This window comes from Hyperoodon ampullatus (assembly GCF_949752795.1).
Source record: "Hyperoodon ampullatus genome assembly, chromosome: 14".
In the NCBI taxonomy this organism is placed as follows: Eukaryota; Metazoa; Chordata; class Mammalia; order Artiodactyla; family Ziphiidae; genus Hyperoodon; species Hyperoodon ampullatus.
The window spans coordinates 60,833,874-60,894,821 of record NC_136927.1 but is presented as its reverse complement, the minus strand read 5'-3'; the positions used below and the strand labels follow the sequence as shown (position 1 = coordinate 60,894,821).

The 60,948-nt window shown below is 39.5% G+C and overlaps 1 protein-coding gene and 1 pseudogene across 4 annotated transcripts; one reads left to right on the top strand and one right to left on the bottom strand.

Annotated features, from left to right (window-relative positions):
• Nucleotides 1-11,755: 11,755 nt before the first annotated feature.
• RAD21L1 (RAD21 cohesin complex component like 1) lies at nucleotides 11,756-37,536 on the top strand (the record flags this gene model as incomplete). Of its 3 annotated transcripts, none has more annotated exons than XM_079718687.1 (13): nucleotides 11,756-11,899; nucleotides 13,084-13,213; nucleotides 14,789-14,882; nucleotides 16,557-16,663; nucleotides 20,884-21,054; nucleotides 22,000-22,095; nucleotides 23,063-23,173; nucleotides 24,502-24,728; nucleotides 24,960-25,059; nucleotides 26,295-26,419; nucleotides 28,634-28,726; nucleotides 31,265-31,342; nucleotides 37,348-37,536. In XM_079718687.1, 13 exons carry the CDS (start codon nucleotides 11,756-11,758, stop codon nucleotides 37,534-37,536), a joined length of 1,665 nt encoding a protein of 554 aa, XP_079574813.1. The 3 variants fall into 3 exon arrangements, with proteins under 3 accessions (XP_079574813.1, XP_079574812.1, XP_079574814.1); XM_079718686.1 differs by having other exon boundaries at nucleotides 28,631-28,726; XM_079718688.1 differs by lacking the exon at nucleotides 23,063-23,173 and having other exon boundaries at nucleotides 28,631-28,726.
• LOC307062813 (small ribosomal subunit protein eS27-like) lies at nucleotides 35,243-35,399 on the bottom strand (annotated as a pseudogene). The gene has a single exon. The product of its transcript is annotated as a small ribosomal subunit protein eS27-like (transcript).
• Nucleotides 37,537-60,948: the final 23,412 nt, after the last annotated feature.

Below are 60,948 nucleotides of genomic sequence, written 5' to 3'. Positions count from 1 at the left end.
TCACTGAAGAAATCAAAGAGGAAATCAAAAAATACCTATAGACAAATGACAATGAAAATACGACAATCCAAAACCTATGGGATGCAGCAAAAGCAGTTCTAAGAGGGAAGTTTATAGCTATACAAGCCTACCTCAAGAAACAAGAAAAATCTCAAATAAACAATCTAACCTTACAGCTAAAGGAACTAGACAAAGGAGAACAAACAAAACCCAAAGTTAGCGGAAGGAAAGAAATCATAAAGATCAGAGCAGAAATAAATGAAATAGAAACTAAGAAAACAATAGCAAAGATCAATAAAACTAAAAGCTGGTTTTTTGAGAAGATAAACAAAATTGACAAAGCATTAGCCAGACTCCTCAAGAAAAAGAGGGAGAGTACTCAAATCACTAAAATTAGAAATGAAAAAGGAGAAGTCACAACAGAAATACAAAGCATCCTAAGAGATTACTACAAGCAACTGTATGCCAATAAAGTGGACAACCTGGAAGAAATGGATAAATTCTTAGAAAGGTATAACCTCCCAAGACTGAACCAGGAAGAAATAGATAATATGAACAGACCAATCACAAGTAATGAAATTGAAACTGTGATTAAAAATCTTCCAACAAACAAAAGTCCAGGACCAGATGGCTTCACAGGTAAATTCTATCAAACATTTAGACAAGAGCTAACACCCATCCTTCTCAAACTCTTCCAAAAAATTGTAGAGGAAGGAACACTTCCAAACTCATTCTATGAGGCCACCATCATCCTGATACCCAAACCAGACAAAGATACTACAAAAAAAGAAAAGTACAGACCAATATCACTGATGAATAGAGATGCAAAAATCCTCAACAAAATACTAGCACACAGAATCCAACAACATATTAAAAGGATCATACACCATGACCAAGTGGGATTTACCCCAAGGATGCAAGGATTCTTCAGTATATGCAAATCAATCAATGTGATAACCATATTAACAAATTGAAGAATAAAAACGATATGATCATCTCAATAGATGCAGAAAAAGCTTTTGACAAAGTTCAACACCAATTTATGATAAAAACTCTCCAGAAAGTAGGCATAGAGAGAACATACCTCAACATAATAAAGGCCATATATGACAAACCCACAGCCAACATCATTCTCAATGGTGAAAAACTGAAAGCATTTCCTCTAAAATCAGGAACAAGACAAGGATGTCCACTCTCGCCACTATTATTCAATATAATTTTGGAAGTCCTAGCCACAGCACTCATAGAAGAAAAAGAAATAAAAAGAACGTAAATTGGAAAAGAAGAAGTAAAACTGTCACTGTTTGCGGATGCCATGATACTATACGTAGAGAATCCTAAAGATGCCACCAGGAAACTACTAGAGCTAATCAATGAATTTGGTGAAGTTGCAGTATACAAAATTAATGCACTGAAAACTCTTGCATTCCTATAAACTAATGATGAAAAATCTGAAAGATAAATTAGGGAAACACTCCCATACCATTGCAACAAAAAAATAAAATTCCTAGGAATAAACCTACCTAGGGAGATGAAAGACCTGTATGTAGAAAACTACAAGACACTGATGAAAGAAATTAAAGATGATACCAACAGATGGAGAGATATACCATGTTCTTGGATTGGAAGAATCAATATTGTGAAAATGACTATAGTACCCAAAGCAATCTACAGATTCAATGCAATCCCTACCAAATTACCAATGGCATTTTTTACTAAACTAGAACAAAAAATCTTAAAATTTGTATGGAGACACAAAAGACCCTAAATATCCAAAGCAGTCTTGAGGGAAAAAAAACGGAGGTGGAGGAATCAGACTCCCTGACTTCAGACTATACTACAAAGCTACAGTAATCAAGACAATGTGGTACTGGCACCAAAACAGAAACATAGATCAATGGAAAAGGATAGCAAGCGCAGTGATAAACCCACGCACCTATGGTCAACTAATCTATGACAAAGGAGGCAAGGATATACAATGGAGAAAAGACAGTCTCTTCAATAAGTGCTGCTGGGAAAACTGGACAGGTACATGTAAAAGAATGAAATTAGAACACTCCCTAACACCATACAGAAAAATAAACTCAAAATGGATTTGAGACCTAAATGTAAGACTGGACACTATAAAACTCTTAGAGGAAAACATAAGAAGAACACTCTTTGACATAAATCACAGCAAGATCTTTTTTGATCCACCTCCTAGAGTAATGGAAATAAAAACAAAAATAAACAAATGGGACCTAATGAAACGTAAAAGCTTTTACACAGCAAAGGAAACCATAAACAAGACGAAAAGCCAATCCTCAGAATGGGAGAAAATATTTGCAAACGAATCAATGGACAAAGGATTAATCTCCAAAATATATAAACAGCTCATGCAGCTCAATATTAAAAAAACAGATAACCTAATCCAAAAATGGGCAGAAGACCTAAATAGACATTTCTCCAAAGAAGACATACAGATGGCCAAGAAGCACATGAAAAGCTGCTCAACATCACTAATTATTAGAGAAATGAAAATCAAAACTACAATGAGGTATCACCTCACACCAGTTAGAATGGGCATCATCAGAAGATCTACAACAACAAATGCTGGAGAGGGTGTGGAGAAAAGGGAGCCCTCTTGCACTGTTGGTGGGAATGTAAATTGATACAGCCACTATGGAGAACAGTATGGAGGTTCCTCAAAAAGCTAAAAAAAGAACTACCATATGACCTAGCAATCCCAGTACTGGGCATATGCCCAGAGAAAACCATAATTCAAAAAGACACATGCACCCCAGTGTTCACTGCAGCACTATTTACAATAGCCAGGTCATGGAAGCAACCTAAATGCCCATTGACAGACGAATGGATAAGGAAGATGTGGTACATATATACAATGGAATATTACTCAGCCATAAAAAGGAACGAAATTGGGTCATTTGTTGAGACGTGGATGGAGCTAGAGACTGTCATACAGAGTGAAGTAAGTGAGAAAGAGAAAAACAAATATCGTATATTAACACATATATGTGGAACCTAGAAAAATGGTACAGATGAACTGGTTTGTGGAGCAGAAATTGAGACACAGATGTAGAGAACAAACGTATGGACACCAAGCAGGGAAAGCCACGGGGGGTTGTTGGTGGTGGTGTGATGAATTGGGAGATTGAGACTGACACGTATACACTGATGTGTATAAAATTGATGACTAATAAGAACCTGCTGTATAAAAAAAATATATATGTATATATATTATTCAAGTCATCCAACGATGGAATGACCCAGTTGATTGTATGACTGATTTGACCAATAACAGAGTGATGTGAGTAAAAAAAAAAAAAAAAAATATTGCTTACACCAAAAAAAAAAAAAAAGCATACACTGTACATCTGCTCTAACCATTAAAGAAAAGTGTGTATTGTCCAGAAGTAAAGAATGTCTGTTTTGAAGATAGAGATAAATACTTCCCTTCCTGGAGCATCAATGCTAATACTCCTTTGATGATAAGACTCTCATTGCAGGCGCCAAGGCCAGGCTGATTTGCTGTGTCCGTGCTCATCTGTCTTCTTTGGAATTTTGTAGGAATGTATACTGTAATGTTTGATGTTCTTTGCTCTGACAAGATACAAAGCTGTGCTAAAAACCATGCTTCTTTGGAACAGTGCCTCAGAGCTATCTGAGAGACTGTCTCCTTGGCTATAGTCCTCAGTTTGACTCAAATAAAACTCTTTTCTAGTCCCATTAAAAAAATACATACAAAATGTTTACAACAGTGCCTGCCATCTAATAAGGGCTGTGTGTGTGCCATGTAAACTATTCATTTTTATTATCAATTATCTACCCTAACTACCAGCACCATATGAAACACTGTAAAGATACTGTTGCTGTGAACCCACTCAACAGCTCTGCAAGGGTGATATTACATCTCCATTTAACGGATGAAGGAATTGAGTTTTAGTGGAGCTAAGTGGCCCAAAATAACACACTGAGTAAATCTCAGATCTATCTTCTGCCTAAGCAGACCTCCAACCCACAGCATCATGGTGCTCTTCCCATCAGCAGCAGTGGAGGGAGGGGTGCCGTGGGAAAGAGGATGCAGAGATGCTGGGTTCACATGTCCCCCTACCAACCCCTCCACCTCTTCTGGCAGAGTCTGGGGCAAGACAGTCTCTGTATGTATGAAAGGAACTCAAAGACATCTCTAGACAACACCCTCTGGAATCACCATGGTTGGTGAGGAGACCTAGAGTCTGGGTGTCCCCAGTAGTGTGCCCCCTTCCCTGCCGCCAGCATACCTTGAACCCAGTTCATAGGTGGGATTTCTGCCCTGCCTCTGCCCCATGGTCGCAGTTCTGCTCCTGTTTCACTGGACCAAAATCAAGGTGTGGGCCAGGCTGCACTCCCTTTGGAAGCTCTAGGGGATAATCTGTTCTTGACCTTGTTTAGCTTCTGGTGGCTGCTGGTATTCTTTTTTTTTTTTTTTTTTTGCGGTATGTGGGCCTCTCACTGTTGTGGCCTCTCCCGTTGTGGAGCACAGGCTCCGGACGCGCAGGCTCAGCGGCCATGGCTCACAGGCCCAGCCGCTCCGCGGCATGTGGGATCTTCCCGGACCGGGGCACGAACCCGTGTCCCCTGCATCGGCAGGCGGACTCTCAACCACTGCGCCACCAGGGAAGCCCTGCTGGTATTCTTTGATTTGAAGCCACACCTATGCCTTCTGCTCTGTCTGTGTAAAATCTCCCTTTGTCTTCCTCTTACTGAGGATACATGCGATTGTATTTAGGGTCCACCTGATAATCCAGGATAATCTCCCCATCTCAAGATCCTTAATTTAATCACATCTGCAAAGGAGAGCCCCCCCCACCCTCCCTTTGCCACATAAAGTAACATTCACAAGCTCCAGGGATTAGGATGTAGGGGTCATTTTTCCACCTACCACAGTAGGTGATCAACAAAGAGGAATTTCCTTCTCATTCCTGCTGGAAATCATTCTCTGGCAATGTGCAGGGCTAAGAAGAATTTTGTACAGCTGGAGATTACCGTCGGCCCTATCGGAAGAAGTAGGATGTATGTTTGTTGAATATGGGCCGTGCATGGGCACCATAACGTATCGCCTGGTTAGGAAGTACCTGTTAATATTCCCATTTGACAGAAAGGAAACTGAGACCCAAAGAGCAAGTGGTCAATGAAGGAAAAGCAGGGCACTAGAAAGCAAATGAAACTGGCAGTTCAAACTTTGGTTTCTGATAAACTTTTTTGACCTTATCAAGTTGCTATCAAAGACTAGGGTAACTACTCGGTGGATCGCGCCACCTGGTGTCCATGCAGAGTAACTCTTCTGGGAACCGTCCTGCTCTGCGTTGTGGGACTGGCTTCTTCACTGCTTTCCTACTGTGGGACAGGTTATTGGGAGTGCTGTGGACATTGAGGCTTTCTGGCCCTGGAGATCTAGGTTTGAAGTTCAGCTCTGCCACTGACTGAATGACCTGGGGCAAGTCACTTCTCCTCTTCTGAACTTTAACTCTAAAATGAAAATGACATCTCTGAGAGTTATGGAGAGATCTTGGGAAAGTATTTTGTAAATGGAATAACTGGAGGCAATGAAAAGAAGCATTATCTGCAATAAAACAGGTCTGGATTCATTTAGAAAAATACTTATTGTGCACCTGCTGTATTCAAGGCACTGTTCTGGATGTGGGAATGTAAGAACAAATAAAACAGACAAAATTCATGTTTCCGTGGAGTTAACATTCTAACATTCTGGCTTCTGAGTCATTCATTCATTCATTCACTCATTTATCTACAAATAGTTTTCTGGTACCACTGTGGGCCAGGCAATTTCCTAAGCAGTGGGCATAGAAGGGATCCAATATGGCTAGAGCACAGGGAGCAAGAGCACAGGGTTGGGCAGGGACAGCGCCAGGTTTTATGGGGCCTGAAGCTTATAAAATGTAGAGTATTCTTTTTTTTTTTTTTAAGAAGATGCTGGGGGTAGGAGTTTATTAATTAATTTATTTATTTTTGCTGTGTTGGGTCTTCGTTTCTGTCCGAGGGCTTTCTCTGGTTGTGACAAGGAGGGGCCACTCTTCTTCGCGGTGCGCGGGACTCTCACTATCACGGCCTCTCTTGTTGCGGAGCACAGGCTCCAGACGCGCAGGCTCAGTAGCTGTAGCCCACGGGCTTAGTTGCTCCATGGCATGTGGGATCCTCCCAGACCAGGGCTCGAACCCGTGTCCCCTGCAAGGCAGGCGGACTCTCAACCACTGTGCCACCAGGGTAGCCCGAGTATTCTTTTCTTAAAGAAAAAGAATAAAGTCATAAATACAGAACTAGGTTAGAAAGGGAAATTGTTTCTAGAATGACAGAAGAAATAACAACAAATTATAAAACGTTAAAAGCTGACAATCATAAAATCATAAAATCTGGAAACATAACATAATATTTTATTAATTAGCCACCATGATATGGTTCTAAAATAATTTTTTCTCTACATTTTTTGCTGTATATTCTTTGACCATATACTCATAAGACAATGATTTTGTTGTCTTTTTATAAAAATATGAAGATGATAATTTAGTGTTTACAAGATTGATTAGCTTTTTTGGTGGATAGTTTAAACAATTTTCTTTAAGTTGTAGAGCTTAATGCCATGTAAATTCTTAGGATTATTGTCAAATTTGAGAAAACCTCTAAATTTCTTTCATACATGAGCTGTAAGTCTATTTATATAGTGACTAAGCTTAAATACTTTTTGGGTTGACAGCACATTAACTAGTTTTATTGTCAGCATCCCCATGTGGTGGCATAATATGAATTCTACATTATCTTCATCCATATCAGTATTTCATGTCAAATAAGTGAGATATTTGAATCTTTCCCCAAATGTATTTATATAATTCACTCCTTTTAATTAATTAGATTATCACAACAATCTACAAGTGTATTCATTACTCTGATTTGAAATGTATCTATTCCTCTTAATGAATTACCGTTGTCCTTTGGTATCTGCGGGGCAATTATTCTCCCACAGATACCAAAATCCATGGATGCTCAAGTCCCTTATGTAAAATGACATAGTATTTGCATATAACTTACTCACACCCGCCCCATACTTTAAATCATCTCTAGATTACTTATAATACCTAATACAGTGTAAATGCTATGTAAATAGTTGCCACTGTGTGGCAAATTTAAGTTTCGCTTTTTGGAAATTTCTGGAAATGTTTTTCAAATATTTTTGCTGAGGTTGGTTGAAACCACGGATGCGGAACCTGTGGATATGGAGGGCCTACTATACTACTTTTGTTACCATCTACAGGTCATTTCTTCTGTAAGACATTGCTAGGGCAGAAATGCTAAGTAAGGCATGACCCAACACAATGAGATCATACAACACTCAAATTCCCTCATGGACATACTCACTGTTTACAGTTCGCCATATCTCTACAAACATAGGACTTTGATATCTTCTAGTTTGTGCAATTACTATTAGAAAGGAAGAAAAAACGTGCAGTGCATTTATAATTGTATAGGCTGCACTGCCAAATATACTTCTGCTTGTAACCAGGCTTTGCGGGGAACCAAATCCTCTGCATATAGTTTAATACATCTGATGATCAGAAGAATTTTCTGTAGACTAGCTCTAGCACTGTATGTTCCAAATCTTGTTTTCCACCCATTTTGCACTGATGCTGGGCACTGATACAACATGTGGCCCTGCACCTTCCTGTCACAGTGCAGGGTGAGTCAGCACAGTGGACAATAGAGGTATTCCTGGAAGCCATTCCTACACTGAGACGGACAGCAATGACACAACTAAAGATGAAAGGGGCTGTGAACCGTATAAATTGATCCTTCTTGTTCTAATCTGTTCAGGCTGCTATAACAAACTACCATAGACGGGGTGGCTAAACAACAAACATTTGTTTCTCACAGTTCTGGAGGCTGGGAAGTCCAAGATCAAGTTGCCAGCAGATTTGGTGTCCGGTGAGAACCTGCTTTCTAGTTCACAGACAGCTATCTTCTTGCTGTGTCTTCACAAGGCAGAAAGGTTGAAAGGTCTCCTTTATAAGGGCACTAATCCCATATTATTAACCCATCAGGGTGGAGCCTTCATGACCTAATTACCTCCCAGAGGTCCCATCTCCCAATACCATCACATTGGGGATTAGGATTTCAACATATGAACTTGGGGGGACACAAACATTCAATCCATAACACCTCTGAACCTAAATTAATGTACACCTAACTCAACTCTGCCTTAGCTGCATCCTTCAGGTACTCCATTGTCACAATACAGTATGATAAAGGGAGAGTTGAAAGACATCGATCTTAAAGGATTACAGTTAAATGTCTTACTTCTGCAATGTTTACAAAAACACACACCCAGGTGAACACACTGCTATGTTTCTCCCAGGGCCTTGGAGGGGCCCATGCAAGCAAGGGCCCTGAAACTGAAGATTCATTGTGGTCAGGATAAATCCACCAATAGGACATGAAGCTAGAATAATAAGTAAGGGGGAGACTATGCAGGACCCTGTAATTGTTAGGAGGGAGTTTGTTTTTATTCTAAGAGAAACAGGAGGACTTAGAGGGCTTTAAAGGGGGGAGACACTTCTGGCTTCAGTGTGGACAATGGGCTCAAGGAAGGCAAGTGACATGAGGGAGATTGCTGAGAAAGCTGTTGGAGCTTTTGCAGGAGGGAAGTAGCTTAGACCAGGGTGGAGAGGGTAGAGGCAGTGAGAAGTGGATAAAGTCCTATTTGAAGGTGGAGTGATGGGCTTGCTTATGGAGTGACATTAAGGCAGAGGTGAGGTTGGCATCAAGGGCATCTCCCAGATGTCTGCCTGAGTGGTCACTATGACACCATTCCCTGAGGTGGGAAAAGGGGAGCTAAACCCGAGCTGAATTCTGTCTCTAATATCCCCAACTATGTGACCCTGGACAGGTGGCTTCTCCCTCCAGGCCATTTCCTCATCTCAAAAGGAGGGAAATTACTAACTACCTTGTGAGGTTGTTTGAAGAGTAAATAAGACAACCCATCAGCAAGGAGCCTGGGACCTTATCAATAACCTATATATTGGATGCCATTGTTATCCCAAGATTTATCAGTATTTACTATGAAGTTCAAGGGAGGAAACCAGCCTTTGATCCATACGCTTTTGTATGATTTTTCTTATGTTGTAGCAGTTGGCTTTAGCTATCGAAAGCTGTGATATTCCAGGCAGGAAAATGTTTGCTGTCCCTAAAGTGCTGGTCAACGTGAATGATCTTTTTAGCAACAACAATAATGATAGCTAATATTTATTGAGCATTTATTATTGCTAGACTCTTTACATGCTTCATCTCACTCATCTCTTACAATACCCTATGGCACAGGTACTTTTATTATCATCATTTCCACTTTACAGATGAGAAAAACTAAGGTTAAAGAGATTTAATAACTCTCCAGGGACCTCCTCACTCTAAGTGCAAAAGATGAGACATCATCCTGGTGACGTTCAGAGGCCAAGCAGAGGGGTCAGACATTACCACACTTCATAATTGTTTTGCAGTGACTAGTGACCGGGTCGCTGAACAGATAAACTCCTCGAGCAAGCACCACGCGGGGAACTGCTCTCAGTGCCCCTCATCCCCGCCCCTGTCCGGGTCCCTGTCCCCTGCCCCGCCCTTTGCCCCACCCACCCATGCCGCCGGCCCTTAGCCCCGCCCACCCTGCCGCCCCGCCCCGTTCCCTGCCCACTGACCCGCCTATAGCCCCGGGCCATCCCCATATGCCCCTCCCATCGCTCCCGCCCCGCCCCGGTCCACCGCCCCGCCCCGCCCCGCCCTGTCGCCCGGCCGCGCACTCCCAGACGCCCAGCAGCTCAGGGAGCGGAGCGCCAGAGATCCAACGCGCGCATCTGGCGACTCCTCGTCCAGCCCCTGTTCGGATACGCCTCGCTTCAGACCCGGCGCTGGAAGTAGGGCGACGGGCGGGACCCTGGAGCTGGAGGCGGGCTGGATCACGGGGGCCGCGGCCACCCTCATCCCCACACGTGCCCCGCCGGGCTCTTCACCGGCACGAGCCCTGAGGGACCCCGCCTGAGGGGAGGCAGCGGGCGCTTGCGGTCACTCCTCAGCCTCGGTGTCCCTCTCTGAGAACCCGGCCTTCAACTCTGAGGAGTCGTGTGGAGGGAGCCCTAGGCGTCCGAGCCCTTGGCTCTCGCCGTCGTCTCCTCACAGCCCTGCCCCGCTCCCCGACCCCAGCACCTTCCATTCCTCGCCCCTGCCCCCTTCTCTCTCCCTGGAAGGAACGCCCTCTGTGGCTCTATCCACCCCCCGACGCCCCCCCCACCAGGGTCCGCTTTCTGTTCCTTCCTCCCGCCCTCTGCTCCCCTTCGCCCACCGCCCTCACTCTCCTCACTGGGACCCTCTTCCACGAATTAAGCCTCCTCCCTGGCTCCTAGGTCCATGTACTATCCTTAGCTTTACTTTGCATGAAGTCAATTCAACCTAGAAATAACTCACAGGACAATGGGGCTTCTGTGGGGGATTTTTTTGTGAGGTGAGGTAGGAAAATCAACGTCTCAGGAATACTAAATCACAGGGTGGTTTTTTCTTAAAGTTTACTAGTAATCATACACCTGGGAGCAATTGAAAAAGACAAATTGGACTTTATTCTAAGATACCAGACACACAGAGGAGAAAGGAAGAAAATGGAGCCAAGGGGGGCATAGGCCATACACATTAAAATCTCTAGCTGTCCCATTGAGGAATGTGGTTCGGTAGATTGCATAACCTTTATTTTGGGCCCAATGATTTGATTCTTGGGGTGGAAATGGGCATTGATCAAAGGTCATCTAAGTTTTTAATTCCGTGGCTGATTTTGTTTTTGTATTCGCTTTGGTTCAGTTTTCTCTTTTATCAGAACTTTAAGTAGGAAAGAAGTTAAAAAATGGTTCTCTAGTGGCAGTTTAAGATTACCTATATGTAAACAATGACTTGATTCTTCTCTAGAAGTCCGCCAAAGCGTTATGACATCCCTTTGCCTAATACTGGAGCCTTATGATGTTATTGAGAATAGTACAATTTGTGGGAATGTGCATAATTATTTTGTCTTTAAGTGAAGGTTTTCTTTTACCATTATTATTTCAAAACATTAAATTTGATTCTTTTTTTCCTTCCCTTCCTCTGATTCTTTTCCTATAGTTTCTTTTCTTTTTTAAAAATTAATTAATTAATTTATTTTTTGGCTGTGTTGGGTCTTCGTTGCTGTGCGCGGGCTTTCTCTAGTTGCGGCGAGCGGGGGTTACTCTTCGTTTCGTTGCAGTGTGTGGGCTTCTCATTGCGATGGCTTCTCGTTGCGGAGCACGGGCTCTAGGCGCGTGGACTTCAGTAGTTGTGGCACACGGGCTCAGCTGTTGTGGCTCACAGGCTCTAGAGCGCAGCCTCAGTAGTTGTGGCGCATGGACTTAGTTGCTCCGCGGCATGTGGGATCTTCCCGGACCAGGGCTTGAACCCGTGTCCCCTGCATTGGCAGGCGGATTCTTAACCACTGCGCCACCAGGGAAGCCCAATATAGTTTTGTATTTTAAATAAAAGTTTCTTTTTATAAGAAAATAATTTGAATTGAATAATGTATTGAATTAGAAGATAATCTATTTTATAGAATTAATGAAAAATGGTTTTGCTTGCTGTAAAATAGCACTGAAAGATTTTTGTATCAAAATCTAAATGTCTTTTAATGTTCTCTGTAGTTCATTAAATACTACTAAGGAATACAGGCACCATGTTCTACACACAAGTGCTTATGAGTAAGCGAGGGCCATTGGCCAAAATCTGGCTTGCAGCTCACTGGGAGAAGAAACTCACAAAGGCCCATGTATTTGAATGTAATCTAGAAATAACCATTGAAAAAATTCTTTCACCTAAGGTATGTTATTCATTAAAATTATAGTATGTATTTGCTATGACTTATGGAGAGGAAAGGAATTAAAATACATTATATCATGAAATATATTTCCAAGGAGGCTTTACTTCTTAAATGGTCTTCTCTTTTTTATTTCCTATAGCATTTATTTTCTGGCCATAAACATATATTGATTTCTGTTGGTAATTAACTCTTATATGTTTATCATAAATTGATTGGATCCTGAAGGATAGAGGCCATGTTTTATACATATTTTGTGATTGTTTCTTATTCCCTAACAAAATACTGTATACATAGTAGGTACCAAATGAGTATTTCTTAGAGAAATAATGGGTGAATGAATAGGGAGAGTAGAAAGAAAGGAGGATTGAGTATAAATCAAAATATATATGAAGTCACTTCATAAGCAAGGTACTGTGTTCATTATAAAACACTATAACAAGCTATTAGAATTTGCATTAAAATATCATTTTAATATTTTTATAGGTTAAGTAGTTTTCTTCTTGAGAGAAGGATGAATTATAATTGAAAATTTACCATGTGTCAGGCACTGGGCTAGACTTTATGTATGTTCATTAGTTTACTTAATCTTCACAATAACCCTATGAGATAGGCTTCTTTTAGCCTCAGTGAAGTGTGGCAATTAAGAGCATGAACTTCTGAGTTGGTCAAATTTAAATTTAATTCCTCCTCTATCACTTAATATTTTTGTTACTTTGGGCATGCTGCTTATCATGTCTGAGTCTCAGTTTTTTCTTCTGTAAATAGAGGTTGTTGTCAAAATTAAATGAATTAGTGTATAAAAAGCTCTTAGGACAATGCCTGGCACAAAATAAGTATATAATAAATTGTAGCCATTATTAATAAATTGAAGTTCAGGAAGGTTAAATGACTCAGCCTCAGCAACTGAGCCAAGGCTTGACCCCAAGTCTGCCCGACTGCAAAGGTTATATACGTCCCATAAAACCAATAATAGCATACTTCACTTAAATGTCACATTAGATTATCTTCACTGAATAAAAAAGTTAATCATTTTACAAGGTGAGGTAAAAGTTAAGTGATTCACCTTAAATAAGAATACAAAATGTCTGCTTTTTAAAGAGAAGACATTCTTATTATAATTTTCAAAGAACAGAGTTTATGAATCTAATTTTTAATATTCTAATACTTTAAAAAATTTTTGAAAGGTGAAAATTGCACTTCGAACTTCAGGACACCTTCTTTTGGGAGTTGTTCGAATCTATGATAGGAAGGCAAAATATCTTTTGGCAGATTGCAGTGAAGCATTGCTGAAAATGAAGATGACATTTCGCCCAGGTATACATGCAATATTGATTTGTCTCACTCGTCTTTGTTCCCTTTTGCATTTTTATTTTGGGTGGGCTCTTTTAATTGGCAGCACTCTGTAGTTCCAGTGTGAGTATGGTGAATGTAAACTTCCTTCTGACTGAATCTAAGTTTCCATGGTTAAGAACAAATTATATTATTTTCCTTGCTCTTTTCCTGTGTTTGCAGGAAGAGGTTATGCTTTCAAAAACTTGGAATGTTCCTGCATATTTACACAAGAAATATACTTAATGCTACCACACTTGTGTGAGAAACTCTGATATTCAGTTTTAATGGGTCACTTGGTTTGCCATATCTGTTTTTGCCTTTATGAGATAAATTAGAAATAGTGTGATTGACAAAACCTAGATATCAGTAATTGTCATTGTTTTCACAATTCTCAAGACTCTAAGTACAATAGCATGCTATTTATGAAATATTATAGAAAATCTCTAGGCATTCCAAAGTGCTAGAGGTTTACATGTGTCATAAATAGAACGCTTTCAAATTTTTATTTAATTTTAATTTTAGTTTTAAGACTTTAGTCCTTTTCTACCTTGTATTATGTTTATCTAGGTACAGACCTTGCCTTTCACACTAGTCTGCAAGCTCCCTGACGGCAACATCTTTGTCATACTTATTTTCTGAATCTCTTATAGTGCTTGTCTCAGTGCCTTGCACATACTGTTCCCTCAATTAATATGGGTGAATCAGGATTGACAAGGGTTTTTTTTTTCTTTATTTAAAATATCTGTAGAATCTCTTAGTAGATTTATAATTATATCAAATATGGTTCAGTGAAATAAATTTGTTCATTATTTCACTTATATATTCCATAAATATTTATTGATCTCATACTTTGTGTGAAACACTATGTTAGGCTCTGGGATACAAGGACAAACAAGACAAATAAGGTCCCTTTGAGCCTGGTGAGAAAATCAGATAATGAAAAAGGTTTTCTAAAAAAATTATTATAATAATTATAGATTGTGCTATGAAGGCATTTAAAAAGAGTACTACTACAGAAAATAAGAGAGAAGTGTATTTTAGTTAGGCTAATTGGGAAAAGCCTTTCTGAGAGGATAGAATTTAAGCTCAGACTTGAAGAATGAGAAGTATCCAGCCATGTAAGAAGTCCATGAGGGAATAGCATTCTGGGCAGAGGGAACTGCAAGAGCAAAGGTCTTGAGGTGGTAAAGTGTTTGACTCATTCAGAGAGCAAAAAGACCAGTACGGTTGGAGTAGAGTGAGTACGGGAAGGTGTTGTTACATGATGCCTATAGGTTTTGTAGGGATACAGGGCCCTGATTAGAAATTTGGATTTTATTTAAGTGCACTAGGGAAGTCCCTGAGTCATTTTATGTATGGGGGTGATCTGATCTAATTGCATATTTAAAATATCACTCTGGCTGTTTTGTAGAGAATAGACTGAAGAGGAGCAGGAGTGGATACAGGGAAACCAGTTAGGAGACTAAACAGTTAGTCCAGTGAGAGAAAGTAGAGATTTAGTGGGAAGTTGATTTTATATATCATGGCTTATTGAATGTGGTATTTTATCCTTTTCAGGACTGGTTGACCTTCCAAAAGAGAATCTCGAAGCAGCTTACAATGCAATCACATTGCCAGAAGAATTTCATGATTTTGACCCCCAAAATGTGAAGTAAATTATTTTATTTTCTTTCAATTTGATTTTCCTGATATTTTGTTGTTTTACATTTTCAGATTTCATGAATGCAGATGGAACATAGTTAACAACTGAAATACACATGCAGTTGACAAAGACCTAAATTTAGTGTGAAATTTTGAAGTACAAAACCAAAAATGTATCATTATATTTGCTGAAAGTAGTTTGCAATATTGACAGTATATTCATTCATTCAATATTTGTTGGGTGCCTGCCATATGCCAAGCACTGTTCTAGGCACTAAGGAGATAGCTCCTGGCCGCATGAAACTTATATTTTAGTTGGGGAAGACAGGTAATAAGCAAACAAGTAAATATATAGTATGCTAGGAGATGATGAGCATTATGAAGAGAAATAGAAAATAAAATAATAGAGAGATCAGAAAAGGCTTTTCTAAGAAGGTCCAAACAGAAATCTAAAGGAAATGAAGGAACAAATCATTCAGTAATGTGGGGAAGAATGTTCCATGTAAAGCAAATGGAAAGGCTCTAAGTCAGAGCATGTTGGACCTATTCAAAGAACAGCAAGGAGGCAAGTGAGACTGGATTGGAGTAAATGAGGGGCCCAGTGGTAGGAGATGAGGTCAGAGAAGTAGCTGGGGTGCAGATGATGGAGGGTGTCATAGGCTATAATGAGGACTTTTCTTTTACTCAGATAGGGAGCACAGGAGGGTTTTGAATAGGAAAGTGACTGGATCTGACTTGACTTCAACATGCTTCCTCTGGCTACATACTATAAGGGGGAAAGGAAGGAAGCAGAGAGCCTGTGAGAAGATTATTGCAGTAAGAAGTCCAGACAAGAGATGATAGTCTCTGTGATCAGTTCTTAGTCTTCATTTTATCAAGGTGGTAGCAGTCAAATTATGGATATATTTTGAAGGCAGAGCTGACAGAGAAAGAGAGAAGTGAAGGTTGACTATATGATTTTTGGCATGAGAATGGAGTTACCAGTTTAATGAGATTAGGATAACTAGAGCATGGCAAGTTTAAAGAGGGCAAGGTAAAGGAAGTAAATCAGGTTTTGGATATAGGTTTTGAGATGACTGTTACACATCCAAGGGGAGTAGGTAGGTAGTTGAATATCTGGGTCTGAAATCCAGGAAAGATGTTTGATGGGCTATATAAATTTGAGAGTTGTGAGTATGTAGACAGAACTTCAACCATGAGTCATAAGAAATCCCTGAGGGAATGAGTGTAGATTTGAGAGAGAGAGAGGTCTGAGGACTGAATGTTGGGTCATTCCTAATAGTTAATAATCTGGGAGATAAGGAAGAACTAATAAAGGAGATGAAAAAGGAACAGCTAGTGAGGTAGGAAGAAAATCAAGAGACAGTAGTATTGCAGAGGCCAAGAAGAGAATGTGTTCCATGAGGAAGGGAGTGAACATCAATTTCAAATGCTGTTGGGTATGGTAAGTAAGATAAGGACTGAGAATTGCCCATTGGATTTGACAGCCTGGAGATCATAGTTCATTATATCATATGTATAATGAACTAGTGTTTGTAAGGAATACTATTGAGAAAATAAAATTCTCCTTTGTTTTTATAATAAAACATGTTTTTTGTTTAAGGGTGTTTGTTTGTTTTGCAGTATACTGCAAAATCATTGTGTTCTGTTCACATGTTTTCCTCAATCTTATATTTCTCCATAGTGCTATTGATGTTTCAGAACACTTTACTCAGAACCAAAGTAAACCAGAAGAAATCACACTTAGAGAAGATAATGACAATGATCTACTTTTCCACACTGGGAGCTTTGGTGAGAATATTTGAGAAATTCAAATTACAAGTCATAATCAATTATATTTGCATTTTTGTATTAAAACAATGCCAAAGCTATTTCTATGCCAGTAGAAATATCTTTAGAATGAATTTTTTATGTATAAATGTAACCCCCCAATAAGTTTATTCTTGCCTTTTTCTACTATAGGTGTCAATGCCAAGACTCAGGCTTAGCCTATGCTTCCCTTCTCAGTGTACAACCGTTTATTAAATATCTACTATATGTCAGGTGCTATCACAGGCATGGGCAATACAAAGTTTAAAGAAGCATTTCCTGCTCTTAAGGAGCTTCAGGCTGGGAGAGAGACATATAAATAAACAGTTGCTGTAGTTAACATATACACAAGGTTTTACACATGTGCTGCATACAGAGCCTTCAAAATATATTTCCTCTAAATATGATATCAATAACAGATTTTAAAATAGCTTGGGAGTGAGGAGGAAATACACACTAAATACACATTGATCGGGAAACAGAAACTGTTTAATGTATTTTAGAATTAAAGCTATATGGTGTAATTTAACTATATAGTATTTGGATTTTTTTATGGTGTTTACCACTCTCTGATTTGTATCATGATATTTATTGTATTGGTCTGTATTGTTCTGAAAACTCCATGAGGGTAAGATCTGTGTCACATTCATCTTTGACTTTCTTATAGTGCCCAAAGCAGTGAGCATAGGAGAAGTCTGGCCTAAATTTGTCTTAGGTAGAGGAGGGTGATCAAGCATCAGTAATGCTTGAGCTACCTTGTAACCTCCACTTCTCATCCTGACTCTCCTTCCATAACTCTTATGATCTATAGCTGTGTTTCTCAAATGATCTGTGGTGAAGGACCACTTTTATAATTTTTGTCAATTTCCTATCTGTCGTGGAATGATACTTTTGTAAAATATAATAAAAATTAATTACTAGAAAAATTTAAAAACTTACTTAAAAATCAACATGTAAGCCTCAAGTTTTTGTTATTAGATCCAACATGTATAAAATTACTCTGCGACGTTATATTAAAACTTTGTAAACATTGACCTCTAATTTGTGTATTTACTCTGTTGTGGACCAACACCGTCCACAGACCCTACTTTGAGTAGCACACATCTCTTACTGGCTGTTACCCCAAACCTTGAAATGTAACACATTGGTAAAAAGTTAATCATATTTCCTACTGCCCAAGATACTCTTTACACATTTCCCTGTAAATGCTACTGCTCTTCTTCAGCCCTGAAACTTTAGGATCACTTTTAACTATGCTTTCTATAAGCTTCATACCAGTGCTAATTAAAAAAAAATTGGAAATGTCTCTTAGGTATTCTTTCTGTTTCCCTAGCCACCAGTACTAAATATATATATATATTTAGTTCACCAGTACTAAAGTGCTGAAGTGCTGTATACCCTCCTACACCGTTTCTTCCAGGCCCCACATTTTATACAGCTCTGCAAGAGGAATTGTCCTTAAATTCCTTTTTTTTTCCACATCGCAGTTCTCTTCTTAAGTGCCTTGGGTCCCTATAACTTACTGATAGATACTCCTGCCTCTCCTCAAGGCCCTCTACCAATTTATCACCATCTTTATTAACTTTGTTTTACCTTAATATAGACTTTTTGCTCTAGTCAAGCAAATGTCTTACCAGTCAACCAATACAATTTAGTTGTTCTCAGTTCTGTCTACTACAATTCAAGAAGGTGGGGAGAACATGTCCTGAGTAGACTGACAGACCTGGGTTTGAATCTGGGCTTCCTCTGTTGATTTGCTGTGTGATACTGGGCAGATCACCTAGCTTCTCTGAGCCTTACTGCCCTATATGTAAAATCGGGATATTACTAGCAACATCACAGTTATTTCCCGTATTCTCTCCTTTAGTACTCTCTACCAATAAGGGATTTTCTCTCCTTCAAAAACTAGTTCAAACCTAATGTCCTCTAAGAAATATTTAATGTTAATCCAGCCTATTCTGGATTATAGTATAAGAGTGAAAGCAAAGATTATTTCTTTAATTTTTTGGTGTACTCTCAGGTTCTCATGATGTTCAGTGCTCAGAATATACTGTCTGTTCATAAATGTTATTATCTTATTGACCAAGACTGATTTTTCTTTTGGGAGCTATCAAGGTGCACCTGGAAGATGTGAACAATATTTTTAGTTCTTTTGAAAAAGTTAATCTTTTCTATTGAGCAAATCTTTGGTCCAATACAATGAAGGTTGCCTTTTTTAGCTCTTTCTTTCTAGAAGATGTAGGCCTGTAGAAAAATTTCCAGTGAGCGATACTTCATGAGTTTCTTTACTGACTAGCAGTGACGTGGGTTGCTAGAGGAAGGAAAGAGAGGACCAACCTCTGACCTCTGGGGTTTCAGACTTCTAGACTCTGATCTCTGGGGTTTCAGACTTCTGGACCCAAAGATTCAAACCCAAGGAAGGGAAAGAATATGCATGTACTGACAGCCAATCTGGAAGCAGGTCAGTTTGAAGCAGGGAGTTCACTTTATCTGCTGCTGTCAGTGTCTTAGGAGTTTTCTCTCATCAGTATCCACTTTGACAGAATTCTAACACCGTTACTAAGACGATCTTTGCTGTCTTCAGATCCTGGCTCTATCATTTATTAGGGTGTGACTGTGTGCAAGTTATGAAACCTTTCTGTGGATGTTTCCTTGTCTGTACAATGAGGATTATAATAGTATCCTCTACTACATAATACAATGCACATAGTAACCACTCAGTTTGTTAGCTGACCAGGTTTTATCTTTTTTACTGCTGTAGCCAACCCCTAGCATATTGCCTAATACCTAGTCATTCAATAAATATCTATTGAACAAATGTTATAAGCCCATTCTTTAATATTTTACCTACCTTTCCATTACTTAGAAGGCAGACATACTCCTTATTTTCCAATCCCTCCTTATGGACAAAAAACTCAAGCAACTGTCCATGAAATAATATGAAATAATACTCGATCAAGTGGGATATGACCCACCTAAGGTAGAAGAAATCATTCGACTGCCAATAATAACCTTCTGGGAAGTATTAAACTGTACAACCACTAAAAACTCTATCCTGATATTTTGGCAATTTTTGCTTATTGTATTGGAAAAAGCGTTAGACTAGAAATCCAGTCTCCACTGATTAGCAGAATGACTTGAATAATTCAAATAATTTTTTTTCCTTTCTCTTTTTTTAATTTAAGTATAGTTAATTTACCATGTTGTGCTGATCTCTACTGTACAGCAAAGTGACTCAGTTTTATACATATATACATTCTTTTTTTAATATTCTTTTCCATTATGGTTTATCCCAGGAGATTGGATATAGTTTCCTGTGCTATACAGTAGGACCTTGTTGTTTATCTACCAACCCCAAATTTCCAGTCCATCTGTCTCCCTCCTCCACTCCCCCTTGACAACCACAAGTCTGATCTCTATGTCTTTGAGCCTGTTTCTGCTTTGTAGATAGGTTCATTTGTGCCATAATTTAGGTTCCACATATAAGTGATATCATATGGTATTTGTTTTTTTCTCTCTGACTTACTTCACATAGTATGATCATCTCTAGGTCCATCCATGTTGCTGCAAATGGCATTATTTTGTTCTTTTTTATGGCTGAATAGTATTACATTGTGTATATATATATATATATATACTACATCTTATTCATTCATCTATTGATGGCCATTTAGGTTGTTTCCATGTTTTGGCTATTGTGAATAGTGCTGCTATGAACATAGGGGTGCATGTATCTTTTTGAATTATAGTTTTGTCCAGGTGTATGCCAAGAATGGGATTTCTGGATCATATGGTAATTCTATTCTTAGTTTTCTGAGGAACCTCCATAGTGTTTTCCATAGTGGCTGCACCAGCTTACATTCCCACCAACAATGCAAGAGGATTCCCTTTTCTCTACACTCTCTCCGGCATTTATTATTCGTAGACTTGTTAATGATGGCCATTCTGACCAGTGTGAGGAGGTACCTCATTGTAGTTTTGATTTGCATTTATCTAATAATTAGTGACGTTAAGCATCTTTTCATATGCCTACTAGCCATCTGTATGTCTTCTTTGAATAATTCAAATAAATTTTTAGCTCTCATTTTTCTCATCTGTAAAATGAAAGGAGCTATTCAAAATGATATCTAAATTCTAGCTTCTAACCCTAAAATTCTGTGTTTCTATGACTAACTCAATATTAATTGTATGTATTTATTTAGAGGAGGAACCTGAAATTCTCAGAAGACATAGCTTCTTTGATGACAACATATTGCTAAATTCCAGTGGTCCTTTAGTTGAACATAGTTCTGGAAACGTCACTGGAGAAATATTTCTGTTCTATGACAATGGAGATGGATTTGGAGATGAAGAGACTGCAGGAGATATGATTGGTATGCTATCTGGTCATATAGAAATTGGATATTTGTTTCAGTCAAATTACATAGCATACTGGAAGTTTTATTCCATCAAACTAAAATTTCAGATATGCTTCTGTGTCGTATAGGTCAACACATTTTTTTACACACGTTTCAAAGTCTATGGTATATTTAAAAATTTAGGCTAGTTCCAAGTAAATAGCTTTCTGTTTAAACACATTTATCATATAGGTTGTGAAACACATTTATCATACAGGTTCTTGTTTTTATTTTTACAAATTTCTAGTCTTTAGAGGGGAAGAAGTGAGGTAAATATATTCCTCACAAAATATACTAGATTGTATACTAGAAAACATTGTTTTCTTTAGCAGAAATTGTGGGACAGCTATTCTAAAGGATCTGTCCAGCATTTTATATTATTATTTTATATTTATATTATGATATTATTATAAAGTCATCATAGAAATAGGATAGAGAAAACTTGGAAATCGAAATGCACTTAATTTTAAAGATACTGACCATTATATATCAAATCTTTTTTTTAATTCTCTAGTTTATAGTAAAAGGCTGGTTATGGCAAACTTTTTGAAATTTGAAAACTACAAAAAATAGTGGCTCTACCTTAGATCTCTACCAAAGGAGTTTGAAAACTTTTACTTCTTAATTTGAAATCTAAACATGGCTTTGTAACAAGGCTACTATCTTGGTAGTTTAGTAAATATTTCCTGAAATAACTGTTTATAAATAGACTTTTAATAAAGGAAAGGAAATTAAATATATAAAATTCTATGTCATACTGCATGAAATGTGGTAGTCTATATAACCAGTCAAATCTAATTAAGTAGGGTTCGCTCATTTTTGTATCCCATCACAACTCCTTGCATGCAATACTGTCAAGTGTTTAGTGAACAAATGACAGATTCAGCTCTGTATAACCAAAGTGTTTATCGTGTTTTCAAGACAATCTATTGCAAGATGATCAGAATATCCTGTTAGAAGACATGCATTTAAATAGAGAAATTTCCGTGCTTCCTGAGCCTCCTGATACTATAGTGGGTATGTTGTTTCTTTTGTGTAGAATGTGAACAGATACTAATATTCAAATTAAGCCTCAAAACATATGGGTTTAAGTAGCAGTATAGTATAGTGAAAGATAATAAAGAGTTGTCCCTCAAACTCTTAGTCTGACTTTAGATAATATAGAATAGAAAACTAAGTTCTGGGAAAAGTACAATGATGGGTATTTAATCGGGATTGGGTTTATTTGTTATGAGAGCACATTTAAATACTCTGCCAAAATACCCTGCTTTTGAATCATTAAAATAATATATGTTACATAGTAAAAGCATCATTAATGTTTGACACTAACATGGTTATTAATTATTAATATCACATTAATATTAATATAGCTTGACAATCTATATATAATTTGATAGAAATTATAAATTTGGGGATATTTTCTACTTGAAATTGATGTGAAAGTACCTCAGATGATTTGAAGTCTTGTAGTCTGATTTTTCTTAAGAATTAAAAGAATGATTAGCCCCATTTTGATTTTTCACTCTTTTTGATGTTACATTTGCTTTCTAACACAGTAGTAGAAATTTTAAATGTAAAAAGAGGCAATAAAAATTTAGTTATGTGTGGTTCTTTATGGGTCAACTAATCATTAACAGAACACAAATTCTTTAGCAGACATATTGCCAAATTTATGTCAATCATTTATTGTGGTTCCTATCTCTGTTTTCACTTCTGATGTGACTGTAGCCCAGCCTTAGATGTGACAGGTGCAAAAGAGGGTGATACTACTTGACTCACCTGAACACTGTGGGCCCCAGACTGTATAATCTCTGAGTCTCTTCAGCTCTATTAAATACATGATTCTAAGAATTCAGATGTGGCTCCAGTTAGCAATATAAATCTACAGTTAGTTTATCTTTCACTTTAATTCTCATACAGTCCTCTAGTTCGCAACATAACCATTATTTTTTTTAATAAATCCTTTTATGGCAACGCTGATTAGTAGAACCAGATAATCCAGAGTGTGTATGTCCACCTGAAAATGAAAAAATGGATGAAACCACATTATCAAATGAAGAGGAAGGATTTACCCTTGACCCAATTGTTACTTCAGGTCAGAGTCATTCATGTTTTTATTTTTAGTTTTGATGCACTACTATCTTGTTTACCCTGAGATATTTTAATAATTCTTAAAATATTATAGGAGGTAGTCAATCTAGTAATAACATTTATAATACAATAAGGGAAAGGTGTGAAGAAAATGTGGGATGGTCCTTTCATTGTATTCAGTCCTGGTCAAACCATCTATCCAGCTTGGGAAGTTGGAAAATGTAAAACAGAGTTCAGTTCCAATAGTTATCAAGCCATTATTCTGGGCACAGAAATGAAGACATAGTTCCTGCTTTTAAGAAGCTTACAGTCTGATCAGGAGATAAATAAGCATGCAATATAAAATAAGACAGAGTAAAAGGATCGGAATAGAGGCACTGAATATGAATCTAACATATAACTAGATCTTTTAAGAATGTCCTAGTTTTAAGTAGTATAATTGATATTTCAGTTTATAAACTCAGGCATGCAAAGAATAAAGCATTCAACTTTTTCTTTGCGAAATTCAACTCTGAGCCTCTATCCCACTTGGTTGGCAAGAAATGCAATCTGAAAACCTCCCCTATCTGCCCTGAGCCATGTATAGTATCAAAGTTTGGGGGAGGGGTACAGCAGGTGGAAGGGAACCTCTGGTCATCAGCCACACCACCGTGTGATACCCAGTGTCCCAGCCTACATAACCTCTGGAGTCATCACATAGCCAGCCCCTTTGGAATCTTGTCATATTCCCAAGATTTTACTGAGGCACATCAGCAAGCAAGTTCCTTTGGCTCCATCTGATCTCAGATCTCCACCCATTCCAGAAAATCTAACTGCCCCCCACTCCCCTTTTGCATCTTTACTAAGGAAAATCTTGACTTCTACTTTCTACCTGGCCAAATTAGTTAAAGGAGCAAAATCCCATGGCCCTAACTACCTACTTGGAATTTGTATATGAATTTCAATGGGGGAGAGAAAAATACACTGGACAAATACAAATTAATGTTTTAAAAAGTTATCCTGTTAGGTAGATATTTTAAGGAACTTCAGAACTGAGTGACTTCCCTCTCAATATACTCTCTGCTCCACACTTCTCAGTTGTCCACTTAGTAGATCAACAGGGTGCCTGCCTCCTAAGCACTTTACAAAATGTGTTAACCCTTGGCTGCTGAGACACACTAGCTGTGCAAAAACCATATAAAACATAATTTTCAGTAGAGAGAAGGGGATTTTCTTCCCAAGTCAACTCTGTAGGTTGTATTGTGGTAGACATTTCTTAGATATGCTGTGTCTAGAATATCATTATACAAAGTTGTACAATCTATCACATTTGTATGTATTTATTATATTTAGACATTGCTGAAAAAAGAAAAGGCAAGAAGAGGAAACTGCTCATAGATCCAGTCAAGGAGATCAGTAGCAAAATTATGCATAGACAGCTTACTACCTTTACGGACACACTCATGGTTTTGGAACTTGCACCTCCTACCCAAAGGTTGATGATGTGGAAGCAGAGGGGAGGAGCAGACACACTTCTGTCAACTGCTGCCCAGGATCTGACTCATGCTGAACTGAAAATGGTAATAGTTTCTATTCTTTTACATGGGTGCAATGTTTGGTGATAAATAAATACATATTTATATTCATATATACAACGGAATTTAAACTTGTGAAAAAATACCCCTTTTTGAATTAATTTGCTGGATGTGTGTGCATGAATAATAGTTTTAACTTCTTAGCATATATGCTTGTATTTTGTTGAATTGCTTTACTTGTACAAAAGCGAGAAACAAAAATGTATATTTTTACAGTTGTTTACAAAATGCTTTGTGTCCTCTGGCTTTAAACATGGAAGAAAATTGATGCAGAAGGAGTCAGTAAGGGAAGAAATGAGAAGCGAAAACACAGTAGGTGAGACATCCTAATTCTGTTGGTGTTGAGGGGAATGTTGTAGAAACAAAAATTTGATTTTACATTTCAAAATTAAGATGGGATCCAATTACATATTCCCAAGTATAAATGCTCTTAGAAGAGTACTTGAACTTAAAAGAAATTGTTAGATCAGCCTTGCATTCTTCTATGTGGATTAATTTTTGTCCAACAAACTACCTTAAAAAGATGAAGTAGGGCTTCCCTGGTGGTGCAGTGGTTGAGAATCTGCCTGCTAATGCAGGGGACACGGGTTCGAGCCCTGGTCTGGGAAGATCCCACATGCCGCAGAGCACCTAGACCCGTGAGCCACAACTACTGAGCCTGCGCATCTGGAGCCTGTGCTCCGCAGCAAGAGAGGCTGCGATAGTGAGAGGCCCACACACCGCGATGAAGAGTGGCCCCTGCTTGCCACAACTAGAGAAAGCCCTCGCACAGAAACGAAGACCCAACACAGCCAAAAGTAAATAAATAAATTTTTTTTAAAAAGTAACAAATGTTCAAGTACAATTGGTGTCTTAAAAAAAAAGATACTATGCTGTCTCTCAAATAATATGTATTGAATAAAATTTTTTAAAAAAAGATGAAGTATATATACTATGTGGACTATTCTTAATCTCACTCTTTCCCACCTCCTCCACCCGCAAAGGCAGTACTCGCAAGCCTTCAACAAAGAGAATTTTATATCTCGTAGGATAATGTTTCACTTTAAGACAACTAACATGAAAAATCACTTAGTGATAAGAATAGCATTTAAACAATACAGTTAACCTGAGATATAAATATATCTATCCACCTAGAGGATACATGAAATTTTAATAATATTAATAATGAATTATTATTGTGACTATTATAAAGGAATAATAAAGCCAACTTATGTGGTGAGTGAACCTCTGCTTACTGAAGGCATTAAAATCTGCTGAGCAATATACTAAGATGGGCTTGGTATATGCATGTTGTCTTGTGAGTTAAATGTGTGGGAACGAGTGTGGAGGAGATAGGTGGTGGAACATGGGGAATAGAGGTGATAAAGAGGCAGATGAAGGAAAAGGGAAGATAAATATGTGAGACTTGGGGTGCTATAAGAAAGTTTGTGCACCCTTAAATTCTTGGATCCTAAGTTGTCTGTCAGAAGTTTTCTTTTGTAATAACCATATCCCAATTTTAAGTTTGAAAGATATTTTAGTGAAATCTTTTTTGCTTCCTTAATAATTCAGAGACCTCCATGATGGAAGAGCCAAATTCCCTGCAAGAGTTAAGTCAATCCAAAACTTGGAAGGAAGCGACTGATGGATCTAAGTGTAGCTCTTGTGAGGATACCAATAAAAATATTAACTCTGATGTAAGTTAACCAAAGAGAGTAATAAAAATATTATTATCTTCCTGTCACATACAGTGAAGGAACATTGATACTCTGGTATATCATCTTATATTTATAGTTTATATTTCATCTTATGTTATTCTATAACTTCTTTAGTATGTAGCAGTACTACAGGGTAAAACATAATTTTCATCTGCAGAACAGTATTTTCTAGAAGTTTAGGATAGTAAATCACAAGATAAGTAGTTTCATACTGAAATAGTATTTTGCATGGTACACTGAATAAATTATTATACCTGAATCTGGTTATATGCTGAGGTCTCACATTCAATATGTCATGGAATCCTTTAGGACTCTAGAAAATACACCTATGTTTTGCTTCTGATCATAAGTTCACCCTTCTTAACTCTAAAAATAATATGTGTTAGACTCACCAATTATCTTAGCCTTGAATCTGAAAGACTAAAAATCCATGACCCAAAAAATTTTTTTTAATTTTTACTTGAAGACATAATTTTTATTTGAAAAACAGTTATTAAAAAAATGTAGGGGCTTCCCTGGTGGCGCAGTGGCTGAGAGTCCGCCTGCCGATGCAGGGGACATGGGTTTGTGCCCCAGTCCCGGAAGATCCCACATGCCGCGGAGTGGCTGGGCCCGTGAGCCATGGCCGCTGAGCCTGCGCGTCCGGAGCCTGTGCTCTGCAACAGGAGAGGCCACAACAGTGAGAGGCCCGTGTACCACAAAAAAAAAAAAAAATGTAGTTGGAAACAGTGTGCTGTAAAATATTTTCCCAATGTCACTTTATTGACTTGCACAAGTATAAATATTATACCACACCAGATAAAAATAAACCAGTGCTTTTCTGGTTTGTTCCATCATCACTGAATTTTGATAACCACTCAGGGAATTGAGAGTCAATCCACATTGAAACTGAATGCCCTTGGAAGGAAAGACAATTTCATAATACATTAAAACAGAATGTGTTTTAATTTGATCATATACTGGATATTGAGATACTGGGTTGCCAGTACTACTCTCTTCCTTATTTGGATTCAGACATTTCTTAGAATGCACCTACTGAAATTTTGATTAGGCAAATTTGTTTAGTTTATTATTTTTTGACTTAGTGACAAAATTTTGGTGCTTGCAGTGAAGGAAAGATTGTTGCACTACTTCTTTTGAACCTTTTACTCCTTTGCCCTATACTTATGCTTTAACCTTCAATTCCATTCTTATTCTGCTTCCAAAAATGTTGAACAGATATGAAATATAGTCAGTAATGGAAGCACAGTCAATTTAAATGGACAGAAAAATATTGACTCTGATAATCATTTTCAAATCTTTCCAAAATTCAAACCATTTTTTGTAAAATAACTGCACAATTGAGAGTATCTAAAATGTAGACTATTCATAGAAATTAAAAGGGAAAAAACATGATAGGGCTCCACAAACATGTATATTAAAGAATAAAATGCAACCTCATACTCATGAAAATTTTTAAAAGCTAAAATGAAAAATCAAGTAAGCTATGTTGTGGGAGGCTTCTCACTTAATCACAACCACAGATAACAGCTGGGGAATGAAGCTTGGAGACAGGCTGAAGATGAAAAAGGGGCCAAAAGCTTCCATAGCAATGAGAAAGGAGGGTGTTGGTGAATGGAGAATTTCTCTTTTTCCGTCTTCCTTTATGTCTTCGCTCCCCTTCCAGAGGACACAGTTTTTCTTCCCTCTTGCTAGTGGCAGCTCTAGCAGCAGTGGCAAGAATCCTGTCATGGCTCTAGGTAGGGATATTAATATCCCTTCCACCATTCTCATTCCCTCTGCTTACAGTTCCTCTTCCTCTGCCACCTGGTTCTGGCATGAGAATAGAGGTAGGGGACTGGGGCAAAGACAAACTGCTTCAAAGAAAGTGGTCTCAGCTGTGCAGCAGCAGAGACTTTTGATATGACATCTGTAGTGTTGAGGGAAATAGGAAGGGAAAAGATAGGTAGCAAGGAGGGCAGAACATGCAAGTTCTTCATTGCGAGAAGCATAAAGAAAACAGGAATATTTAAGTCAGGGATTGCCTATTTGGGATATTTCAGAAATAATATCTTGAGAATGCAGGTAGTATTTTAAATTAGTTTTAGAAATGAACATCCATGTGATTAAAGCATTTAACAAAATGAGATTGTTCCTGTGATGACTACTACTACTGTGATAACTTACCTATATTTCCCTAATTTGCTTTAGCAGGGTATTGCTGAAATGGTATCTTCAGCTGCTGAGGAATCATCTTTAATGAATGCCATCTTAGCACAAGAAATTGAAAATTGTCCAATTGAATTGGTAAATAGATGTATAGTCTTAAGAACGTTATTTAAAACTTTGTTCCTAAATAGTTAACACCTTATTTACCTAAAAATTGTTTTTAGCTGTCATGTTACTCTCTAAAATTACAATTTAAATTTGTGTTCTTAACAAAGATGTGTATGAGTAGCTTGATAAAACATATTCAGAATTCCTTTGATCTTTTATTCTTTAACTTATTTTGAAACTTTAAGTAATTTTAAAGAAACGTATGGGATTTTTATGCTTATCAAAGGTAGTCATGGGTTTAAAATGTTGAGAATCATTGTTTTAAGTTATTCTTATAACATCTGTAAAGAAGCAGAGCTATATTATGGCTATGTCCTAGGGCATTTGAAATTTTATTTTATTTAAAGAAAAATGTATGGGCATTATTTCCCAAAACAATGACTCACAGTCTGTACCAAGACCTTGGCTGATATAGACCAAGGTCTGACTCAAGACTTTTAGAGATCAGAAAAAGGGAATGGTCTGCACAGAGGACCACAAGTCAATAGCAAAGCCAGAGCTAACACGTGACTCACCTGACTCCATATAGATTACTGTCTTATTTCTCTAGTCCTTGTCCCATAGTGCTGAAGGCATTTTTAAGATTGTAATGAATTTTAACAAAAGTTTCTTAGCTAAATAATATCAAAACACCTACTAATGTCTAATGTTAGTTTGTTTTTAAATAAATTATCTTTACAATGAGTTCCAAGACTATTAAATTGTTTTTTCATATGACTGACTTCTCTGGATAATCTAGGACAGAAAAAATACATGAAATTTTTACCTGAAACATCCAAACAGCTGAGCCAGAAGAGAGCTGAGTCACTTTCGCCTTTCTCTTTGCTTCTAGACACAGGTTATTTTCATACATGGTCAAGAAAACCACAACACAGCACAATTCAGCTGTTTTAATAATCCACGGGGATTTCCACACAATGGACTCAGCTGTAGGGTGTCCAGATAGATCAAGTGGATAGATCAAGGCTTCAGCAAAATGCACAGGCTATTTTTTTCTGAGCCTTTTCCTGATTGGTTTAGTTGTGCAATATAGGTGAAGCTGCAGTCTCATGGATCTTTAACAAAGAGTTGGGCCATTGCTTTTTACATTTGAAAAATATATTTGTGTATTTAACAATAAAATAAACGTTAGTAATTGGGTGAACTAGTTTATCCCAGAATAAACCAGAAAGGAATAAACATAAATTTTACCTGGAGGAATTTAGAAAACTCTTCAGAATAAAATTGACCATGTTTTCAGATCACTATCTTTGGAATGTAAGAAAGGATGCTGTATAGGCAAAACCAGGAAGCCAGTACAGCTGGCAAGAATGGGGACTTGGCAGTCCCCTTAGCCTCAAAAGATTTAAAATATCATACAGGATATTCTGAAGCTCTCTGAAATCATCTCAGAGTTCATGAAATTGAATGCAATTGTAAGAAGTGTCTGGGCTCCAGAGGTATACACGAAAGCTTGACAAACAGTGGAGCTGTGATAAGGGTGACACAGAAACTGTTAGGTTTCATGGTCAGAGATAGCATTGGGAAAATTATAAAGTAAGTCAGATCTGTGCCACTTGCCTCCCCCAACCCTCTATAGGCTTGCTTTTTTTTTTTTTGCGTTAACGCGGGCCTCTCCCTGTTGTGGACTCTTCTGTTGTGGAGCACAGGCTCCGGACACGCAGGCTCAGTGACCATGGCTCACGGGCCCAGCTGCTCTGCGGCAAGTGGGATCTTCCCGGACCAGGGCACGAACCTGTGTCCCCTGCATCGGCAGGCAGACTCTCAACCACTGCGCCACCAGGGAAGCCCCGTAGGCTTGCTTTTTTATCAGACTCATCAGCACCTTTCCTATGCCCAGTTCTGTTCTCAACTTATAAGGTGTTAGTTGGTAAGGGCTTAGAATGAGTTCCTATGAAGGGATTTCAACTCTACAATTTTAAAATATTAAGGTGTTTCTGGAAGTGGCTAAAAACTGAAAAGATTGAATCTATTCAAATAACATGAAAGGCCGTGGGTTGATCTTTTTCGGACAAGGCATCCTTGAAATTCGTAAGATTCCTAACCCAATTGTACATACTAAACATCAGGTATTGCTACAGCTTTTATATCACCAGATAAATTCGTATAAAGGCCTTTACAAGGTAGTTCTTCTATAGCTTTTTGTTTACTCCCGTCATCTGAGTTCAGATTGACCAGAGCTGGGACAGTCCTAGCCAAAAGTGGTCATCTTTACTTTTAAAAGTAAGTGCACAATGCCTGGGATGCATCACCAATAGAGATGGCAGAATCTCCAACTCTGGAACCCCTTGTCAGAAGATAGCCTGGGATTATAGATATAATCCTGTAAAGACTGAGCTATGTTTGTATGTTAGTCTTATTCTCTCAATTATCAGACTATAAGCTCCTTATTTGGCAGGACCCAGTGTTACAGTTGTGTTTCTTGCGGCAGCTAACACTATGGTTGGCAAATAGTAAACATTCAGTAAAATCTGGTTAAATGAAATATTATATCAATTATTCAAACAGGAGTCGTTGGGGAGTGAACAAAATATTGAGGTGGAGAGATGGAATCGAAGAATACTTCAAATGTTACATAGATTGCGGGTAAGACTTAGTAGGGTTTGTCAACCCTATTTTTATTTTTAAAAATAAGTAAAATGTTGAATTCAACCTTCTAAATATTAACAAAAATAAAACAATTTTCATTGTGTTTTTGTTGAGGCCAAATTACACTTTAAGCTATATACCCGAGGCTAAATGTGAGTTTGTTTTTAGTGCCTACATGTTCTAATCAATTCTTACCTATTTTCACGTCCCTAGACATCTATTCTATGTCCCATTCTTGTGTTTAGCAATCTGTCAACTAATTCTCAATGTGAAACTAAATTTATAACAGTTTAAGAATGAAACAGGGCTTCCCTGGTGGTGCAGTGGTTGAGAGTCCACCTGCTGATGCAGGGGAAATGGGTTCGTGCCCCCATCTGGGAAGATCCCACATGCCACGGAGCGGCTGGGCCTGTGAGCCATGGCTGCTGGGCCTGTGCATCCGGAGCCTGTGCTCCGCAACAGGAGAGGCCACAACAGTGAGAGGCCCACATACCGCAAAAAAAAAAAAAAAAAAAAGAATAAACTCCAAATGGATTAAAGACTTAAATGTAAGACCGGACGCTATAAAACTCTTAGAGGAAAACATAGGAAGAACACGCTTTGACATAAATCACAGCAAGATCTTTTTTGACCCACCTCCTAGAGTAATGGAAATAAAAACAAAAATAAACAAATGGTACCTAATGAAACTTCAAAGCTTTTGCACAGCAAAGGAAACTATAAATAAGACGAAAAGGCAACCTTCCGAATGGGAGAAAATATTTACAAATGAATCAATGGACAAAGGATTAATTTCCAAGATATATAAACAGCCCCTGCAGCTCAATATTAAAAAAACAAACAAACCAATCCAAAAATAGGCAGAAGACCTAAGTAGACATTTCTCCAAAGACATACAGATGGCCAAGAAACACATGAAAAGCTGCTCAACATCACAAATTATTAGAGAAATGCATATCAAAACTACAATGAGGTATCACCTCACACTGGTTAGAATGGGCATCATCAGAAAATCTACAAACAACAAATGCTGGATAGGGTGTGGAGAAAAGGGAACCCTCTTGCACTGTTGCTGGGAATGTAAATTGATACAGCCACTATGGAGAACAGTATGGAGGTTCCTTAAAAAACTAAAAATAGAATTACCATATGATCCAGCAATCCCACTACTGGGCATATACCCAGAGAAAACCATAATTCAAAAAGACACATGCACCCCAATGTTCACTGCAGCACTATTTACAATAGCCAGGTCATAGAAGCAACCTAAATGCCCATTGACAGACTAATGGATAAAGAAGACGTGGTACATATATACCATGGAATATTACTCAGCCATAAAAAGGAACGAAATTTGGTCATTTGTACAGACGTGGATGGACCTAGAGACTGTCATACAGAGTGAAGTAAGTGAGAAAGAGAAAAACAAATATCGTATATTAACACATATATGTGGAACCTAGAAAACTGCTACAGATGAACCAGTTTGCAGGGCAGAAATAGAGACACAGATGTAGAGAACAAAGATAGACACCAAGGGGGTAAAGTGGTGGGGGGGTGGGGGGCGGGTGGTGGTATGAATTGGGAGATTGGGATTGACATGTATACACTAATATGTATAAAATAGATAATAAGAACCTGCTGTATAAAAAATAAATTAATTAAATTAAATTTTAAAAAAAAGAGGGCTTCCCTGGTGGTGCAGTGGTTAAGAATCCGCCTGCCAATTCAGGGGACACAGGTTCGAGCCCTGGTCTAGGAAGATCCCACATGCCATGGAGCAAGGAAGTCCATGCGCCGCAACTACTGAGCCTGCGTGCCACAACTACTGAAGCCTGCGCGCCTAGTGCCCGTGCTCTGCAACAAGAGAAGCCACCACAGTGAGAAGCCCGCGCACCACAACAAAGAGTAGCCCCCGCTCACCGCAACTAGAGAAAGCCCACGCGCAGCAATGAAGACCCAACACAGCCATAAATAAAAATTTAATTAATTAATTAATTAATTAATTAATTTTTTAAAAAAGAGTTCATAAGAGATAGAGACCCTACATACAAGTCTGAAAATGTCTTTATTTTACCTTTAACTTTATTGGATGTATCTGAACATAGTTTGAAAATAATACCTCTCAGATCTTGAAGGCTTTGTAACATTTCTAGGGATCTGTGTTGTTATTGAAAAGTCAGATGCTGCTTGGTTGGTGGTCTTTTGTAGGTGACCTTTATTTTCTCTCTGGAAGCTTTTAGATCTTTTCTTTATCCCCAGTGGCCTGAAATTCATGATGATGTGCTCTGGTATGGGTCTTTTTCATTTATTGTGCTAAACATGTAATAGATTCTTTATTCTGAGAGTTCATGTTCTTGCATTGGAAATTGTTTTGTATTTCTTGGATTTCCTCCTTGTTAATCTAGTCTCTTTTTCTGCACTACCTATGGGTCAGATGTTGGATCTTCTGGGGTTTTTTTTTTCTGTGGTATGTGGGCCTCTCACTGTTGCGGCTTCTCCCGTTGCGGAGCACAGGCTCCGGACGTGCAGGCTCAGCGGCTATGGCTCACGGGCCTAGCTGCTCCGCGGCATGTGGGATCTTCCCAGACCGGGGCACGAACCCATGTCCCCTGCATCGGCAGGCAAACTCTCAACCACTGCGCCACCAGGGAAGCCCGCACCTTTACTTTTTAAAAAATCTTTTACCCCCTGTGTTAATTTTGTCTTTTTATTTTTCTGCTCTCTAAAAGATTTCTTCAACTTCATCTTTATTGCTTTTTTTTGTTTGTTTTCCAAGACTTTTTTCTAGTTATTAATTATTCTTTTATTTTATAGCATCCTAATCTTTTTATTTATTTTAACAGCTTTATTGAGGTATGATTAACACAACTATAAACTGTACCTATTTAAGATATACAGTTAGATAAATTTTGACGTATGTATATAGCTGTGAAACTATCACCAAAATCAAGACAGTGAACATATCTATAGCCTCCAGAAGTTTCCTTGTGTCTCTTGATAATCCCTTGTCCCATCTCTCCCACTTGTCCCCCTCCCCCATCCCCAAACAACCACTGATGTTTCTCTCAATATCATCCTAATCATTTTTTGTGGATGCAGTATCTTCTCTTAATTTTCAGGGGTTATAGTTTTCTTCAGTTGCCTGTATTGTGTATTGTCTGCTTCCTTAGTGATTCTCTTGAATGCATTCTTTTCTGCTCTAGAATGTTAGAAATTTTATCCAAATGTCTGTTAGATCTCTTTTTTTTTTAAAAGAGTGAGACACCAAAAAGCTGATTGGAGGTTAGGTAAGCATGGATGGGGCTTGTAGACTTGTGGTCTTTATAGTGAGATAATTGGGTGGTGCCCCCCCAATACACACACACACACATGTCATTATCTATAGGATTTTTTTCCTTGGAATGTTCACTTTCCCAGGTTAATCTTCAGATCTACTGCCTAGGAGATATAGCATGATGACCGTGGTTCAGGAACCAAAGGGAGTAAGAGAGAGGCTGCAGTCTCACTGTTTAGACATTAGAATTTCCCCTATTCCCCCAGTCTGTAACACTTCCCCTCCACCATTCACAGTGCCTGTTATTCCAAGTCTAGAGCCTCACTGGTTGATATCTCCAGAAAGACAACTTCCTGCTTCCTGCTAGGTATGGGAGTAGTGGTCTGGTCTTCAGGTTCTGTGAGGTGCTGGAGTAGACCTGAGGATCTAACTGTTCCCAAGTAGCCTTTTAAGGGACTCTCATGTTTTTAGCTTCACCACTCATTTCCAGCTTATGACATACTGCTGCCTACAATTCCTGAGCTTTTCCTAGGTTTTGTTTCACTTTGGGGTTTTGTTTTTTGTTTTATTCAAGTGTGTTTATAGGGATGGTATCCCTCTCATCTTGATTCAGGATGCTTTTAGTGCTGCTTCTGTCTGAAGGAGCATCCTTCTGTAAGCCTTGCTCTTATTCCTGTAGGCTGGTGAGAACAAAGAGCAACCAACACACAAAACTACTGTTTGTGCATGGTTAGAGATGGTAGTGATTTTATGGCATCCTGGGTATTTCATAACCATGGAGTAGGAATTGGGGCTCTGGACCAGGTGCTTCTTCTCATGTTTCCTCTTCTCTTTTGGAGAGGGATGAAGGAGATCCTTTGCAAGAGGCACGTACTCATGGGGAGGCTGTCACTGCTGGAAATGCTTTTTTTTTTTTTACAGTTTTCATGTTTTATTGTACTTAAATTTCACCATTAAATACTGAGCAGAAGTACATGCTGGCCTTATGTCCAGATTTTTGAAATGTAAAGATAAACGGACGGATGGCCTTAAGGATGTGATATATTAGACATTGTAGAATATATTAAATAATTAGAGAATCTGGGGGTAGTAACATTCTGTCTATATACATTTACACATTTAGTGGCACAAGTAAACTCTATAGGGACAGGAAGACAGATGTAAAGCTTTGGGTTGCAGTTAGAGGAAAAGCCCATTCAGGACTGAACTGAGAGGTCCTTGCTTGCTGACAGAATCTCCCCTTGACTTCAGACTTTAGACAAACTAAGTAGTTTTTTGGGTCAGTTTACAAAAACCACTGAATTGTACAAAACCCCTATTAGTCATGAGAAGCAGTAGCAACAAGATAGATTAAGGAATTGGCTCAAGCCAATTCAGATTGTAGGGTCTGGCCAGTCAGAAGTGAGCAGGGCTAGCTGGAGGCTGAAAATCCAATTGGGTGTTGCAGTTCAAGTCTGGGATCTATAGATTAGAACAGCCAGCAAGAAACTCAGTCTAGAGGCAGAATGGTTAGTGCATTCCTCAAAAATCCTTTTTCTCCAAATAAGTTCCTAAAAGACTTTCCTCAAACAGGGTCAAATTTCTGTATCTCAAGTTGGCTTGCTTTTTGCTGGCTTTCCTCTCTGCTGGCATGTAGGGTTCGGCTTTCTCTAAGTCTGATAGTCTTCCACTTTGTATTTCTCTCCTTCCTTTATTCCTTTACCTTCATTTTAGAGGAGTTTCTGGAGGAAACAGAATAATCCTCTCAGGATGTTTTTCAAAAGGATTCTTGGAATTGAGAAGGCTGTCCCTGCTCTCTCCCTGGGGAAAAAGCCACCCGGTCCACATTTTGTCTCCTCAAGAGGGGGGGATACATGAAGGCTTGGCATGCCATCTCTGAAAGGTTGCTGACACTGGGCTGCTCCTTTGGTTGAGATAAAGTATGATAAATTATTTAACTTATTAATTTGTTAAATGTTATGGACTGGCAAAAAAACAAAACAAAACAAAACAAAAAAAACCCTTGTATATGTTATTTTTTTAAAAAATGCTTCACAGCTATCAAATGAGTACAATGCTCACAGGGATACTGACCAGTATTCACCACAGTATTTCTAACTAAAAAACAATACTCCTGTTCTAGAAATCTGATTCCAAGTACATAGTCTAATTAAATACGTTATTGTACCTCAGTTTTTTCTAGTAGATTAACAGGTGTCCTACAGTGAATCCAACATCTTTTTAATCTGTGCAAAGAAACTGAGAGATGTATTTAGTCATATTCCCCTGCCATTACATTTACCACTAGAGTTGTTTAGTCACCCCCATCCTGCAGTACCTTTAAAGAAAACAAGCCTGATAGGCTGATAATTTTCATTGATTTTGAAGATTCCCAAGGGCCTGTGGACTTTTTTCTGCCTGCAAGTCTAAATTAATTTGCACTTTCTCCAGGAGCCATTTATGTTAACATCAATTTTTTAAAAGACCTAACATTTGTATAACACATTAGAAATTTGTGAACACTTTAGAGTTCTTTTGCATGTATTTTCTCAATGAACCAAGCTGTGCTCAATGACCTATGATGTTTTTTGTTTCCTAATGAGTCATTTGCATTTCTCCATTTAAGAATTTCACAGTCACTTATCAAAAATATCAATATTTTGTTGTTCATTATGCATCCACAGCCTGCTTTATTTCTAATCATCTTGTTTCCCTTTCCTTTCTTCTTTTATAATTGTTTCCCCAGGAATCCAACAAGATGGGAATGCAGTACTTTAGTCTGATGAAGCTCTGCAGAAATAATGACCGAAAACAAGCTGCAGCCAAATTTTATAGTTTTCTTGTCCTAAAAAAACAGCGGGCTATTGAGCTGAGCCAGAGTGCTCCCTATGCAGATATTATAGCTACAGTGGGACCGATGTTCCATAAAATGTGAAGGAAATCCAGAACATGCAGATTTATGTCACCATTGGAATTTCTTTATAGATTGTTCAGTTTAATGCCAAAGCTGTCTAGAAGCAGCTGAAGGTCTGACCCATTTCATAGATAGGTCGATCTCCTATTTCCTCTTTGTAAGCTCAGAATAATCATAGCTAGAATTGGAAACCTATATGCTTGCAGAAATACTTAATTATAGCTAAGTAATATTTTAACTTAGCTGACTTGAATGCATATCATTTACCATTTCCCTGACTTGAATGTTGCATTTAGAATACATTTTAAAAATACTATATGCCTTCAAGAAACATTCAAGGATTTTTAAAAAATTGGATTATTTACTTAAATTTTATGGAATTAATTAATAATTAACACTTTCTTATTTCCCCACAGACAATAATTTATTTGATTCTAATGCATATCATTCTTGATTTGATGTGCCCCGGCTTTTAATCTAATATCTTAATTGAAGAGTTATAAAATTCACCTTAGTTTTTAATTATCTGAGTGGCTTTAGTCTAATAATGTATCATTCAACCTATTTATATACTATTTAATGATTATTATGACCATTATTTATGTATCAGCAAAACTGCTTCTTAACATTAAAAAAATTAACGGATACTCATTCAGCATGTTGTCTGCAGCTACAATTCAAGTAAAGATCACTAAAATAAATGTTCTTTATGTGGTGTTTACTGAGCATTTTTGACATTAAAAATTAAATTAAAAATTACATTTAAAATTTCCTTAAATTTTTAATCAGCACACAGAAAAAATTGACTTTTTAATTTTGGTGCACAGTTCTATGAATTTTACATGTATAGATTCCTGTAACCACCACCAGAACTAGGATACAAAAAAACTATGTTGTACTATCCCTTAGTAGTCACACCCTTCCTCCATTCTAACTCCTGGCAAGTACTCTTCTACATGACTATAGTTTTAGCTTTTTAAGAATGTCATACAAATGGAATTACATAGTATGTAACCTTTTTGAGACTGGCTTCTTTCACTGGGTGTGTCTTTGAGCTTAGTACAAATTGTAGCAAGCATCAGTGGTCCAATCCTATGTATTGCTGAGTAGTGTTCTGTTGTCTGGATATACCACAGTTTATTTATCCATTTACCCCCTGAGAGACATTTAAGTTTCCAGCTTTTGACAATTATAAATAAATATGCTACATATACCTGTGTATAGTTTTTGTGTGAATATAAGTTTCTTCTCTAAGGTAAATATCTAGGCCTGGGTCATATGATAAGTGCATGGTTTTTGTTTTTATAATTGGAGTATAATTGCTTTACAATACTGTGTTAGTTTTTACTGTACAGCAAAGTGAATTAGCTATACGTATACATATATCCCCTCTGTTTTGGATTTCCTTCTCATTTAGGTCACCACAGAGCACTGACTAGAGTTCTCTGTGCTATACAGTAGGTTCTCATTAGCCATCTATTTTATACATAGTATCAATAGTGTATATATGTCAATCCCCATCTCCCAGTTCATCCCACCCCCCCCTTCCCCCTTGGTATCCATACGTTTGTTCTCTACATCTGTGTCTGTATTTCTGCTTTGTAAATAAGGTCGTCTATACCAATTTTTTCAGATTCCACGTATTTGTGTTAATATACGATACTTGTTTTTCTCTTTCTGACTTACTTCACTCTGTATGACAGTCTCTAGATCCATCCATGTCTCTACAAATGACCCAATTTCGTTCCTTTTTATGGCTGAGTAATATTCCATCTTCTTTATCCATTCCTCTGTTGATGGACATTTAGGTTGTTTTCCATGTCCTGCCTATTGTAAATAGTGCTGCAATGAACATTGGGGCACATGTGTCTTTGAATTATGGTTTTCTCTGGGTATATGCCCAGTAGAGGGATTGCTAGGTCATATGGTATTTCTATTTTTACTTTTTTTTTTTTTCGGTATGCGGGCCTCTCACTGCTGTGGCCTCTTCCACCGCGGAGCACAGGCTCCGGATGCGCAGGCCCAGCGGCCATGGCTCACGGGCCCATCCGCTCCACGGCACGTGGGATCCTCCCAGACCGGGGCACGAACCTGTGTCCCCTGCATCAGCAGGCAGACTCTCAACCACTGCGCCACCAGGGAAGCCCTATTTTTACTTTTTTAAGGAACCTCCATACTGTTCTCCATAGTGGCTCTATCAATTTACATTTCCACCAACAATGCATGAGGGTTCCCTTTTCTTCACACCCTCTCCAGCATTTATTGTTTGTAGATTTTTTTGTTGGTTTGTTGGTTTATTTTTTTACCATCTTTATTGGAATATAATTGCTTTACAATGGTGTGTTAGTTTCTGCTTTATAACAAAGTGAATCAGCTATACATATACATATATCACCATATCCCCTCCCTCTTGTGTCTCCCTCCCACCCTCCCTATCCCACCCCTCTAGGTGGTCACAAAGCACCCAGCTGATTTCCCTGTGCTATACTGCTGCTTCCCACTAGCTATCTATTTTACATTTGGTAGTGCATATGTGTCCATGCCACTCTCTCACTTCGTCCCAGCTTACACTTCCCCCTCTCCGTGTCCTAAAGTCCATTCTCTATGTCTGCATTTTTATTCCTGTCCTGCCCCTAGGATCTTCATAACCAATTTTTTTCCCTTAGATTCCATATATATGTGTTAGCATACAGTATTTGTTTTTCTCTTTCTGACTTACTTCACTCTGTATGACAGACTCTAGGCCCATCCACCTCACTACAAACAACTCAATTTCGTTTCTTTTTATGGCTGAGTAATATTCCATTGTATATATGTGCCACATCTTCTTTATCCATTCATCTGTTGATGGACACTTAGGTTGCTTCCATGTCCTGGCTATTGTAAATAGAGCTGCAGTGAACATTGTGGTACATGACTCTTTTTGAATTATGGTTTTCTCAGGGTATATGCCCAGTAGTGGGATTGCTGGGTCATATGGTAGTTCTATTTTTAGTTTTTTAAGGAACCTCCATACTGTTCTGCACAGTGGCCATATCAATTTTCATTCCCAGCAACAGTGCAAGAGGGTTCCCTTTTCTCCACACCCTCTCCAGCATTTATTGTTTGTAGATTTTTTGATGGTGGCCATTCTGACTGGTGTGAGGTGATACCTCATTGTAGTTTTTTCTTTTTAATTTTAGAATTTTATTACTTTTTTATACAGCAAGTTCTTATTAGTTACCCATTTTACACATATTACTGTATATATGTCAATCCCAACCTCACAATTCATCACACCACCACCACCACCCTGCCCCGCCACTTTCCCCCCTTGGTGTCCATAAGTTTGTTCTCTATATCTGTGTCTCTATTTCTGCCCTGCAAACCGGTTCATCTGTACCAGTTTTCTAGGTTCCACATATATGCGTTAATATATGATATTTGTTTTTCTCTTTCTGCCTTGCTTCACTCTGTATGACAGTCTCTAGATCCATCCACGTTTCTACAAATGACCCAATTTCATTCATTTTTATGGCTGAGTAATATTCCATTGTATATATGTATCACATCTTTTTATACATTCGTCTGTTGATGGGCATTTAGGTTGCTTCCATGACCTGGTTTTGTAAATAGTGCTGCAATGAACATTGGGATGCATGTGTCTTTTCGAATTATGGTTTTCTCTGGATATATGCCCAGTATTGGGATTTCTGGGTCATATGGTAATTCTATTTTTAGGTTTTTAAGGAACCTCCATACTGTTCTCCATAGTGGCTCTATCAATTTACATTCCCACCAACAGTGTATGAAGGTTCCCTTTTCTCCACACCCTCTCCAGCATTTGTTGTTTGTAGATTTTCTAATGATGCCCATTCTAACTGGTGTGAGGTGATATCTCATTGTAGTTTTGATTTTCAGTTCTCTAATAATTAGTGATGTTGAGCAGCTTTTCATATTCTTCTTGACCATCTGTATGTCTTCTTTGGAGAAATGTCCATTTAGGTCTTCTGCCCATTTTTGGATTGGGCTATTTTTTTTTAATATTCAGCTGCATGAGCTGTTTATATATTTTGGAGATTAATCCTTTGTCCATTGATTCGTTTGCAAATATTTTCTCCCATTTTGAGGGTTGTCTTTTCATCTTCTTTGTAGTTTCCTTTGCTTTGAAAAAGCTTTTAAGTTTCATTAGGTCCCATTTGTTTATTTTTTTTTATTTCCATTACTGTAGCAGGTGGATCAAAAAAGATCTTGCTGTGATTTATGTCAAAGCGTGTTCTTCCTATGTTTTCCTCTAAGAGTTTTATAGTGTCTGGTCTTACATTTAGGTCTTTAATCTATTTAAAGTTTATATTTGTGTATGGTGTTAGGGAGTGTTCTAATTTCATTCTTTTACATGTAGCTGTCCAGTTTTCCCAGCAGCACTTATTGAAGAGACTGTATTTTCTCCATTGTATATCCTTGCTTCCTTTGTCATAGATTAGTTGACCATAGGTGCGTGGGTTTATCTCTGGGCTTTCTATCCTTTTCCATTGATCTATATTTCTGTTTTTGTGCCAGTACCATATTGTCTTGATTACTGTAGCTTTGTAGTATAGTCTGAAGTCAGGGAGTCTGATTCCTCCAGCTCCATTTTTTTCTCTCAAGACTGCTTTGGCTACTTGGGGTCTTTAGTATCTCCATACAAATTTTAAGATTTTTTGTTCTAGTTCAGTAAAAAAATGCCATTGGTAATTTGGTAAGGATTGCATTGAATCTGTAGATTGCTTTGGATACTATAGTCATTTTCACAATATTGATCCTTCCAATCCAACAACGTGGTATATCCCTCCATCTGTTTGTATCACCTTTTATTTGTTTCATCAGTGTCTTATAGTTTTCTGCATACAGGTCTTTTGTTTCCTTAGGTAAGTTTATTCCTAGGTAGTTTATTCTTTTTGTTGCAATGGTAAATGGGAGTGTTTCCTTAATTTCTCTTTCAGATTTTTCATTATTAGTGTATAGGAATGCAAGAGATTTCTGTGTATTAATTATGTATACTGCACCTTTACCAAATTCATTCATTACCTCTAGTAGTTTTCTGGTGGCATCTTTAGGATTCATTATGTAGTGTCATGTCATCTTCAAACAGTGACAGTTTTACTTCTTCTTTTCCAATTTGTATTCCTTTTATTACTTTTTCTTCTCTGATTGCCGTGGCTAGGACTTCCAAAACTATGTTGAATAATAGTGGCGAGAGAGGACATCCTTGTCTTGTTCCTGATCTTAGAGGAAATGTTTTCAGTTTTTCACCATTGAGAATGATGTTTGCTGTGGGTTTGTCATATATGGCCTTTATTATGTTGAGGTAGGTTCCCTCTATGCTCACTTTCTGGAGAGTTTTTATCATAAATTGGTGTTGAATTTTGTCAAAAGCTTTTTCTGCATCTATTGAGATGATCATATGGTTTTTCTTCTTCAATTTGTTAATATGGTGTATCACATTGATTGATTTGCGTATATTGAAGAATCCTTGCATCTTTGGGATAAATCCCACTTGATCATGGTGTATGATCCTTTTAATGTGTTGTTGGATTCTGTGTGCTAGTATTTCGTTGAGGATTTTTGCATCTCTATTCATCAGTAATATTGGTCTGTAATTTTCTTTTTTTGTAGTATCTTTGTCTGGTTTTGCTATCAGGTGATGGTGGCCTCATAGAACGAGTTTGGGAGTGTTCCTTCCTCTGCAATTTTTTGGAAGAATTTGAGAAGGATGGGTGTTAGCTCTTCTCTAAATGTTTGATAGATTTCACCTGTGAAGCCATTTGGTTCTGGACTTTTGTTTGTTGGAAGATTTTTAATCACAGTTTCAATTTTATTACTTATGATTGGTTGGTCTGTTCACATTTTCTATTTCTTCCTGGTTCCGTCTTGGAAGGTTATACCTTTCTAAGAACTTGTCCATTTCTTTCAAGTTGTCCATTTTATTGGCATAGAGTTTCTTGTAGTAGTCTCTTAGGATGTTTTGTGTTTCTGTGGTGTCTGTTGTAACTTCTCCCTTTTCATTTCTAATTTTATTGATTTGAGTCCTCTCCCTCTTTGTCTTGATGAGTCTGGCTAATGTTTGATCAATTTTGTTTATCTTCTCAAAGAGCCAGCTTTTAGTTTTATTGATCTTTGCTACTGTTTTCTTTGTTTCTATTTCATTTATTTCTGCTCTGATATTTATGATTTCTTCCTCCTACTAACTTTGGGTTTTGTTTGTTCTTCTTTCTCTAGTTCCTTTAGGTGTAAAGTTAGATTGTTTATTTGAGATGTTTCTTGTTTCTTCAGGTAGGCTTGTATTGCTATAAACTTCCCTCTTAGAACTGCTTTTACTGCATCCCATAGGTTTTGGATCATTGTGTTTTTGTTGTCATTTGTCTATAGGTTTTTTTTTTTTTTTGGGGGGGGGTATGCGGGCCTCTCACTGTTGTGGCCTCTCTTGTTGTGGAGCACAGGCTCCGGATGCGCAGGCTCAGTGGCCATGGCTCACGGGCCCAGCTGCTCCATGGCACGTGGGATCTTCCCGGACCGGGGCATGAACCCATATCCCCTGCATCGGCAGGCGGACTCTCAACCACTGCGCCACCTGGGAAGCCCTGTAGGTATTTTTTTATTTCCTCTTTGATTTTTTCAGTGATCTCTTGGTTATTTAGTAACGTAGTGTTTAGCCTCCATGTGTTTGTGCAGTTTTTACGTTTTTTTCCCTGTAATTGATTTCTAATCTCATAGTCCTATGGTCAGAAATGATGCTTGATATGATTTCAATTTTTTAAAATTTACTGAGGCTTGATTTGTGACCCACGATGTGATCTATCCTGGAGAATGTTCCGTGTGCACTTGAGAAGAAAGTGTAATCTGCTGGTTTTGGATGGAATGTCCTATAAATATCAATTAAATCTATCTGGTCTATTGTGTCATTTAAAGCTTGTGTTTCCTTATTTATTTTCTGTTTGGATGATCTGTCCATTGATGTAAGTGAGGTGTTAAAGTCCCCCACTATTATTGTGTTCCCGTTGATTTCCTCTTTTACAGCTGTTAGCAGTTGCCTTATGTATTGAGGTGCTCTTATGTTGGGTGCATATATATTTATAATTGTTATATCTTCTTCTTGGATTGATCCCTTGATCAATATGTAGTGTCCTTCCTTGTCTCTTGTAACATTCTTTATTTTAAAGTCTATTTTATCTGATATGAGTATTGCTACTCCAGCTTTCTTTTGATTTCCATTTGCATGGAATTTTTTTTCCATCTCCTCACTTTCAGTGTGTTTGTGTATGTAGGTCTGAAGTGGGTCTCTTGTAGACAGCATATATATGGGTCTTGTTTTTGTATCCATTCAGGGATCCTGTGTCTTTTGCTTGGAGCAATTAATCTATTCACGTTTAAGGTAATTATCGATATGTATGTTCCTATTACAATTTTCTTAATTGTTAGGGGTTTGTTTTTGTAGGTCCTTTTCTCCTCTTGTGTTTCCCGCTTAGTGAAGTTCCTTTAGCATTTTTGTAGAGCTGGTTTGGTGGTGCTGAATTCTCTTAGCTTTTGCTTGTCTGTAAAGCTTTTGATTTCTCTGTTGAATCTGAATGAGATCCTTGCTGGGTAGAGTAATTTTGGTTGTAGGTTCTTCCCTTTCATCACTTTAAATATTATCATGCCAATCCCTTCTGCCTTGTAGAGTTTCTGCTGAGAAATCAACTGTTAACCTTATGCGAGTTCTCTTGTATGTTATTTGTCATTTTTCCCTTGCTGGTTTCAATAAGTTTTCTTTGTCTTTAATTTTTGCTAATTTGATTACTATATGTCTTGGTGTGTTTCTCCTTGGGTTTATCCTGCCTGGGATTCTCTGAGCTTCCTGGACTTGGGTGGCTATTTCCTTTTCCATGTTAGGGAAGTTTTGAACTACAATCTCTTCAAATATTTTCTCAGGTCCTTCCTCTCTCTCTTCTCCTTCTGGGACCCCTATAAGGCGAATGTTGTTGCGTTTAACGTTGTCCCAGAGGTCCCTAAGGCAGTCTTCATTTCTTTTCATTCTTTTTTCTTTATTGTGTTCCACGACAGTGAATTCCACCATTCTGTCTTCCAGGTCACTTATCCATTCTTCTGCCTCAGTTATTCTGCTGTTGCTTCCTTCTAGTCTGTTTTTCATTTCAGTTATTCTATTGTTCATCTCTGTCTGTGTGTTCTTTAATTCTACTATGTGTTTGTTCTTTATTCTTCTAGGTCTTTGTTAAACATTTCTTGCATCTTCTTGATGTTTGCCTCCATTCTTTTTCCGAGGTCCTGGATCATCTTCACTATCATTATTCTGAATTCTTTTTCTGGAAGATTGCCTATGTCCACTTCATTTAGTTGTTTTTGTGGGGTTTTATCTTGTTCCTTCATCTGGTACATAACCCTCTGCCTTTTCATCTTGTCTATCTTTCTGTGAATGTGGTTTTTGTTCCACAGGCTGCAAGATTATAGTTCTTCTTGCTTCTACTGTCTGCCCTCTGGTGGATGAGGCTATCTAAGAGGCTTGTGCAGATTTTCTAATGGGATGGACTGGTTGTGGGTAGAGCTGGGTGTTGCCCTGTTGGGCAGTGCTCAGTAAAACTTTAATCCGCTTGTCTGCTGGTGGGTGGGGCTGGGTTCCCTCCCTGTTGGTTGTTTGGCCTGAGGCGACCCAACACTGAAGCCTACCTGGGCTCTTTGTTGGGGCTAATGGCGAACTCTGGGAGGGCTCACACCAAGGAATACTTCCCAGAAGTTCTGCTGCCAGTTTCCTTGTGCCCACGGTGAGCCACAGCCACCCCCTGCCTCTGCAGGAGACCCTCCAACACTAGTAGGTAGGTTTGGTTCGGCCTCCTATGGGGTTACTGCTCCTTCCCCTGGGTCCCAATGTGCACACTACTTTGTGTGTGTCCTCCAAGAGTGGAGTCTCTGTTTCCCCCAGTCCTGTCGAAGTCCTGCAAGCAAATACCGCTAGGCTTCAAAGTCTGATCCTCTAGGAATTCCTCCTCCCTTTGCTGGACCCCCAGGTTGGGAAGCCTGATGTGGGGCTCAGAACCTTCACTCCAGTGGGTGGACTTCTGTGGTATATGTGTTCTCCAGTTTGCGAGTCAACCACCCAGTAGTTATGGGAATTGATTTTATTGTGATTGCACCCCTCCTACCATCTCATTGTGGCTCCACCTTTGTCTTTGGATATGGGGCGTCTTTGTTGGTGAGTTCCAGTGTCTTCCTGTCAATGATTGTTCAGCAGTTAGCTGTGATTCCAGTGCTCTTGCAAGAGGGAGTCCGGTTTTATATATTTTTTAATGAGTGTATGTTGAAACTTGTTAAATGCTTTTTCTGAATTGATTAGTGTAAGGTCGGATCTTAACAAACGGCATGGTGAAACAGAGGAAAGCTTCAAGTGAGCTTTATTAGGGGGCGCTCCCGGGCGAGGTTCACTGGTCCGAGAGAAAGGGGCCAGAGAAGTCGCACCTGGGCGAGGGTTGGGCAAGATTTTATAGGGGAAGAAGGGAAAGGGGTGTGGTGAGTCTGGGAGGGCGCAGGGTATTCCTTATTTGGTGGTCTCTTCGGGTATCGTGGCAATATCTGGTGCCGGTTACATCAGTCTTGGGACGGCTAGTCCCACCCCTCGAAAGGCGGGAAGGCTGGGCCGGGTGGAAAGCCACCAGGTCAGTTCCTGGAACTGGGTGGTCCGGAGAGTTTCGGTCTGATGCAACCTGTGAATCTGATTGCGTTCCCCTGCCTCGGGCCAGTTGGCCTTACAATTAGATCCTGAGGTTTTTCTCTAGACTATTAAATATTACACCAACCAAGTTTTTTTGTTTGTTTGTTTTTTTGGCTGTGTTGGGTCTTCGTTGCTGTGCGTGGGCTTTCTCTAGCTGTGGCAAGTGGTGGCTACTCTTCGTTGCAGTGCACAGACTTCTCATTGTCTTGGCTTCTCGTGTTGCAGAGCACAGGCTCTAGGTGTGCGGGCTTCAGTAGTTGTGGTACACAGGCTCAATAGTTGTTGCTCTTGGGCCCTAGAGCGCAGTCTCAGTAGTTGTGGTGAGTAGACTTTGTTGCTCCGCGACATGTGGGATCTTCCTGGGCCAGGGCTCGAACCTGTGTCCCCTGCATTGGCAGGCGGATTCTTAACCACTGCACCACCAGGGAAGCCCACCAACCAAGTTTTGAATTTTTAACCAGCTTTACATATCCAGGATAAACTCTACTTGGTCATGGTATATTATTTCTTTTAGGTATCATTGGATTCAATTTGTTAATATAGTTTAACAGCTTTATTGAGATATAATTCACATATGATAAAAGTTTTAAAGTATTAAAAAACCCTTTTTATAAAGTGTTAAATTCATGGTTTTTCATATATTCACAGTATTATGCAACCAATACCATTATCTCATTTTAGAACATTTTAATCATTCATATAGCAACCCCATACTCATAAGCAACGACTCTTCACTCCCTCCTTCCCCACAGGTCCTGGCAACAAGTAATCCACTTTCTGTCACTCGTATAATATATGGCTTTTTGTTTCTGGCTTTTTTTCACTTAGCATAATGTTCATTTATGTTGTAGAATGTATCTGTACATCATTCCTTTTAATGGCCAAATTAATATTCCATTATATGGATATGCATTTTGTTTATCCATTCATCTGTTGGTAGACATATGAGTTGTTTCCATTTTTTAACTATAATGAATAATGTTGCTGTGAACAATAGTTTATAATTTTTTGTGTATACATGTTTTCATCTTTCCTGGATGTATACGTAGGGGTGGAATTGCTGGGTCATATGATAATTCTATGTTTAACTTTTTAAGGAATTGTCAAGCTGTTTTCCAAAGTACCTGTGCCATTTTAAATTTCTACCAACAATTTATGAGATTTCCAATTTCTCTATATCTTTGCCAACACTTGTTATTGCCCCTTTTTTGATTATAGCTATCCTAGTAAGTATAAAGTAATATCTCATGGTTTTGATTTGCATTTTCCTAATAACTAATGATGTTGATCATCTTTTCACATAGATTTGCTAGTATTTTGTTTAGGATTTTTGCATTTGTGTTCATGAGGGATATTGGTCTGTATTTGTCTTTTCTTGTACTGCCTTTTTCTGATCTTGGTATCAGGGAAGTACTGACCTCATAAAAATAACTTGGAAAGTGTTTCCTCCTATTTTATTTTTCTGTGAAAAGACTGTGTAGAGCTGGTACTATTTCTTCTTTAAGTGTTTGGTAGAATTCACCCATGAAACCATCTGGATCTGGAGATTTATACTTTGGAATGTTTTAAACTATGAATTCAATTTTTAAAATAGTTGTAAGGCTATGCAGTTATCTATTTCATTTTGGGTGAGTTTTAGTAGTTTGTGGTTTTCAAGGAATTGTTCCATCTCATCTAAATTGGTGATTATGTGTGTAGAGTTGTTTAGAGTGTTCCCTAATTATCCTTTTAATATCTGCAGGGTCCATAGTAATAACCCCTCTTTCATTTCATGTATTGTTAATTTGTATCTTCTCTCTTTTTTCTTTTAAATCATATTAGAGGCTTATTAATTTTATTGGTCTTTTCAAAGAACCAGCTTTTGGTTTCACTGATTTTCTCCTTTGCTTTTCTTTTTCAATTTCATTGATTTCTGGTGTGATATTTATTGCTTCCTTCCTGCAGCTTGTTTTGAGTTTATTTTGCTCTTATTTTTTAGTTTTATTAAGGTGGAAGCTTAATTGATTTGAGACCTTCTTTAAACAGTTAATGCTATATATTTCCCTCCAAGCACTGCTTTAGCTGCATTGCACAAATTTTGACATGTTGTATTTTCATTTTTGTTCAGTTCAAAATATTTTCTAATTTCCCTTGAGACTTCCACTTTGACCTGTGGATTATTTAGAAGTATGTTGTTTAATTTTCAAGGGAGAGTTTCCTGTTACCTTTCTGCAATTATTTTCTAGACTAATTCATTATGGTCAGAGAACATACTTTAAACGATTTTGATTCTTTTAAATTTATTAAGGTTTGTTTTATGACCTAGTGTAGGGTCTGTCTTGATGGGTGGCACTTGAATATATTCTTTAGTTGTTAGGTGGAATGTTCTATAAATGTCAAATGAACCTAGTTGTTTGTTAGCGCTATTCAGTTCTTCTATATCCTGGCTTATTTTCTGTCTACTATTTCTACTGATTACAGAGAAAGGAGTGTTCACGTCTGCAACTATAATTGTGAATCTATTTCTTCTTTCAGTTCTGACAAGTTTTGCTTCATGTATTTTGAAGCTCTTCTACAATTATTTACAATTATTATGTCTTCCTTGTGAAGTGACCCTTTTATTTTTATAGAATGATTCTCTTTATCTCTGGTAATTTTCTTTGCTTTGAAGTCTACTTTTTCTCATATTAAGCCATTCCAGCTCTCCTTTAATTCATATTATGGTATATCTTTCCCCATCTTTTACTTTTAGCTTACCTATAGCATTATATTTAAAGTGAGTTTTTTGTAGAAAGCATCTAATTAAGTCATTTTTTATCCATCCTGAAAATCTCTGTTTAATTGATGTTTATACATTTAATGTAAATATTGACATGTTTGGATTTAGATCTACCATTTTAGTATTTGTTTACTGTTTGTTTCCTCTATTTTTCATTCCTCTGTTTCCTCCTTTCTTGCCCTCTTTTGGAATATTTGAACATTTTTTTTAGAATTCCATTTTAATTTATCTTTTTTTTGGGGGGGGCGGTACGCGGCCCTCTCACTGTTGTGGCCTCTCCCATTGCGGAGCACAGGCTCTGGACGCACAGGCTCAGTGGCCATGGCTCACGGGCCCAGCCGCTCCGCGGCATGTGGGATCTTCCCGGACTGGGGCACGAACCCGTGTCCCCTGCATTGGCAGGCGGACTCTCAACCACTGCGCCACCAGGGAAGCCCCTATCTGTTGTTTTTTTACTATATCTTTTGTTATAGATATTTTAAAATGGTTTCTTTAAGGATTACAAAATAAGTACTTAACTTTTCACAGCCTACTTAGAATCAGTATTTTACCACTTCAAGTGGAGTGTAGAAACCTTGTACCATATAAGTTCCTTCATACTTCCTGCTTTATATTGTAATCAAAATTGTCATATATTACATCTACCTACATTGAAACCCCATCAGACAGTGTTATGATTTTTGCTTTCAACTGTCAAACATATTTTAAACAATTCAAGAGGAGGACAGTCTATTAAGCTTACCCAAATATTTACCATTTTTATTGTCCTTCTTTCCTTCCTGATATTCTAAGTTTCCTTCTAATACAATTTCCCTTCTGTCTGAAGAATTTCCTTTAACAGTTCTTTCAGAGCAGGTCTGCTGACAATGAATTTTCTTAACTTACCTTTATCTAAGAATGTCTTTATTTTACTTTTATTCCTGATAGATATTTTTGCTGGGTGTAGAATCCTGGTTGACTGCTCTTTTCTGTTGGCAATTTAAAATTCTTGTTCCACACTCTTGCACTGCTGGTGAGAATGTGAATGGGTACAGCCACTATGGAGAACAGTATGGAGGTTCCTTAAAAAACTACAAATAGAACTACCATATGACCCAGCAATCCCACTACTAGGCATATACCCTGAGAAAACCATAATTCAAAAAGAGACATGTACCAAAATGTTCATTGCAGCTCTATTCACAATAGCCCGGAGCTGGAAACAACCTAAGTGTCCATCATCAGATGAATGGATAAAGAAGACGTGGCACATATATACAATGGAATATTACTCAGCCATAAAAAGAAACGAAACTGAGCTATTTGTAATGAGGTAGATAGACCTAGAGTCTGTCATACAGAGTGAAGTAAGTCAGAAAGAGAAAGACAAATACCGTATGCTAACACATATATATGGAATTAAAAAAAAAATGTCAGGAAGAACCTAGGGGTAAAACGGGAATCAAGACACAGACCTACTTGAGAATGGACTTGAGGATATGGGGAGGGGGAAGGGTAAGCTGTGACAAAGCGAAAGAGAGGCATGGACATATATACACTACGAAACGTAAGGTAGATAGATAGTGGGAAGCAGCCGCAGAACACAGGGAGATCAGCTCGGTGCTTTGTGACCACCTGGAGGGGTGGGATGGGGAGGGTGGGAGGGAGGGAGATGCATGAGGGAAGGGATGTGGGAACAGATATATATATGTATGACTGATTCACTTTGTTATAAAGCAGAAACTAATAAAAAAAAAATAAAATAAAATAAAATAAAATTCTTGTTCCATTTTTCTCCTGCCCTTCATGGTTTCAGTTGAGAAATTCACAGTTATTCAAATCTTTATTCCTATGTAATTAACACATCATTTTTCTCTGATTGCTTGCAAGATTTTTTCTTTATTTTTAGTCTTCAATAGTAACTGGAATCATTATTTTTCTATTATTATCATTATTATGATTTGGTTTATCCTCTTTGGGGTTCACCAGAAAGCTGAAGCTTGTAGCTTTATTTACTCTGCTCTGTTTTGCTGCCTTCTCCCCACAACTGCACCTGCATCTGGAGCCAAATGGTAGGAGGATGGAAAGAGACAAAAGAAAATAAATAAATAAAAATAAAAACAAAAAACCAGCAGAGGCTCACACTCTCTTAGGACTACAGATACTTGATTGGAGAAGTTTTTCCTCCCTCAGAGTTTTAGGGATCTGTGCGTCCCTGATGTCACAGCCACCATTGCAGGATTCCCTGGGAGCTGGGGCATGAGATAATGGAGAAAAGGTTAAAAAATAAAAGAAAAATTATTTCCCCCTCTCACCCTGAGCATTAGGGGTCTCCTTTCCTAACCCTAAAGTCAGAACTAGGGAGATTCATGGGCACTCTCTCTGTGTTGATTCCCCAAGTCCAGGTTTTGGGCTTCCTTCAGACCAGGCTGGGGGATACCAGAGGAAGAAAAACTGGTAAATTCACTAGTCAGTGGTATGTCAGATTCTATCCTTCTTCCCCAATTTCCTGCTAGTATTTTCGGAGTCCTCAAGTAGCTGCTACATACATTTTGTTCAGGTTTATTGCGGCATTCAGTGGGAGGAATGTGCTTACCCAGAATTGGAACCAAAATTGCTGTTGAAACTAAACAAATTTAAGTATTTCCCAATGTGTACAAAACAAAAACTACTAATTTCTTTAGAATAATTTGTTTTTGCTTAAAATCCTCACTTGTTACAATTTATGTTGTAACTAAACATTGGTTCTCTTCTTCTCAATCACACGCTTTATGTTGCTGAGGAGAGATTCTTAACACCATCCCAGATGGGAGTAATGTGGATAGAGGTCCCCTCTCTTTTTGTGGGGTGAAGTTCCTTGTGGATATTTCTGGGAAATGTAGTCTTCTAAGTACCAAGGGAAAAAACCTGAGGACAAACAAAAAATATTTTTAAAATAAGGATCTCAGAAATTATCTCCTGATAAACAAACAACAATTACATGGCTTCCTTTGGTTTTGCTTTAAGTGTAAATAAGTCACTTATATAATTTAGGTGGGCCTTAGGGCAGATAAAACATTTCAGCAATTAACTTGCTAATTTAGTATTAGTTTTTTGTTTGTTTGTTTGTTTTTAGACAGAAGGCCTTATTTCACGTGGCTTTTTCAACTACAATTTCCTATTTCTGCCACGATTGCTGTCATGTTTTTCCACAAAGCATAATATAATGATGGCCATCTGATAGGAGAATTCAGTTTAATTGAATGAGGGAAAAATATTACCAATGTAAAAAAAACTTATAGGCATTTGTTGCAGAATTATATGTATTGTTATAGAGTGATGGATTTACCACAAATCAGAGCTACAAAAAAGATTTAACTTTGAAAAGTAACAGTTAATTTAAAATAATTATTTTTTTCATGTACATTATAAATATTAACTATTTCTCATCAGGCCAGTGTTGCAGAGTCATGATATGAAGTCGGTGAAGTCACTTTACAAATACTTCTCTTGGAAAATTCAGTTTAGGGTGGAGGGTACCAAGTACAGCCTTGCCAAAAGTAGACAGAGACTTTAGGACTTAAAAGTCTTAAGAGACGAAGATAGCATCTGGCCTTGTGTTCTTATAGAAGACTAGGGCCTGGCACAATGCATGCCTGCTCTCTCATTCACTTAGTCAATATTTATTGAGCACCTGATATGTGTTAGGCACCACTGTAAGCACTGGGGATACGGCAGGAGACAAAACAAAGTCCCTTCCTTCATGGAGTGTACATTCTAGTGGGGGTAATAATGAAAGACTACAAATAGTAAAAATACAATCTGGTGGTGAAATACAGCAAAACTAGGGCAGAGGAAGTGAGGGAGGAGGGAATCACTATTTTATTTTGGGTGGTCAAGGAAGGTCTCACTGGGACAGTGACATTTGAGCAGAGATCTGGAAGAAGTGACAGATGGTTTGAGCAGAGGAATGACAAATCAGATAGTTAGGGCTCGTTCAGAAGGAGGGAGCCCCTTCCCATTGAGCCCCACTTCCCACACATGGAGCAGATAAGAAACCAGGCCCAGAGAGTGAGTTAACTTATCTAAAGTTGCAGGGCTAGAAGTGGAAACGCTAGGCAGAGAGTCCAGTTTTCTTTACTTTTCCCACTTGTTTTTCCTCTTCTTCCCCTGTGATAGTGGGTGGAAGACAGACACAGAGGGGAAAGGTGTATAATAAACACTTACTTTAGGTTGTGACTGCATATCTTTCCATCTTTCCAATGATTCACCATCTTAATACCTCAAGGAAAAACATTTTTGTTTTCACTTATTTATGATTCTTGCTATCATTTTTCTAAGTAGTCTGAGTGCTGTTTGCATTAAATACTCAGAGGTACTTGATTTGAGGAGTGAAAAATGTTCTCAGAGGAATTCGGATCAAATTACTATTTAAGCCAACCGTGTGACAGGGAGTAAGACTGTTATCATCATCCGATGTTACAGATGAGAAAGCTGAGGCCCATAGAGGTGAAGAGGCTTGCCCAGGGTCACACGACCTGTCAGTGGGCCAACGTGCTCTCCGCCAGGCCCCGCCGCCCAGCTCTAAGTACAGGCCGGTGTGGAGGTGGGAGAGGCCCCTACTCCACGCATGCTGGCGTCTCCTCCTGCGCTCTCTGGAGCAAGACACTAACTATCTCTTTAAGAAGGAAAGTGAAGCGGGCCGCTTACGCAGCTGCCGGCGAGCCGCCGACTGGCTGGTCCCCTCCATCCACCTCACCCTCCCTTCCCCTCCCTCCCTCCCTCCCGGCAGCCCCAGCCCCGGCGAGCACCCAGCTAGCCGCCTCCAGCAGGGGCTCCGGAGAGCAGTTCGGCGGCCTGGGCAGGGCAGCCGAAGCCATGGAAGCCTCCGCAGGTGATGACAGGAACCTCCGGGCCCGCCGCTCAGCTGTGCCGCCGCAGCCCAGAGTGCCAAGTGCGGGGTGGGGGGAGGGGAGGCGCGTGCCCCGCAGGGGAGCGGCCGGAGCGCCCGGCGGGCAGCCGGCCCTCCAGGCTTTCCGACCGCGGCGGCCCAGCTGTCAGCGGCCGGGGACTCGGCTGCCCGCTGTCCCCGCCCGCGCTCACCCGCCCCTGTCTGTCTGTTTTCCCCACCGCCGCAGGTTGCTGATCTGGGCCAGGCAGCTGCAGCAGCGACTGCAGAGGCGCTGCGCCAAGCCGGGCCGGAGTGGTGAGAGGCGGCGGGGCTGCGGAGGGCGAGTGGACTCAGGTGAGGAGGCCTCGGCGGAGCAGGGATGGGGGCCTGCGCTGCACCGCGGCGGGCGGCGGGCGGGGGCTGCTCTCTGCGGTAGAATCCCTCAGAGGGCACCAGCCGAGGAGGGGTTAACTGTGACTCATTCTTACCATCCCTTCATTCCCCTACATCCCTCGAAGCGCCCCACCACCACCACCTAGAAATTCACTAATTAGAGGATGCTGGTGGCAGCAGAGAAGATGCCCGAAGTGGGCTATTTGGAGGATTTTAGGGATCACCCCATTCCTATTTGTTTTCCTCTTACGGCATTTGGCAAACATTAAAGCCTCTTTCTTTCTTGGAGGAGGAGCAAGAGTACCTGGGGGTGGGGGAAGCAGAGAACCCCACACCCAGCCCAAGGTCAAGTGCCAATGACTGCTTCCTTCCCTTATTCTCCCCTGAGAAGAAAAAAATGTCCATGACCCCTAGAGTAGGAGATCTAAGCCTCAGTCTCCATGGATTCTCCACAGGCTGTGATGGTTTCTCCTTCTGATCCTTGGCAGGGAGCTGGGCTGTTGGGAACACCTCCTAGCCTGGGAAGCACCCATATTCCCTTACTCAACCCAGCAGATTGAGGAGAGGCCTGGCGACACACTGCCTGTTTCCTCTGCCTTCTCTGCTCATCTGGAGGTGGGATGGGCTGGAGTTGCTTCCCAGAAAAAGGTGATCTCTGCAGGAAGGGTCGGGTAGGGAAAGTGCCAGAGATTGGGGTTCTAGTCCTTTAGCTTGCTCGTAGGCCACAAGTAGCCATCTTAAAATTCTGTAGGCGTGGGTGTCTGTCTATTAATCTGTTAAATTCAGGAGTTGGATTAGATGGTCTGTACAATTTTAATATGCCATTCAAGCAGCTCTTACATGTCAGGGGGACATCCCTATTAAAGCAACCCAGAATTTAAACTTGGGTCTGTGAAATAATTGGGGTTTCCTCAGTGGATCTTTTTCAACTCGAGACTTCTCAAGTGAAACATTAACTGTGTGGGCCTCGTGGAACTGGAGGTATTAGACAGTCCTATATTGTCATCTCTGCGCCATCACTGGGATGACCTTTGTCAAGTTACCTCCCTTCCCCAAGCTTCAGTTTCCTCATCTGTAAATCTGGGAAGAAGGGTACGTATCTCAGAGGGTTGATGTAAGGATTGAATGAGACATATATGAAAGCGCTTAAAATAGTGCCTGTGCCTGGCACATAGTAGGTTCTCAGGGACACAGGAGTTGGGAGATAGACTGGAGGAAGAGAGGAGGGGTGGCTGCTCTTTGTCCTGTTCTCTCCCACCTCCCCCACCCCACCGGTCTCTTTTACATCCCTGCGGATGGTTCCCTGCCAGGGGATAATGAATGCTGGAGTGTGTTGGGCTGCCAGGCTGAGGGGCCTAGGAAGCAGTCAGGAGGTACAGACATTTCCACTGCAAGGACACTGACGTCATTCCAGCAACGATGGTCCCAAGGAGGCATATACAGCCCAGCACTGGGTTTGGAAAATCTTGGCATCCGAGGGCAGAGTCCCTAAGGGAACAGAAGCATCAGAATCCTGTGTGCTGGCAGGGAGGCAGGGACCGTGGCTTTCTGGTTTCACATGGATCCCACCGCTGCTCCCTAGCCCTCCCAGGAATCTCTCATTGGAATCTCCATGAGACAAGGAGGTCAAGTTTTTGGTGTCTGTATTTTCTATTCTCTATCTTCCCTCCTGCTGTCCTGTTCAGCCTTTCATTCATCTTTTCTTGCTCCAGTTTATTTCAAAGATACATTCTGCCATTTGACAGCATGATAAAGAAGCCTCCCCATAGGGTGGGGCAGGGCATTTTACTGCTGCACCATTTGGGCCAAAAGAAGTTATGTCCCCACCTGCCCTCAATCCCCATTAGATTGTGAGCTCCTGCCGGTAGAGGCATGGACTTTTTCCTCTCTGTGTCTCTAATCTCTAGCCCATGGCTAGGCATCAAGTGGGTCCTCAGGAAGTGTTGAATCAAATAAGTTGGAGGAAATTATGTCCCTAAGCCAACCAGGTTAGGGAGAAACTGTGAGAATGTGTTGACAGTGTAGGGAAAAGCATTTTAAAGTATAGGGTACTGCGCCAGTTGTTGACTGTCGTTATTTATTGCTCTTACTGTTATTATTGCTATTGCCAGGGGCCAACAGTTGTTTTACCTTCTCCTCAAGTCAGGCTTGAAGGGACTAGATGTGCCTGGGGGGGTGTGATTATGTTGACAAACAGATGGTTCTGGCTGGTGAAAGATAAGCATGAAGGGAAGAGGATGGGAAAAGAGTGATTCCAGCCACTTCCTGAGTTTCGGGGAGGGGGCAGATAAGGAGAATCAAACGGGCCAAAGTGGACATGTAGCAAAAAATCAGGAGACCCAGGTCCCAGGTCTTGTTCTACCACCACGTCAGTGTGTGACCTTGGGCCAATCACACCTCCACTCAAGACCTCTGGGTCTCCAGCTATAAAACGAGAAGACTGGACCACATGATCCCTAAGGCCCCTTCTGGTTCTGACATTTTGTCAAGTGGATTTTGTTAAATAAAAATGAGACAACTATTATTACTCTCAGTATCATTTATGGAATAGCAGACCATTACATATTTCAGGTAATCCTCATAACAGATTATACCACTTTGAAAGATGAGGAGACTGAGGCTTAGAGAGAATGACTTGCCTAAGACTGCACAGCTCGAAGTGGCAGACTTGTTATCTGACACCCGGTCTATCCGACTTGAAAGGGTGAGCTCTTGCAAAGGTTTCACAACCTCCCCTTGTCATCACTGTGAATTGTGTGTACACTTGCACACGTGCATAGGGCATTGGAGGAGGGAAAGCTGTGAAGGATTCGTGACAAAAGATCAGGCATTTCCCCAAAGGGATTGTTGCAGGGGACTTGCTGGGTTGAAGAGTATGTAAGTCAGTGCTGGAAAGTCTTCTTTGCACTGTGAGCTCTGCTTTGCTGATGGGTGGTGGGTGCCCCTTTACCAAGGAGAACAGCCAGGACTGAATGACAATCATGACAGGCACACTTTTTGAGCTCTTCCTATGTCCTGTGCTCTGTTTTACACAGGTTCACGTACTCCTCAGACAATCCTATAATGTAGGCACTACAGTTTTACCCATTTTACAGGTGAGGAAGCCAGGGCAGTGATGCAAAGGATCTCGCCCAGAGTTACACAGCTAATGTGTGGTAGAACTCGAGACAGTTTAGCTGGAAGTGCACTGTCCTGAGGGTTGGAAAGGCCGCTTTTAGTCCGAGCCCTCTCACTGACGGAGTGATTTTGGATCGGCCAGTTTCCTTCTGCATGTCACAAATGGGCTGGATGCATCTATGGCTCTAAGGGGCCTAAATGCTGCCTTATCCCAGCACAGGAGTGGAGGGGATTCCTTGTCTAGCTAAACATGTATCAGCCTTTGTTTATTATTTATTTATCAGGCCCTAGACCAAGTGCACAGGATAAAGGAAGGAGTGAGAGGCAGTCCCTAGTTTCAAGAAGCTCACAGCTAACAGAGGGAGACAAATATCTAAATGTGTAGTTATGATGAACCATCTAGGAGCTGTGATAATACTGATGTGGGTGTAATGGGACAGGGAGGGGGATGGCCTTTCCTACTCAGTGGGTCAGGAAGGTGAGGGTGATGCCATTTTCTGTGTTGAATTTGTGTGTTGTAATAATAATAATAATAATAATAAATAATAAATGTTCTACCCAACTTAGGACATTTCCAAACAGTTCTTGGCTCTTGACCCCAGCAACCCAAAAAGTGGCCACAGAGTCTGAGGGACCATCCAAACTCACTCTGTGACACAGTTCCAAAGGAACCATCCATTTGTCTCAGGTGGGCCTGAACCTTCCCTGTCATCAGAGGCCTCTAGAGGCAGGACTCTGAGGCTTCTCTTGGAAGGCCTGTCTAGTGCCTATAACAATCCAATAGGCTTGGGAACTTCTTTCTCATGTCATTCTTTCACCTCTCTGGAGCACCTGACCCCTGGAGAGATGAAGGCATTTACCCAAGATTACTCAGCAAGGCTGGGATCAGAACTCTGGCCTAATGGAATTGCATTTCTGAGCCATATGTGGATCTTTCTACATCTGGGTCACCAGAGACCTAAGGGGCTGTTTCTTCATTTGATGGGCAGCTTGCACTGAGTGGGAGGTTTGATGCAGGTGATGTGAAGCTTGAGCTGAGGGCCCTTATAGAGGATGAGGCCTGTGTTCCCAGGCTGGTTTTTACTGCTTAGTGGAGAGATATTTATGAAGTGTTTGTCACATGCTAGCACCTCTGAATTGAGGTGCTGAGCCAACCAAAAGGGAGCATCTGGGAAGCAGCCTGGTGCAGTGGAAAGAGCCAACACTGCGGGGCTGGGAGACTCACCTCAGCTCTGCCAGGACTCCCTGGGTGGCCTGGGGCGAGACTCTTTGCTTTTCCCCACCTGCAAAATGATAGTCAGAGGTGGTGATCTCTAAGGGCTCTTCAAGTGCTCACTGGCTAATAATTCAGTAACTCTTCCCTCTGTTCCAGAACCACTTTAGGGGGTACAAGAGTATACAGATAACTGTAACTTGAGGAAGAATGAGATAAATATAACAAGAGGAATGAACAGATGCTCTGTGAGTTTGCTGGAGGGAGAGGGCTTGGGAAAAGCTCAGTTCAAAAGCCACCTCTTCAAAGATAGGATGAGATGTAGATAGAGGTGGGGTTTTTTTGAACCAGGAGGAGTAGCAGAAACGTGCTATCATTCTGTGATAAGAAAGCTATATAGCAGAGCAATGGTCCTCAGACTTAGATTTCAAAGATCAGTACAGGGGCTTCCCTGGTGGCGCAGTGGTTCAGAGTCCGCCTGCCGATGCAGGGGACACGGGTTCGTGCCCCGGTCCGGGAAGATCCCACATGCCGCAGAGCGGCTGGGCCCGTGGGCCATGGCTGCTGAGCCTGCGCGTCTGGAGCCTGTGCTCTGCAACGGGAGAGGCCACAACAGTGAGAGGCCCGCATACCGCAAAAAAAAAAAAAAGATCAGTACATTTGGGAATGTATCCTAGGTTGGCCAACTTTTTATTCTGCCAGGCAAAGACACATGACACTAGTTCTGTTTACTATTACTATCATATAGTGAGAGAAAGAACATTTTAATACCTTTAGCCCCAAAGTAAGAAGGTTATATAAAATCAGAAAAAAGTATTCCTTCAAACTGAATGCATTTTGCTTTATTAAAAACTCACTGCATTGTCCATACTTTTGCTGCAGACCAGTGTCCTTGTGTTTGGCTCTGAAGTCAGGCTGCTTGAGTTCGAATCCTGGCCAAGTTACTTTTTCTCTCAGAGCCTCTGCCTCCTCATCTGTAAAATGGGGACATGATGCTATCTACCTCATAAGGTCATTAGGAGGTCTGCATGCCATGATAAAACATGAAAAGCAAGGGACCTCAAACCCTGTTGTCTATGTTGGGCTCTTTGGGGGTGATGGCAAATTAGAGAGTCCTGCTTGAAAGAGGTGGCTGCTAGCCTGCTCTCGCCACCGCTGCCATGCAAGAACTTGGGCCTCATGTTGTCAGATCTTCTCATTTGTAAGAAATCTGGATGTTTGTGACATCTCTTGATTTTTTTAATGTGGCCAACTAGGAAACACTTTAAAATGCACGCATTAATGTGTGTCTGTGTCAGGCCATCAGTCTGTGTCCCCTGAGGTACAGTGTTAGATGCCAGGTGCATAGTGCTCATAGTTGTCACCTGAGGATGAGGGCGGAGAAG